At 43.2% G+C, this 72,089-nt stretch overlaps 1 protein-coding gene and 1 long non-coding RNA gene across 3 annotated transcripts; one reads left to right on the forward strand and one right to left on the reverse strand.

Annotated features, from left to right (window-relative positions):
• Positions 1-903: 903 nt before the first annotated feature.
• On the reverse strand, positions 904-23,252 carry LIN7C (lin-7 homolog C, crumbs cell polarity complex component). 2 transcript variants are annotated; one of them, XM_069016488.1, is made up of 5 exons: positions 13,909-13,996; positions 8,679-8,797; positions 7,504-7,575; positions 6,947-7,156; positions 904-4,420 (listed from the first exon to the last, which is right to left on the reverse strand). In XM_069016488.1, the coding sequence occupies exons 1-5, from the start codon at positions 13,943-13,945 to the stop codon at positions 4,265-4,267; spliced, it is 594 nt and encodes a 197-aa protein (XP_068872589.1). In that variant the 5' UTR covers positions 13,946-13,996; the 3' UTR covers positions 904-4,264. The 2 variants fall into 2 exon arrangements, 1 of the variants encoding a protein (XP_068872589.1); XR_011151263.1 differs by lacking the exons at positions 904-4,420; positions 6,947-7,156; positions 7,504-7,575; positions 13,909-13,996 and adding exons at positions 14,425-17,101; positions 23,012-23,252 and having other exon boundaries at positions 8,713-8,797.
• A 41,655-nt stretch (positions 23,253-64,907) lies between these two features.
• Positions 64,908-69,460, forward strand: LOC138112128 (uncharacterized). Its single transcript, XR_011151559.1, has 3 exons — positions 64,908-65,091; positions 67,587-67,737; positions 69,198-69,460. It is a non-coding gene; the product is annotated as an uncharacterized lncRNA (long non-coding RNA).
• Positions 69,461-72,089: the final 2,629 nt, after the last annotated feature.

Here is a 72,089-nt window from a genome sequence, read left to right on the forward strand (position 1 = left end):
GAATCTCAGATGTCTTGTTGAGTGTGCCATCTTAAACTCGCCAGACTAGGGGCAATTTCTCTGTAAAAGTGAACAGTGCAACCTAGACTATGCTCTGAAATCAGGATTTTAGAAGACAAAGAATCACAGAAACTCAAACTGCTTTGTATTCCCAATTTCCCTGTAATTCCAATGTATACCTACCAACCATGGTCTCACCCTTTCCTTGTATCAATTCAATTCCAACTTTGCTTTTTGACTTACTTCAATGTCATAAGACAGGTCATGGAAACTATTTGGTTTTTAAATAAAACTGAAAATGTGTTTTTATTTCCAGTTCAAGTGTTATCAATCATCTACATCAAATATTCACATAATATTTCTGCATGTATTTTCGATTCACAATCCAGCCTACTTAAATTTAAAAAAAAAAATCAACAAAACCCCAACTGATTTTACATTTAAAACTGAAGCATTTTCTCCTATGTTAATCTCAATTCATAACTCCAGAAACATTTTATTAACAACCTTACAAGTTATCATTTGAAGGACTTACAGAAATTCAGTATCTCATTACTTAAGATACTTGATTCAAACAACTAAAAGATAATATCTGACTCAGAATAATATGCATTGAGTTTATGTAGCTTTCTTCCAAAAAATGCAGGAAGTTCAAACTATTATAGATACCTTATAGCACTCTGTTTTTCTCCAGCAAATCACAAAACACTGGGTAGAAAATGGAAGATTCAAAAGCAACCAGGAGACAAACTAATCACAGATTTAAACTTTCTCTCTTCGGATGCCCACACATATGCGGGTGTTTACGTTATGCCCTCGAGACTATAAACAGCCAATTAAAGCAGTCTGAAACCTGTACTCAAAATGGAAAGTCAAAAGAAAAACACACAAACACAGTGCATGTGAGATTGAACTTTTATTTTTCTGTTGATAAAACCCAAAGATCCCTCACAGCAGCAGCAGGTGCAGAAGTTACCTGCAGAAATCATACCTCTTTCTTAATCCGTTTGTATACCCAAGTATGACAAGTGTGTACAGACTGCATATTAACACAGTACAGGCACTGCTCAGTAGTAACAGAGATCAAGTTTCTTGGAGTATTTTAATCAACCCAGTCCTTATTATGAAAGGGTTCTCATAGTATCAAAGATGATTATTAATTCGTTGTCTGTTATTGTTTTTTTTTTTGTTATTGCAATTTAAAAACATTTTATCAAATTCTACGTGTACTATTTATATGCCCAGATACACCTCTCCACATTTTGTAGTAGTTGACAAACCATAACCAAATGCTACAATTCACAATGAAAATGCTACTGCATTTAGCAGCTCTTGCAGCACTAAAGTAAATATTTCATCAGAGTAACAAAACACACCTCTTGTTCAGTGATACAAGGGATACGGTTTGTAAAATGATCATTCCTATCTTGTATCCATACCTTTCTGTAATATATATATATATATATGGCTCTAAAACATATCTCTACTAATTAACAATTAAATTAAAACACATCCGCAATTGGTCTAACTTGTGATTTTGGTCTCAATACTTTAAACATTAGCTGTTCCACAAAAATATACAGTTCAACAACATGGTTGTATCAGTAACATGAGGCCTTTTGAAAGAGGCCTATGACATAAAACCAACCATGCAATTCAGTGCTCAGTGTCATCTAACTGAGAAATATTTATACTGCATTTTCAAATTACCAGTATCTTCCAAATTTCTCTTTGCAGGCTTACCATGCTTACAAACATGCAGAAAGCAATCACATTTCTCACTTGCCCATAGCAATCACATTTTTTTCTTTTTAAATAGGTCAACTGACAAAGCACAAGCTTCAAGGTGTCATTTTTAGATTACTAACCTTTTCCTTTCTTTCACATATTGCTTCATGTGAAATAAGACTAGGGATTAGCCACATAGCAATAACAGCACTTCTCAGTTTAAGCCTCTAAAAATCAAATTACTAACAGTCAATTAGCATGTACTCATAGCTGCCATACAAGTGAACTGACACCCAGTAGACAATGAAGCGAATTCTTCAAAAGGTGAAGTTTAAAAAAACCCAACCCAAACTACACAAGTACAGCATCAAACCTGGTAGATTCCAAAAAGTGGATCTCTGTCCAGAAATTTTCAAAACGGTACACAAAACCCATGCCACGATCAAGCATACATGAGATAAGACATTAATTGTTTATAGATGGAGATGTCCTTATTTAGCAATGGTGATATAGTACTTCCGTAGTACAAATAAGAATCCCCCAAGTCAGAAGCAGTCTGTAATAAAACCCCAGACAAGTTCACATGTCACAGTAACCTGGCATATAAGACTCAGAACATTTTACTCTTATTACAATAACAATCAGTAATTTCGGTACTAACAATTCCAGAACCAATACATTCAATATGTAAATAAGACTACAATAAAAGATACTAAAAAGACAAGAATAGTATGACAATTAAGATTAATTTCTTTTTAACAACAGAAAGTCAGGGTAACATCTGGAATTCTTTTGCACTGCATTTATATATCTTCTGTTTCTCAATATAAAAATACATCTGAAGAGTCAATCCAGAACTGCATACAGCAATCATGTTTTTCCCTTTAACTGCTTTAAAATTAGTTTAAAATAATGTAAATTACAGGAATGATTGTTGCAAATTTGTAAATGTTGGCTATTGCAACATCATTATATGAGAACACCAACTGTAAATTATTTACAGGAGAGGTAATACAATTTCCAGAGTACTGAATTATAATTTAGCAGAAGTGTAAAAACAACATACTCACCAAAAACATTACAAAATCTGGTATCATTATCAGCTACATAGATTGTGATTAGGTTTTGTAGTTGACATACAACATATTCTTAAGAAAAGTGCCAAAATACTGCTACATAAGAATCTTTTTTTTTTCAAAAATCAGTCAGCAAAACCCCCTGCAGATTCTATGCTAAGTAATGCCAAAAGAAAACAGGAAAAAAAAGGATGCTGATTGTACAATTATGTCTTATTAAATGCCTTTGAAAAATCTGTAAATTCACTTTCTTGCTTAAAAGTCTGACCCAAGATTTACTAGAAAAATCAACAGAAATACCACCATATATGCTTTTCCAGGGCATTTTAGGCCATTCTAAACCTACACATTCCTCCTAAACTGTGAAACACAAGGAGACTGAAAACATTCTGAAACTGGCTGAACTGCTGAGGATTGTTGTGATCAGCGGCAAAACATCCTGCCGGATACCACTCACTACCAATGCAGCCCAGGGCCTGTACTGTGGTCCATACTCTCGCACGTTTTCATTAACAACCCAAGGGATGGGACAGATCACACCCAGTGAACTATTCAAAGGGACCTCAGCAGGCTGGAGAAATGGGCAAACAAGAGTCTCATAAAGTTCAGCAAAGAAAAGTGCAAAGTCCTACACTGGGGGGAATAACTGCCTCCACCAGTACAGACCAGGGGACTGACCAGCTGCAAAGCAGCCTTGCAGAGAACAATAGCAAGCCACGAGCCACCACATGCCCTTGCAGCAAAGAAGCCCAACAGTCTCCTGGTCTACACAGGAAAGAGCACTGCAAAGACCACTGCCAGCAAGGGAGGGATTCTTTCACTCTGCTCACTCCTCGTGAGCTGCAACTCAAGTGCTGAGTGCAGTTTTGGGCTCTCCAGTCCAATACAGAAATGGGCATATGAGAATGAATCCAGTTAAGGGCCACAAAGGTGATTAAGTGATTGGAGCATCTTACAGACAAGGAGAAGTTGAGAGAACTGGGATTGTCTCTCTCGCCTGGAGAAGAGAAGGCTCAGGTGATCTTACCAATCTGTGTAAATGCCTGAAAGGGAGGAGTAAAGGAAGAGCCTAACTCTTTCCAGTAGATCTCATGACTGGACAAGAGGCAATGGGCGCAAGTGGAAATATCAGAAGCTCTACTTAAACATAGGAATGGATCTCCATGGTGTAAGGGAGAGCAAAACACTAGAACAGACTATCCAGAGATCTTCTGGAGTCTCCATCTTTAGAGATGTTTAAAAACCCAGCTTGTCACACTCCTGAGCAACTTGCTCTAGCAGGCCCTCCTCTGAGCTGGGCAATGGGGGATGGACTAGATATAGTCACTCCAACCTCAATTGTTCCATGATTCTATGAGAAGGACAGGGTCTTATGACAGGCATTGGATCAACTGAGTCACAAAGAAACTATAAAATGTAAAAGGAATATATATTTTCTCTTTAAGCTATTGCATACAGTGTTAATTTTGCTGCCTTCGTTTTGCCGATCTCATTTTTTCAAATCTCGACTCCATTTCTTCAAGGACTTTTGGTGTGTATCGCACAACTAATTTAACCTTTCCTTGAGCTGCCTTCAGCAGTTCTACTGCTTTTTCATGGTGTTCACCTTCAACACTCTGTAAAGTATAAACCATTTAGTATTAGTAAAGACAAACTGAAAAGAGTTTTTTTCTTTTTTTTGTACAATTCTATATAAACAAATATATTTATGCATTTATTTATATGTACTATATTTTCAAGACTGCATAAGGACAATGCCACACAATTTCAGGACTTATGTTTCAGCAAACCAAGTGATGTGATGATAAAGATGCTAATTAGCATTAGCAAAAGAAGTGCAAAAATCAATTTCTAAAAATAGTGAAAAATCTTGTTTAGATTTATGCTGAACAATTAAATTGTGCAATAATAACCTTAGTCAATTATGAAATTACACTTAAAAATAAAAAACCTCAAGAGAATACTTACTTAAAATTTAATATTGGTTTTCTTCTTTTGCATGCGTTTTAAATTTAGCAATCACCCTCAATTTGGTTAGTAAGTTGCCACAGACAACTGCAAGATAGCTGCCTTCTTGATGTTACCCTGCATCACAACAAGGCAAAACAGTGCATACTGGGCACTTGCAATGGAGCAACTAATTTAGTGTGTTGCTTATCTTAGTGCTCCACATGTCTCTCAGTAAACACAAGACATTCAAGTTCATTTCCACTAAATTGATTAAGAATAGCCAACTCAGGAAGACCAGAATAAAAATGCTTTCCCAAAACAACTCTTGGAATTACTTAGAATTGTATTAGATCCATCTAATTACGATTTTTAAGCAATGGTTCTCAAAAACTGTATCCAAATATATATTCTGGGACAGCATATATTTTATCAGCAAAACTTATTTCTCCCAAACTTATTAAACACAATGACGGGACTACTCCAAGCCTACCTCCCACTGGTGCTATTAGAAGCTAGAAGGCAGAGTGATGTACCTGTTGATTGGAGGGTTTCCCCGTTACTATAGTTACTTACAGAAAGAAAAACAACAGTTAAAAAAAACCCAAGTTATTTCTCTTCTATCAGACTTAGACAACACATACATTTGAATGTTTCAATTTTTGTTATTCAAGTGGATGTGTAGGCTGTTCTGTTTAAAACTGGTAATAAAAGGTTTGTAGAGTTCTGTTTAATTGTATCAAAACACCTAAAATTCTGGAGTACACTCAAGATCTCCCACCTGAAAAATATAAACTTGTTTTTCAGTCATATTCCCTGCAGTCTTGGCAGTGGCATTTTTTATTATTACTAAAGTATAAACTACAATCACAAGAAAATGCCTGTCATGTATTATGATGATAGCATTCCATCTGTAAATATCAGATATCAATGATTTTTCTGAGACTATATTAGTGTTCTTAACAGCAATTTATGCACTCACTCTATTCTTACAACAGTTATTTTTATTTATACATGTGCATGCACACACAGAGTCATTGTTAGCTGCACCAACTGCCTGATGATCAGGTTCGGTTTTGGGTGGAGTGGTGGTATTGCTGTCTTTAAGAGAGTCTGCAGGTGAGGAAGGACTCATCTGAAGACAGTTTTGCACCAGTCCTTCAATGCTTCCTAATAACAGAAGGCTAAGGCAAGGACAGTTGCATCACTACAGCTATGATTTCTCTTACGTCTCTTGAAAAGGACAGCTGGACTCCCAGGTAATAGTCAGGATGTCAGAGTAGTCAAGTATGTCAGAGATTTGTGCTAGCCAGGAATTCCTAGAGTACAGATACCCAGTATCTGCACCCAGTCACTATTCCTTTCACATGTCAAAAGCCCCCAGAATCTAGTTTGACCCTCAGTCTTAAAATAAAATTTTGTTTACAGGTGTAATGATGAGAATATTATTTTTAAGCCTGCATAGAGCCTCTCTGGAAATAAAAGCAAGTGTTTGGGAGATATTTACATGCATTTGACTGAAAGCTGTCTCAAGTCAGAGCCTGCCCATAACCTCCTCTTTCCAGCCTCCCTTTGTTTTACTTTTTGTATTGTTAATTCTTCAGAAGAGGATACTAAAAAAAAAATCCGCATCAGCATTTTAGACATGTACTTCTTAAAATACAGTAAAAAGCCCGCTTCTGAAGCTCAGTATAGTTAACTGGAAGGTAAAAAATACCATACAAGGTAACACCACCTTGTAGTTCCATCTCATTACAGCTTTCATCATGCAGTAGCATTTGTACTGGGAAAAATGAGAATCTGGTCAGCCAAAAGCAACATTTACTACTTACCTTAGATGGTGCAGAAAACTCATTTAGTAAAAATCTGCATCATGAAACTTTGAATGATGAAAAAGGAAGGCAGTTTGTATTTCACAAAATTCTTTGACTACATTTATACAACCCATCAGAATCTGGAATACTGACATAGATAGTACAGTTCCTTTTTGAGACAGATAATCAAAGCATAGTCCTAAAACTCACAATGCACACAACTCTACAGAAACCTGGGCAAATTGGTTTTGTGAGGACAAAAAGGAAGTATTTTGCCAAGATTAGAAGACAAGAAGCTTGTGCCATGTGTATTCTCTGTGCCCCCTCAAGTGGAAACAAGTAGTTACTGCTACATAAAGAGAAGAGAAAACCAGTTCCTACCACTCCATTTACAGAAAGCAGCTGGTCTCCACGTTTCAGGCCTCCATGTCTGTCAGCTATACCTCCAGGGATAATTCGAGAGATATAAATTGGAGAATTTTGTTCTTTGCCTCCCATAATGTTGAATCCAAGACCTTCTTCAGTTTTGGGTAGTTCAACCACTCTGGGATGAGAATGACCTTCACTAGCAGCAAACGCAGCTACCGTGGCCTGTGAGAAACAAGATTTTTCTCATTTTTAAGAAATTAAATACAGTCCCTTTAGCTAGACACAGTGAGCAGGCTGAAAACGTATTTAATCTCAAAGTACTTAAATGTTAAGACAAATGAGGTTAATTCCCTACATACCAACATTGGCATGAAAAATTCAGAAATCCAAGAATAAAATTAAAAGGGAAGAAATTTAAAAACAACAAGTCTTGTTATATCTTTTAATAACCTGTTAATCTTATCCATTTTATCAGACATCTAGACAATATCCTTCTGAATTTGATGTAATCTTCTGCTTCTGAAGTAATGAACTACTGTACTTTATGCAAGTTATAGTTTGGCTTTTACCTTTGCTGTTGCATTAGCTCTAACTTCTGGGCTACTGCTGATATCCACAGTTTCATATACGTGTTCATACACCTTTAGAGGCAAAACAGTTTCAGTATGAGTAAAACAGATATTTTTCTGCTTAGGTAATATAACAAAATATCAGGTGCAACTCAAAAATGTGTAAATTAAAGTACACACCTCTAATGTTACTCCCTGATTCACTACAAGAACAGGCAATCTAACACTCTATGAAGAAACAAATCTCTCAGCATTTTTATTGCTCAGTCTCAACCTAAATCTTCCCTCCTTCCACAGTATTCAGACCTCACCATGACTTTGGAAATGCTTATGGCTAGGCTCACACAGCTGTCTCGAGGCATGATGACTATTTTCTCTTGCTTGATTCAAGCTGGAACTCTTCAATACAGATGCACACAAAAACACTTAAGCGCAGCTCTTCAAGGCTCTGCTGACAACCCATCCCTCCCCGCAAACTCCCAAATTTTCCTTCAACTTTAGCAACTAATTGAATATCTTAAGAAGAAAATAGGATCGAAAACACAGAGACAATAAGAATACTAATGCTAAGGAGGTACTTGCACTGAAGGCTAACGCACATCTTCTCATCTCCCTGCCAACCATTTGTACTTGCTAAGCAATGAGTACACTGTCCTCAATAGGATGAAAACATTAAGATTACACCTGTGTCTACAAACAGATTTTTTTTTAATCATTCCAGCTGTTATCATCAGTATTAATATCAGCAACAGCAATAGCAAGACATATCCAATCACCTGAAAGTCTCCAAAAGAATACCTGAAATGAAGATGAGGTGGTGCAAGGCTCTACCTAAGGATGGCGTGGATTTGGCTTAAAAATAACACAGGCAATTGGTACTTGGTCTATTCTTACATACCAACTGGATAACATCCTGTTAGCTGCCAGTAAGGACAGGCTCTCCAAATAACCTTTAAGAAGTGATCAGCTACTAAGCCATTATTTTATACACCTATGCTGTCTCAAATTATTTTCTTTTGAAATTACTTAAAGATCAGGTTTGTTCTATTAAGCTCTGTAAATCTAATACGGCTTTACAAAGTTCAAAATCAGCTTACTGCACTGAGCACAAAAAGAAAAAAGTAAATCATACTGGTCTTTAACTGAAGGTAACTGCTTACATCAAGTTAACTTACCTCTCTTACAGCATTACAGAATTCACTTTGAAGGACCCTTTGCAATGCCTGTAGCTTTTGTGGTGGCACTTCTCCACTTCTCTGTAGTTTTTCCAGCAATTCAATTGCTCTGCAGATGTCTACAAAAACAAACAAACAAACAAAAAAAAAAGCACTAGTAATGAGGAATGCCTGAGGAATCTTCTCAAGGTATGTTTGGGAGTTGTTTTTTTTTTAAAAATTAAGGACGGAGCAGTCTGTGTGTGCACTTGCATGCACTTTAAAACTACGCTTTAAGTTTTGTTACCCATAAACTATGTATTTACAAAATGCTACAATAAAACACTGTACTTCCAGCCTGTTATAAATCAACCATAGCAACCCAACCCTGTAACATATCTGGAGCTATCACTGCCATATGCATATTGCAAAGACAATCTGATTTTTCTGCAAAGGACCGAAATATTGGTATGTGTATTAAAATATCGGTAGTGTATACTTCATAATTAATCTACTCTTTGAATGGCATTTTGTTAACACGTGCTATAATATTATCAAATATGCTGTCTAACATTCCTTTTATGTTCAAAAATTAGTTCAATAAGGTATACTCAATACTTCCCATAGAAGACGGCTGAGAACTATCTGGCCTATTTTTTTCCCCTCCTCAAGTGCTTATAAAACCAACAGAACTCCTTTTGATATTCTCAGCTGAGAGACAATATCTCCATAGTCTAGAATCCTGAACTTCAAACCTTGAAATTTGTTCCTAAGAGTTCACATTGTCCATTTTCTCATAAATGCTGCTTTGTGAAACTGAACTCCATGAAGGATTTGATTCCAGACCAGTATGACTCAAGACAGGCATCAAATGCAATGTGACATTCTTTTGGCAGTGCCAGACGAGTAGAATATATTCACATCCCTCACTTGTATTTCCAAACTGTTACATTAGTGATTATTTTGAAACACATGAGTTCTTGAACAGAACTAGAACAGTCGCTCAGAAAAGCAGATAGGAAGGACTACTTTCATTATCACAAAGACAAAAAAGCAGTGATTAATCTACTATATAAAATAATGCACAGATTATTTTAGAACAGGATGAGGTCTGGGACACTGCTATGTCCCAAATGCATTACTTCCTTTTTTCTCTAATTAACCTCTAGGTACTCGTTTTTCATGTGAACGCACATCTACTCAATGGTATCACATCGGCACAGAGGACATGCATTAGCCACAAACTTCTTCTAAAATATGAGTGTAAAAAGAGAGCACTTATAAAACAGGATGAAAAGGCAGTGGGGTGTGCATGTTCTGAAATTACAGTGAAGTGCACCAGCAAGACAGCCCACGGTGATGTTCTGTCCACTCACGTGAATTATCAGACACATCTTACAAACTACTAGATCGAGACCAGGTTGTGCAGTTGATTAAACAAGGTATACCTTAACCACACAGACTCTTCATCCATGGACTGGAAACAAATCCTTAATGGAAAAACACTCAAGTACTACAGCCATAAGGCTCAAATGATTTCTGAAGATAGTTAACGATTCTGTGTGCCATAAGAACTTGGTGTTTTCTGGCAAGCATTTCCAAGATTTACAAGCATCAGTTATCTAAAGCAAAGCAATATCAAAATCTAAATTATCTACTAATAATCCCATGTTCTACAGAGAACACATTTTACACACGCATACATATTTGCTATCTGTATAATTACAAAATAAAAAAACATGTTTTTAAAGCTTTTTATTTCCAAATACATATTTTGTATTTCATTTAAAATCCAAAACAGTAGGTGAAATTAAAGACATTCTAGATGATGCAAAATCACCAACATTCCTAGTAACCCTTACGTTCAGCAACAGCAGTAAAAATTATCTTAATTCATGAAGTAGCCCACTGATCAGCTTGAAGTAGTATGATCAAATGGCAATCACAGCACTTCCAATCCTACAACACTCCACATAATACTGACAAATGTCTAACAAGTATATAAATTACAACACCGCTATCATTTAAATACTTGCAGATGTTTGCAGATAAATGATTATTACATGCACATAAGGACTACAGTTCCTCGCAGCCATTCTTGAGCCTATGATCCATGAACTATGTTAAGATGTAAGGTGTACAAACTTGTTATCAGTTTGACTAGGATACTGCAAGCAATTTTAAATGGTGACAGCAACCTACTGATACAAGGAGTAGCTGTAGAAATGAAGACTCCAGAACTCCATGTGATAATTTCTCTTTTTTTGACCTTCATGTTTTGTCATTAAATTAGATATGCTTCCTACCTGTATCTCTTAACAGACAAATCATTTAACGACATAGCACTTTTCACCCTAAGGTAAAATTGGTTTGTTTGGAAACCAGCTGTGTCTTTTATTAACTACAGACAAAGAACACAGAATTAGCTTTTCAAAAAGTGATTAGGATATACTGAACTGGATTCATTTTAGATGAAACTAAAGCAAAGGACACACTTTAATAAAAAAAGGGCTTTTAGATCAAAGGACCAAACTATTGCTATAAAGCACAAACCCAGAGCAGTCAGACACAGCATGGAAGTTAGATCCTCAGTACTCAATAAATCTTTTATAACACCACACTTCCTATTCAGGTAGATACAAACAACAGATCCCATCAGCAGGACACTTTGTTCCCAGCAGTTATTTCATTCTATGTTATTGAGAGGATCACATTATACCAGTGTGGAAGTGCAATTGAGCAGAACTTTCTTCTACTGAACTGCATTAGGCACCTTAAGTCAAAAGCTGAATATTCCATCTATCCCAGCAATATTGCTTTAGGAAAAAGAGTTTTACTGGGAATAAGTGGCAAAACACACCTTCTTTCATTTTTCAAGTAAAGCTTGTTGACTGCTGTGTTGATGTAATTTGCTTCCTCCTGAATTACTAGCTGGAATATGATCAGCTGAAAGATGTCTTCCTCACAATATAAACACTATAGCTTAGCCAATTGTTCAGCACCAGAGACCAAAATAAATACTATAGAAGTATTCCAATGATGGATTTCAACAAGGATCGATGTAGACGTAACTCCAGAGGTGGACAATTAAAAAAACTGAAACCATAAAACTAACTGTAAAAAGGAATCCATATGTAATGGAAAAATTGCTTTTCTTTTCACCTTTTCTTCCTTTTTATACCAATTGCCTCTTCTTCACAAATAATTTTTTGTGATCATGAATACTAGATTGAAATCCTGAAAAAAAGAAACATTTAAACTAAAAGAACGTGGGGAGAAAAAGCCAGCAAGATGCTACCAGTCCAAGCATGTGAGCAAAACACAGAAAGAGAAAAACACAGCATCCTCATAGATACTCCCAATTAACCACCTCCACTGCTTATGTTCAAGTATTCTAGATTCCTAAGCTGTATGGAGAGTTATCACATGTCACCACTAAACTGTAAGAATAAGTGAAATGTTAACAGTTGTTTCATTCCCGCCCTCTAGTGAATTTGGGTGGTGGTGTTTGCAACGAAGCTTGGAAGAGAAAACAAGAATTTTCAATTGCCCTGGTGGTAAGCATAAGGTAACGATTTTAAATCAGCTAATTTTCTACACTATTCTCTCTTTTCTTATGCTATATGCCAACAACATTAGTAACATTCACTTTCAGTCTGATTATGACTCATCATCAGGTTATGTGCAGTCAACCCCACACAATTAATAGTTTCTTATTTCTGTAAATAAGGCTCTTGATTTTGTAGGTCCATTATAAGGTGCTCTTTTTCTTCTTTTCTTAAAAAGACCAATATGCCTGAAGACCAAATAGCTCCTTTGTTTCATTGATCCCTAAGTAACTCTGCAGATTTGTTTGTTTTCATGGACAGAGCATAGTGGTAGGGTAATGAGGTGAAAAGGATAGGACCTGAGTTTTAAGTCCACAGACCTTCCAAGCGCAACTAATCCACTGCTGCAGCAGCCGCCCTAATTAACAAGCTTTGGAGTAGAGGGAGTAGATGAGCTGCAGAGTGTCAAGCAAAGACCTTACATAACTCACTATTTACAGGCCAACTCACACATTACAAGTGGTTCACTTGTAGAATGGGAAGCAAGGCTAGCAAAAAAAGAAAAACTGAGTTCTTCAGGAGGTAACACAATAGTACCAGAAAAATAAAGTCGGTATGTACAGTGTTATACACCTACAGAAATACATCTAGCACCATGGTGGTCCTAGAGGGAATGGTAGTGGGAAAAGTCAGATCATTCAATCACCTATCCTTCACCTAGTTGTTTTCCTTTTCAAAACCATGATTTCTAATTATCAGTAATCATTTCCCACGTAAATTTCATTTTCCAATCCCTACTGTTCTAAATACATACCAATAAACCAATCATCTATATTGTTATATAAGCACGCGTGGACCTTACACAGTATCAAATAAACACATTGAAGGAAATTTGTAATTGTTTCTTAAAAACTGGGGATAAATGTCACAAATATACTACAGAAAAATACCCGACTATGTTGTATATTTTATCTGTTTTGCTCTTAATTTCAGTCATACACTGCATGTATTAACAATACAAATTAAGCCCGCATACTGGAAAAATGGTGTGAAAACAAACATGAGAGGGTAATAGAGGACCATCGTGAACAAGCGTAGAGGGACTCCTGCATGCGTCAGCTGTCATCTATAAAAACAAGTAAATTATTATTCTTAATACACAGCTGAACAGACTGAATTTAGAATTCGAAGAATTCTTCTGTGTTCAAGATGAAGTTTTCCCATGAGAGAAACAGAAACCAAGAGTTGGCAGGTTAAGTAAGAGCTGGCAGAAGCGTTGACAGCAGTGAAGGCAGAGCAGACACAGCTACAGAAGGCCTTAAGCGAGTGCACCCATGTAAACTCAGCGGCAAACTGAAACACGAAAAAAGCCTCCGAGGGCTGTCTAAAGCAAAGCCGAAGAGTTCGGTCCCACCGACATGCTTGAAGAGCCAGAAGCGACGGAAACTTGTTCAAATCAGCTGCGGCTGCGCACGACGGAGAGGAGCGGCTCAGCTCCTGCGCCAAGCCGGGAGAGCGGCACGGCTACCGCTGCCGCCCCGCGGCCTCAGACCGGGCTGGGGAACGGGGGTGGACGGCCAGGGACTCGGGACAGCATGCGGCTGCGCGACGGGGGCCGGGCCGGGCCAGGGGCTCCACCGCCGCCACCCGCCCGCCCTCAGCAGAGCGGCAGGAGCGCCCGTCCGGGCCGCGGGCGCGCTCACCTCGCTCCAGCCGCACCGGCTCGCCCAGCGCCGCCATCTCGTCCTGCCTGGGCCGGCGGAAGTGACGCGGCGCTGGCAGAAAGGCGCGGGCGAGGTGGCCTAGTCATGACAATGGGGGCGGTGGAGGTGTCGCAGCCCGTGAGTGGCGTGTGAGCCGCTGCGCTGCTCAGCCTGCGTGTGCACAGCAGTACGGACAGTGCAGGCCAGCAGCGAGTCCCTGCGGAGGCCGGCAGCTGCCTGACTACCCGCCAGTGTACCGGGACATTAGTCCTCTTGAAAGGCAGGAAAGGACTCCACTACTAGAAAAAGTAGTAAAGTAGGTATGTTTTATTCCAGCGCTGGGACGCATGGGGGATAGCTCCTCCAAAATCATGCGTGCCCACAGCTGTTTTCAGCTCGGTATTTATCGGGTTACAAGTTCCACATTCATTAAGCGTCCCAACAAACTCATACATATTCATCACCTAGCCCCGCCCAGCCTCGCCTCGCATTATAATGAACTCAAAAGTCACCCACATCCGCATTGCGCTTGCGCAGTGTTGTCTGGTGGTTGTGGTAGGGGTCTCTCGGGGGTCTTGTGACGAAGTCAGGGAGAGTCTTCCTCGTCTGAACTTTTCACCTTTCTCTCCTGCGCATGCTCTTTTATACCTTTGGCCTGGGTTTAAGCTTTGGGACTGGTTTGAGCTAGTTTTGGGATGAAGCAGGATGCCTGTCTGAGACTCCCCCTGGTTTTATCAGCAGTCTCTTATCTTCTTCTTCCTGCTCTGGTATGCTGACCAAGCTAGATGCATTGTTCCTAACAAACGAATTCTTTTGCTCCCCATCCCCCTGATTCAGTCCCCCCTTTTCTAAAGAGTTAGTAAATTCTTTTACTAATACTTAAATTCTTCTCCTAATGAATTTTTTTGGTAGGCATCTCTTAATGTTTTCCCGTGTGCGTTTGACAAAGTAGTTAGAACTGATAGTCTTTTTAGTACTCTATAGTTCCAAATAAGTAACGCGATAGACAGCGCAAGACAGGTGCTAACCAAGGTTAATAAGACAATTATGGGGTGACATAACGTATTTAGGATACCAGTTGCGGTAGGTGACCACCCGAAAAGTGAGTCCCACCAGTTATGACTTGCGTCTTGTCTCACTCTTTGCAAAATTCTGCTGATTTCTTGTGTGTCATAATGGACAGTGACTAAGGTCTTTTCCCCGTTTCTTTGGATTTCTTTCAAAATTTCCATGAGGTCTTGATGCTTTACTAATTGCTTTACTAATGTTAGGTTCATCCCAATAGGTGTGGGTAGCAATTTATGGTAAACGGTATAGTTAGACCTTATTAATTGATGAGATACGACTGGTGCTAAATACGAAAAGTCACACCCAACAATCTTGGCAAAATTACAAATACAAAAATTAGAGTGATTCCTGGCAGTTACATTTATAACATTGTCATCTATCATCATTGAAGTGCAGGTAGTTCTTAAGCACACACAGCCTTGCCCAACATATACGAGTACAGTTTTCGGTGAAGTGTCTGGGTGGATCTCAAAGTGACATATGCCTTGTTCTGTATCAAGACATATGTCTCTGGCATCAAGTGTATTACTTTCACAGATAAATCCTTGTTGTTCCCGTGTAATACAAGATTCTAAATTCACTGTTTGCCATTTTTCTCTTACCATCCGAGCCCATACTCTATGTTCAGAGGGGTAGAAAACTGTCCCTTTATGGTTTAATCCCAATGCGACAATAGGATGAATTACATAAACTGTGGCATTCCGTATCGTAAGCACAAAGGCAGTAGCTATGTTAGTCATTGGGTCATAGGTGAAATTTACCAAGGTCCACCAGGATTGGAGCTTTCTTTCTAATTTAGTAGCATTGTTCCAAACAGCCTCTCGGATCTCAATAGGAAATACACCTTCATTACCCTCTCTTATGATTAAGGAAGCTGTGGACTGCATCCATAATTGAGCTTGTATGCAGCTAAAGGCTAATGAGACATTGTCCTGAGCTGTGCTAAGTGTGTTTAATATCAGTTCGTGATCCAGGTTGCTGATTTTTGCAAGGTCTGGGAGTATTTTTGAGACTTGCCACTGGCTGTTTCCTAATGCTAATAGGGAAGATTGTAGGGGCTGTTTTAATTTGGTCAGGTCACTGGTTGCTGTGGCCAGTTTATTCATCAGTATCTCTGAATCAATTCCATTTATAACTCCCAGCCCTGTTCCTAGCATGCCACTCAGGTCTCTCCGCATTCTGCCCTTGAGGGGGGTTTGCTTCTGCAGCCAGGCTGTCCACCCTTCAAGGGATGTTTGAATTAAAGGGGAGCAGGCTGGTTGGATTTCAGAAATGTTAATTTGCATTAGTAGTTCTACACGCTTAAGAGACCATTCTGGGTTAAACAGCAGTAATTGTTGGCCTGTGTTCCTTACTACATAAGGGCCAATCTCATAAACCTTTGGCTCAGATTTAAGTGGTGTGACCTGGGTTCGGATCTGATTGCCAGAGTAGGTCATAGTGGGCCTAGCCATGGCATTTATCTGGAATTTGAATGAGAGTCCATTACTGCCTTGGCCCCAAAGACAAACCACTTCCACAGTCTGTACTAATGTAAAATTATACCAACAGTCTGCTTCACTTGCGTAACTACAGATTTCACGGTGTTTGTCTGTAGAAGTAGTTGAGACACTGATTTGGGTTGCTTTTTTGTGAGTAGTCCCGTTAATCATTCGGCATCCAATCTTGATTTTTTCTCCTACAGTCCCCTGGGGCTGCCAAGTTCTTTGTTTTTCCCACTCTTGCTTTGTATACACTTGGTTTCCGTGTATGACTACAGTCAACAGGTTTAAATTTTTTAAATCAGAATATTTCCCCATGAGTCCAGTAACCCGCATAAAGGCTTGAGACCATATGTCTTCTCCCCTAGGAATAATTTCCTGGCTGATGGTTACAATTATAACTGTGAGAAAAACAATTTTCCGGGTTATACTTGCGTGCCACCCTAACATTTTCATTTTGTTCGAGTAAACTTCAATTTCAATTCATCCCCAGGGGTCACTTTCCAAGGGGTCTCTGGAGCCTTCTTTACTCGGGTATGGTGAATCCAGGCACTCTGTTCTCTGATCTTAATCGCGGTGTAAGTGGTGAGGAGCACCTGGAATGGTCCTTCCCACTGTGGTTCCAGAGTCTTTTCTGTAAGAGACTTAACATATACATAATCTCCAGGCTGAATGCCATGTACAGGACCGTCTAGGCCTCGACTTCGAGTTCCAGCCACATGTTTTCCAATTTCTCTAAGCTGTTTATCTAAAGCAATCATGTAGGTGGTTAGCGTTTCTTCCCCTGTTTGGGTAGATATTCCTTTCTGTACCCCATATGGTCTCCCATAAAGTATTTCAAAGGGACTTAGCTTCTCCTTAATCCTGGGCTTGGTCCGAATTCGTAACAATGCAAGTGGGAGAGATTGGGGCCAGGGTAGGTTAGCTTCTTGCCCTAATCTCACAATTTGCTGCTTAATCATATGGTTCATTTTCTCTACTTGGCCACTCGACTGGGGATGATATGGAGTGTGGAGTTCCCAGTCTATGCCTAAATGTCGGCTAGTTTGTTGTACCACCCTTGAAATAAAATGTGGTCCCCTATCTGATGACATTGTGGCTGGAACTCCGAAGCGCGGTATTATTTCTTGTAGTAACACCTTTGTTACTTCTCGAGCCTTAGCGGTCCTAGTAGGAAAAGCTTCTGGCCATCCTGAAAAAGTATCTGTTAGCACTAACAAATATCGATACCCCCCTTTTCTTGGAAGTTCTGTGAAATCAATCTGCCACTGCTGTCCTGGCCCATGGCCTCTCCCAATTTGGCCTAATTTTGGTTTAGGGGTATTTTTGGGATTAGTCTGGAGGCAAAGGTTGCACTGTCGAGTTACTTGCATAACAGTTTCGTATAAGTTTCTGGCGATAATTTTCTCAATTAAGTAATTATATAAGGCATTTGTTCCCCAGTGTGTTTTCTGGTGTTCCTCTCTAACTACGGCCCATAGCAAATGAGAGGGAACAACTACTTTTTCCCCTGCAGTGATAGCCCATCCCTCTTGGTTAAATGTTCCCTTTTCATCTTTAATCAATTTCTTGTCTTTTTTATTATATGTTGGCTTACCCTCTAGGGAAAGTTGTCCATCTGGGATCAAGGCCCCAGTTGTTGTTACTTCACCTTTTGCTGCTTCTTTTGCCTCTCTGTCCGCCAGTTCATTTCCTTCTTCCAATTCTGAGCTCACCTTTTGATGTGCCCTTATGTGCATGATTGCTACTTTCTCAGGTAGCTGGACTGCTTCCAACAGCCGCATTATTTCTTCTGCATGTTTGATGTTCTTTCCATGCGAATTTAACAGTCCTCTTTCTTTCCAAATGGCCCCGTGTGCGTGTACAACTCCAAACGCATACCTTGAGTCTGTATAGATGTTTATTTTCTTTCCTTTTGCCATCTCTAAGGCACGAGTTAGGGCAATTATTTCAGCCTTTTGTGCAGAGGTGTTTGTTGGCAGGGGTCCGGATTCTATCACCTCCTGGCAGGTGGTAACTGCATACCCAGCATGTCGCTTTCCACTGATGATGTAGCTGCTCCCATCAGTAAACCAGGTCTCTGCGTTGTCTAAAGGGGTATCCTTCAGATCCGGGCGGCTGGAGTAGGTGGCTTCGATGGTCTCCAGGCAATCATGGCGTACCGGTTCCCCTTGATTTCCACTGAGAAAGGAAGCTGGATTGACAATGTTAGTTACCACTATTTCTACATCATCTTGTTCCACCATGATGGCTTGATATTTCAGGAACCTTTGTGGGGAGAGCCAGTGCCCACCTTTCACTTCCAGCACCGCAGACACCGTGTGGGATACCAGTACAGTCATTCTCTGACCCAAGGTGAACTTGCGTGCTTCTTGGATGTTTAGCACGACTGCTGCAACAGCTCTGAGGCACCCAGGCCATCCTTTGGCTGCTGCATCTAGCTGCTTAGAGAAATAAGCAACTGCCCGTCGGTATGGGCCCAGGTCCTGTGCTAGTATTCCCAGGGCGATCCCTTGCTTCTCATGGGAAAATAGAAAGAATGGCTTACTCACGTCTGGGAGTCCTAGAGCTGGAGCTGACATGAGGGCATTCTTTAGCTGGCTGAAGGCCCGCGTGGCCTCCTTTGTCCACTGGAGATCTCTGCTTTCCTTTGTAATGAGTTCATATAATGGTTTCACGAGCAGCCCGTAATTGTAAATCCACAATCTGCACCACCCCGTCATCCCCAGAAAAGTCCGTAACTCTTTCGCTGTCTGGGGCTTTGGGGTTTGGCATATCGCTTCTTTGCGATCTTGCCCCAAAGTTCGTTGCCCAGCACTGACTTTATAGCCCAGATAGATCACTTTCCGTTTCACCACCTGAGCCTTTTTCTTGGATACCCTGTACCCTTGGAGTCCCAAGAAGTTTAAGAGGCTTACCGTCCAGGCTGTGCAAGCTTCCTCTGTTCGGGTAGCTATTAGGAGATCATCCACGTACTGCAATAGCTTCCCTTCTCCTGGTGGGGCTTCCCAGGACTCTATGTCTTTTGCGAGCTGTTCTCCAAACAAGGTGGGACTGTTCTTAAATCCCTGAGGCAACACCGTCCATGTGAGCTGGGTTTTGCGCCCACTCTTAGGGCTTTCCCATTCGAATGCAAAAATTTTCTGGCTGGCTTCATGGAGAGGGAGGCAAAAGAAGGCATCCTTTAGATCTAAAACAGTAAACCAGGTTAGTTCTGGTGTTAAGCATGTTAACAGAGTGTAAGGGTTTGCCACCACAGGATAGAGATCCTCAGTTATCTTATTAACAGCCCGTAAATCCTGGACCACCCGGTAAGATCCATCGGGTTTACGGACAGGCAGGATAGGAGTATTAAAATCAGATTGGCACTCTTTTAACAATCCCAACTGTAAGAATTTTTCAATTATTGGGCCAATTCCTTCCCTGTCTTCCCTTTTAAGGGGATACTGTTTAATTCTAACTGGTTGTTTCCCTTCTTTGAGTTTGATCTGTATTGGGGTTGCATTTTTGGCTCTCCCAGGTACATCTGTGGCCCAGACTCCTGGGAACACCTGGCTTATTATCTCTTCCCTGATTTCCTCCACAGGGCCTTTGGTTGTTAATATTAGGCTCAGTATCTCTATGTACTGTTGGTCATTTACCTCCAGAATAACTTCCCCATTCCTAAAAATAATGGTTGCTTGTAATTGTTCTAATAAGTCTCTTCCCAAGAGTGCTTTTGGAGAATTGGGTAAATATAGAAACTTGTGAATACCCCATTGTTTCCCAATTTTATATTTCAATGGCTTACAAAAATAAGCTTTTTCAGATTGGCCAGTTGCTCCGTGTACCACAATATAGTCATTCTCCACAGGCATCAAAGCTTTATTTAAAACTGAATATGCTGCCCCCGTATCCACTAAAAATTCTATTTCTTTTTCCTTGTCCCCTAGCTTCATTATAACCAGTGGATCTGCTAGGGTGGAATCCCCCGGTCCTCTTCAGTCTTCTTTCACATGTGCAACCACCCTCCCCCTTCCTCGGTTTCCTCTGTTCTGGCGGTCTTCTTGTCTTCTTTCTGGGCACTCATTTTTCCAATGGCCAGACCTTCCACAAATCGCGCATTGGTCTCTACCTAGCCGGGGTGGGCCCTGTCTGGGAGGTCCTCGTCTGGGGGGTCCTTGTCTAAGTTTTCCTCTATTCCCTTCTTCTACCACTGCTACTAATCTCCTCATCCCTTGCTTGTAGCTTTCTTCTCGATTACTGAATACCCTCCAAGCTGCATCTAAGAGAGTTTCTAAATTCCTCCCTTCTGGCCCCTGAAGTTTCTGTAATTTACGTCTGATATCTCCTGTGGATTGCCCTATAAACAAAGATACCAGCTGTTGTACCCCTACCTCGGTCCCAGGATCCAGCGATGTGTTACGGCTCATTGCATCCCTCAGACGATCCAGGAATTCGGATGGTGACTCGGAAGGACCCTGTCTTATTGCGTACAAAGCTGACCAGTTTAGGGTCTTGGGAATAGCCCTTTCCACCCCTTTTGCTATCCATTCTTGATAACTTTTTAATTTCTTTAATTCAGCTGTTCTATTCGGATTCCAGTGTGGTTCCTGGAGTGGGAAGTAATCTTTTACATCTAATTGTTGCGTTTTGTAATAGTCCTCTGCCAAGTCTCGAGCTGTTTTCAAAACTAACTGTCTTTCTGTCTCTGTTAGTCCACCTAATAACAATTGTATATCAGCCCAATCTGGATTATGCTGTTTAATTATAAGTCGCAAGCGCTCAGCAGTACTTGCTGGATCATTTCGGTAATTTTTGGCAATATTATACCATGCATCTAGGTCAGCAGTAGAGAAAGGTACTCTAATTAACATTGTATCCCCATCAGGTGCCACCGCCTCTCTCAGGGGTGCCATCAGTACCTGTTTCCTGGTTCGGGACGAGACAGGACTGCCCGGGGGAGAGGGGGTTGGCGCTGGTGTTCCTTCCGAGTCCGCATCCTCTTCCTGTCTCCTAAGGGGAGGCTTAAGCAAATCGGTTAATTCATCATCATCTTGTCCCTGAGCTGCTGTTTGATAGACTTTGTCTGACCTTATGCATCTCTGACCTATGCTGCACGACGAGCAGCAGCGCTTAATTCTTCTTTGGCCCTTTTTATTTTCTTTTTCCAGAGCTAACACCATAGGATCACTGGGGGGTTTGATTCCACAGTCTCTCTGCCATTCAGGGTGTTTTCGGAGAGAGAAAAATGCATCAGCGTAGGAAACTTCTTCCCATTTACCTTCCCGCCTCAGAAACAGCATTAGCTGAAGCAAAGTATTATAATCTAAAGTTCCGTTAGATGGCCATTTAGCTTTATTTTCTAATTTATACAGTGGCCACCACTGGGTACAATATTTTATAAGGGTTTTTTTATTTTCTGTGCCTCCAGCTCCTACTATCTCCTTCCAATGGGCTAGAATACAGCCGAGCGGGCTTGCTCTGGGGATTTCCTTACTTTGTCTGGTTCCCATCCTATTTGAGCTTACTCAAATACTGTGCCACCCCCTTCGGGTCACCTGTATCCTATGCCTTTTGCCAAGGCTGCTTGAAATCTCCCTTTTTTTTTTTTTTTTTTTTTTTTTTTTTTTTTTTTTTTCCTTTCTCCGACTTCCACAAGATCTACGCTGAACTTACACCCACACACCAAGCAGGGAGTCCTCTCTATCACTCGAGCAGATAGGACACATGAATGGAGAGAGTTTTGTCCCCTAGCGTTATCTCGTTTCCACCCAAATCTTTCTTCACACTTTCTCACAATTCTTTCCCAATTTTCTTCCCGAACCTCCCAAACCTCAGGCACCAAATGCGACTTCCCACACACAATCTTTAAAATCTCAGGCTCAAAATACAAACTTTACACTGCATTACTATCCATGCAACTTGCTGTCCTCCCGTTGAAAAAGGTTCTGATACATCCACAAGAGCAAGCTATTTCTTGTACTCTTTCAAACTTTAAATTCTCTGCTGCTGGTTGTTCTCAATCAAAGGCCACTAATATTCCTGCAGAGGTTCTTCCAGTCAAGATTCCAAATTCAACGAACAAGCACTCTTCCAAACAAATGTCTCAATATTATACTCTCAAATATCACACGGCAACACGCAAGCTTCCTGTTTTACAAACGAATAAGCGACCTGATACACATCTGCACGACCGAATATACATCTGCACGACCGAATATACATCCACACCCATAAAAGCAATCCGACAACAACCAATGTCTGCACAAACATATAAACAACATTCAAACCAGCTACTAGTAGCAAAATGTTCGTAACACTCGCTTGTAATAGTTTCAGGGTCCCGCTTGTATTTTTCCAACACAGTAACAAGTTCCACCGGGACCCCCCCTTGGAATCACCCAATCCGCCCCCAGGATTGCTAGCGGCCGCTCTATCGGTCGGCGATTCCCCCTTGCCGGCCCCACCTTTTCCCTCACAGGGACTACGCTGCGCGTGGGACGTCTCCTCACGGCTTACCAGCAGCTCTGGCCACGCGTACGACTTACAGGCACCTTAAATGCAAAACATACCGTTTGTCCGCAGCTTTAGCAGGTCGTTGTCTGTCCGCTGCAGTGAGCGAGCTGAGGGGAGGAGATCCTCCAGGAAAGCCCTGGGGCGCGCCTAGGATGTCCGCTCCTCAGCCGATCCTGCAGCCGGGCAGAGTCTCTCCTGGCTGGCTCGCCAAATGAAAGGCAGGAAAGGACTCCACTACTAGAAAAAGTAGTAAAGTAGGTATGTTTTATTCCAGCGCTGGGACGCATGGGGGATAGCTCCTCCAAAATCATGCGTGCCCACAGCTGTTTTCAGCTCGGTATTTATCGGGTTACAAGTTCCACATTCATTAAGCTTCCCAACAAACTCATACATATTCATCACCTAGCCCCGCCCAACCTCGCCTCGCATTATAATGAACTCAAAAGTCACCCACATCCGCATTGCGCTTGCGCAGTGTTGTCTGGTGGTTGTGGTAGGGGTCTCTCGGGGGTCTTGTGACGAAGTCAGGGAGAGTCTTCCTCGTCTGAACTTTTCACCTTTCTCTCCTGCGCATGCTCTTTTATACCTTTGGCCTGGGTTTAAGCTTTGGGACTGGTTTGAGCTAGTTTTGGGATGAAGCAGGATGCCTGTCTGAGACTCCCCCTGGTTTTATCAGCAGTCTCTTATCTTCTTCTTCCTGCTCTGGTATGCTGACCAAGCTAGATGCATTGTTCCTAACAAACGAATTCTTTTGCTCCCCATCCCCCTGATTCACTCTGGACTGTGTGGTGCCCATATCCTGCTGTGAATTTCAGTAGAAAATGTTCTCTCCGGTTTTTGTCCCATCCTTTAGCGTGAATGAGGACTATTTACACGCTAAAAACACCACACTGCAAGGGCAGATCTTTCTGTGCACCCAGAGTGCTCCTGGAGATGGAATATACACGTGTTGTTAAATATGTAAATAATGTTAAATATACATATATACACACTTATCTAGAGAGAAATATATACATAATGTACGTTGTGTTATGGGTTGATAAGGGGGGAGCAGTAGATGTTGTCTACCTAGACTTCAGCAAGGTTTTTGACACTGCAGAAAACCCAGTGTCCACAAAGGAGACAAAGGAGTCCTGCAACTTTACTCGAATGAAGGGAGAGAGACCTAGTGACCTATAGAGGTCTCTCTCTCTTTGTTTGAACGAAGTTGCAGGACTCCTCTGTCTCCTTTGTGGACACTGGCTTTTCACAGCGCGATTTTCTGCACAACACTGCGTAACATCCTCATAGATAAGCTCAGGAAATACAGGTTAGAGGAGTGTACAGTGAGGCAGATCAAGAATTGGCTGAAGGGCAGAGCTCAGAGGGTCGTGATCAGTGGAGCAGAATCCAGTTGGAGACCTGTACTCAGGGGCATTCCCCAGGGATCAATACTGGGTCCGGTCAGCCTGTTTATCAACGGCCTGGATGAAGGGATGGAACACACGCTAAGCAAGTTTGCTGACAATACAAAACCGGGGGGTGTGGCTGCTACACCCAAAGGCTGTGCTCCCATTCAGGGGGACCTTGGTAGGCTGCAGAGTTGGACAGAGAGAAGCCTAATGAGGTTCAACAAGGGCAAGTGTAGGGTCCTGCACCTGGGGAGGAATTAATCCAAGCACCAGGACAGGTTGGGGGCTGACCTGCTGGAGAGCAGCTCCGCTGAGAAGGACCTGTGAGTTTTGGTGGATGACAGGTTGACCACGAGCCAGCAGTGCATCCTTGTAATCAGGAGGGCCAGTGGTATCCTGGGGTGCATCGGGAAGAGTGTGTCCAGCAGGTCGAGGGAGGTGATCCACCCCCCTCTACTGAGCCCTAGTGAGGCCACATCTGGAGTGTTGTGTTCAATTCTGGTCTCCCCAGTTCAAGGAAGACAAGGAGCTGCTGGAGATGGTCCAGTCCATCCATCCGGCCACAAAGATGGTGAGGGGTTCTGGAGCATCTCCTATGAGGAAAGACTGTGGGAGCTGGGCCTGTTAAGTCTAGGGAAGACTGAGATGATCTCATCAATGCATATAAATATGCAGATGGAAAGAGGGTGGTGTCAGATTTTTCAGTGATGCCCAGTGACCAGACAAGGAGCAGTGGCCATAAATTAAAACACAAAGTTCCACATCAACATGAGGAAGAGCTTCTTTACGTTAAGGCTGGCAGAGCACTGCAACAGGCTGCCCAGGGAAGTCATGGAGTCTCCCTCTGGAGATATTCAAAAGCTGCTGGGACAAGTTCCTATGTAACCTGTTCTAGGTGATCCTGTCGCAATACAGGACTTGGACTGGATGATCCCTAGTTGTCCCTTCCAACCTCAACTATTCTGTTATTCTGTGATTATTATACTTTATGCTTTGTATTATAGATTACAATATTGTATTATTTAATAAATACATTAATATAAAATTATCTAATAATATACAGTGAACAGTATATCTATTATGTAAAATAGATATATTTTTATATGTACATATATACACATATAAATATTGTTCTGCCTGTGTGAAATGCCAGATGTGTTTTATATTTCCTGTTTGGCACCAGTTTAATCTCTTTGTGGGGCTAATGTATTGAATTTACCATCTGTATTAAATCAATGCAAGTACAAGCATGATATACTGTGTGAGTTTCTTCCAGAAAAGAGTAGGAGACTACTTCAGAACATGTATTTATATGCTCTTAATTTATTCTGAGGGTATAACTCTTCCCATTTGCCTTTGATTTTATCTGCATTTTGTATTTTTTCCTTTGAAAGAGAATAGTTTTCAACAGGTCTCAAAGTGTCCGCCAATGTGGCAGTGATGTACTCGCTTCATTCTGTGATTTATCTTAATGTCAGTTCCTCTCAGTTTGAGGGATACTGCATGTGCATTTCAATGAAAAGGTCATACAAATGGAATTTTGCAGGTGAACAGAATTAAATCCTCATAGACTAGTTTCCGGTGAGAAAAAGTGTTTTAGCAGCTAGAATTGTAGAATGCTTCTGGAATAAAATCCAGATGTTTCTATCAGTGATGCAGGAACTACTATTCTGTTAGAAGTGATTGAAATTTTAAACAACCTGCTCAGACTTTGGACAGATTAGCCTATGGAGAAAAATGAGTGTTCAGCAATATTTCATAAATCCTAAGACTTTTCCAAAGGACATGTATAAGGATACATGCTTAAACACACCTTTAAAGTGCTAGTATTCTGACTTCAGTAATGACTAAAGATTCAGAAGTTAAAGCAGCTGTTTTAAATTTCCTGTAGACCCCGTGAACTGGACAATGACATTACAAGAATAAGAAAATCTGAAAAGCAAATTTTAAGTAGTGCTTCCACTGTCTACTTGATAGCACTCTCCAGCTTAAATCATATCACTCCAGGAGTTTGCACTGATTTATACCTGCAGAAAAAAAACCAGCAAAACAAACCAAAAACCCAAACCAGAACAAAGTTTGGGTTTATAGGTTGTGATCTTTGAAGAATATTGATAATGTTATTGTTAGCAGTAGACAGGCTTCAAATCCCAGTTGAAGAAGTGGAATGCCAGTGCAGGACCACAATGGAAAGAAGAAAAATAGGGCGACAGGTTATACAGAAAAAGAAAAATCCATGCATACCCACTTGCCTTTTCTTTTCTGAGGTAATATTTAAGCATGCTGCTACATTTTTACAGGATTGCCTGATTTTTGCAGTGGTGCCTTAAGTTACAAAGCTAGGCATTGCTATGGCAGAAGTATTTTAATGTGGTTATCTTCAAATTTAAAAAAAACTACTTAAATTAAAGAAATAGCCACTGTATAAGTTACAAGTCTATCTTGACCCATTAGAAGAGAATGAACTTCTCAGTCTATAGCATGCTGTATTTTTCTCAAGAAAAATTCTATCTGTAACTGGATACCAACTGATTAAATATTAACATGACAAGCTCTTTGTGCCATTTTAGTCAGGAAATCCCTATCCTGGTAAGCGTTTGGAGGAAAAAAAGGTCTCAGAAGTAATTCCCAAAGAGTGGGGGATGCTTCTCTGGAATTAGTAGGTAAATAGCTTTGTATTTGCATACCAGAAGCTGAGAAGCATGAAAGAGCTAAGCATTAAACTTTAATTAATGTATTTTGCTAACTATAATGAAATTATTAATTTAGACCCTTTTGTCTGTGTCACTCAAGCTCGTGACATTTTTACCAGTTTTAGTTTACTTGTATCTTTATTGATGAATTAGCTTAGGTGTTACCAGCTGCACTTTAATGCCACACAAAATATTGCTGCTATAGGATACATCCTATAGGATGTCTGGCTGACACTCTAGAGTCATTGCTGAAGGACTATCATGAATCAAGTGATACAGCCTAGGTTGTTGTCCCAGTTTGAAAGCAAACCAGTGAGAGACTTGAAATCAGAACTACAATTTAATAGGAAAATTTAAAATAAATGCAATAGTACAAAAACACTGACAGAGTCAGGATACAACCTGATACCCTGTTGGTCAGAGAGATGGTAGCAGTCCAGTTAAATGGTGCCTACAGTCCTCTTGAGGTGATAGATATGGTTCTGTTGAAGTGGTGATCCTGTAGAAGAGTCTGGTCTTCCTCTGACAATCCAGTGGTAGCTACAGAGCTCTTGTCCTGTGGGAATTCAGTAGGAAAAGCTGGCTCTGATGTTCCAAACCTCAGATTATATCCGGGTAGGAATGCTTGGTTCCTCCCCCTGGGCGGAGCATCTCACAATGGGATGATGTAATTTTGTGAGTCATGCAGTGAGGCTTGATAGCCCATTAAGAGAAAAATATCTCTCCGGAGAGAGTTAGAAGATAAAGAACACTGCCTCACCTGGTTTTAACAGATGGTGATAGAATACATACTTTCGGTTATTTCTTACATTGTAACCTAGGACAGTTGTCATTGGAAAATAGTTGCATTCCCAGTCAAAGAGAAAGTAGAAATCAGTCTCAAGTGTAAGATAATTTAAAATGAGAGTACAGTTTGCTTTAGGTGAGAAGTCTTGGTGTGTAAGAAGAGACTAAGTGTGTGTAAGAAGACTTGATGTGTAAGAAGAACTAAGAAGATGAGCTTTCTTTATAGATGAATTTTTAAGGTTTTAATATTTTTATGGTAGTGTCTTACCAGGCAGCCAAAAATGTGGCCCTTTTTTTCCTAGATGTTAGACACAGGTGAATGCAAACATGACAGGATATAGTCTATTATTACCTAGGCAAAATGTAGGTAGAACAATGGTTCAAGAAACTTTGTTCACTTTCTTTCACGCTTCTTCTCAAGTACAAGATCTGGACTCAAGCTTCTCATGAGAAAGACACTCTTTAAAGCTGTGCAAGCAGTCATTCTCATGAACACCATCATCATCATCATCCTATGAGAAGAATAAGAATATTGGAAGAGTAAGAAAATCACATGAATTGTGACTAGCTTTGTCTCCATATAATTCTATCAGTGTATATATAAACTTTCGTCTTAGTTCTGTTGGAAACTAGAACTTCCCCTCTCTTTGGACCTATATATGTGTATTGCTGTATATTCTTGTATTAACAGGACTAATCCATAGTGGTCTTGTAGCTAGGTAGTATTTTCCTTCATATCAAGCTGACATGAATTTAGTTAGAAGGAGAGTCTGTAAGATTCTTCAGATGCTGAAGAAGACATTGGGACACAGTTTTCTAAAATTTCATAATTCCAATAACAACTTTAGAAGTGTAACAGTGCTAATCAGTGTATTATTTTAATGCACAGATAGTACAAATCACACCCCTGCAGTATTTATTTACATGTGTTTTCACAAGCATTCGAAGTGCTTTCAACATTTTTAGGCAAGTATTAAGTCCAAAGGGAATTTAATTTATGTTATTACTTAAATAATTACCTAGCTAATTGCTGTAGAAGGTATGTATGTGCCCAGTTACCTCTCAGGAGGAAATGACAATTTTGTAACACAGTACACCAATATGAAAAAAAAAATTGACTAGTAATGGGTATCAGAATATGTGCTTATGAAAATTGCAGAGGACTCTTTGCTGTCCACGAAAAACAATGTCTCCTTGGGAAACCTGAAAGGCTTAATTAACCGTGATAGGACTTTTATTTATGATTCGTGGCAGAGAAGAGAGAGCAAATTCAATTTTTAGGTTATCAAGACATCTCTTGCCTTAAGACTATGATGTTGGTAGAATTTTATTGCATTAATACCACTGAATTTAATCTCTTTAAATCATTAACAGTTGAATTACTATTTTCAATTTCAGCAATACTTTGATTCACTGACCTAGTCCAGGGTGAGTTTCATGGTCTGCCACACGCTGTGATTGATTGCTATTGTCCCTGTCAAAATTCAGGTGTTTGTATCTATAGAAAGACTTAGTACCTTCTTGGTCATGCAGATACTAGCAATTTTTTCTGTCTTCATATGACAGAAGATATTTTTGCTCTGCTACATGTTACAGAATATGCATTTTGATAAACCTCTCTCACACTGGTTGATTAACATGTAGTAAGAGTTCACTGTTTTATAAGTGTCACCTAATCTCCATGTGAATGATTTTTTCCACATAAAATTTGATTATGTGAGTTGTCTCTGAATTTTTCTAGTCACTCCTGGTGAATGTGGGAGCACATAGCAGATATATAGAGAGCTCTGCCTGTTGCACTTTTTTAAAATCTTGTCAGTGTCAAACCCTGCCCGCCCCCAGCCTTTTCTATAGATGAAAATGCTGTTTACTGATGACAGGACTGACAGAAGCAGCAAAGTCAAACTGTAAAGTCAGTGATGCATCTAAGTGCTAATTACAATTAATACTCAGAAATAATTAAATGCATCTGCTTTGTTTCAGAGGAAAATAGTTCATCTTGCAAATGTTCTTTTTTAATAAAATACACAGTATCTATGAAAGACCTCATACAGATGAGACTTGATGCATCATCTTCAAGGTCTTTTCCAACCTAGTTGATTTTGTGTTTCTGTCAATTCTGTGAGACATACCTTACTGTATGATGTAGTAAACATACACCGTAGTACAGCTCTGCAGGAACCACTTCACCATTAACTTTTGAAGAAGAGCAAACTTCTATTTACAAAACAGGATACTATTATATATTAATAATATTAATATATTATTATACATTAATAGTATTATCAAATAGTTTAGTATTCCATAAAGAACCAAAATCTCCTTTCCAACATTAATTTTACCGAACTTACCATTTTCCATATGCAAGTGGTCATAATACAATAATTAAGCTGGCACAGTTCTCACCTATAAGCAGATTTTCCTTGTTACAAAATTGAAATTATTTAGGGAATGAAATTGTATTAATTGGTGAATTTCAGAAGAAACAGAGAATGTTTCATTTCACCTTGAATGGGATAGGAATGTTTTTGAAAGGACTGTTTGTAAGTTGTGTCTTTCTGCAGAGTCACAGAGATAAGTTAATATTGAATTAGTAACATTTGCCTGCCTTTCAAGTGTTTTTCTTGTTTAAGTAACCTGTGACACAAAGCAGTGGGGAAAAGTGGCGACTTAAAAAAATACTGTATTTTACTTTATGAAAAGTTATTTGAACCCTTAAAGTTTTGATTTTACTTTAAAAAAGAACTAGTGTTGAAGCTACCCAAAATAGATTTGGCAGAATAGCCTTTTGTTAGGAGTCTATAAACATGCTGAATCTCTTTCTGCTTTCATCACTGGAAGCAATGTGTGGCCTTAGCCTCTGGGAAGGCTGATCGAAAGAAGAAACTGCCTCTGCACTATGTTCTACTTCCTTACTTGAACTTGGCAGAGCTTTTTTGAGTGGGAAAGGGGTGGAAGCTGCAAATTCAGTGTGTATCCTGCACAAATACAGGCATGAGTTAGCAGTGAGTTTCAAAGTTCAGTTTTTATTGAACTATACTCTGCAAGGAAGTAGTTCATAAGGGGAGGATGTTTCCTGCTAAAATAGAATATAAATATCCATAAAGCCTTTCATAAAGACACTTAAGGAAAACTTTCCAGATCTTGATTATCACACACAGAAAAAAATCACACTTAGAAAAATAATTGTGGGAAAATACTTTTACTACATTTTAGACAACTGTTGCCTGTACGTAATGATTTCAGTCCTTTACAACACATAGTAGCCTTTATGTTGCCAGACTTAATATATCCTTTTTCTGGTACTGTCCTGGTTTTCACACAGATCAGCAGGAGCAGATGTGGCCAAAGCCCAGATGTTACTCAATACCCATCCTGCCAGGGGCAGGAAAAAGGGATTCCATCTCCTGTTTCTGAGAAGAAGGACATTCCTTCCCATGGGGCAAGCATGTTGGATGGAGTGGCTGGGTGACACTGGTCCTGACAGGAGGGAGTATTTTGGGTGATGTAGCTTTGGTCAGGTTGAGCTGTGCACTCCCTCTTTTATGTACTTTTATTAGTAATATTGTTGCTGTTACTGTTAATTTTCTTATCTCATTGCTGTTTTCAGTAAATTGTTCTTATCTCAGCCTGTGATCTTTGCCTTTTGTTCCTCCAATTCTCCAATCCGCTGCAGTGGAGAGGGGTAGGGGAAGAGGGTGGAGGGAAAGAAGTGAGTAAACGATGTGAAGTTTTGGAGAGTCTCAGTGGGGGGCACTAAATTCGGGAGTACTGTTCCTAAACCAGAATGGCTTTAATTGGCACCCAACTTGAGTCACAAAGGGTTGAGATAATAACAGATCTGCCCAGAGCAGGTTGGAAACAAGTTTGATCTAAGCATTTGCTGTATTAATTCTGGAGCTACTGGTCATAATGTTGCTTGGTCTGTTCATGTGGGTGTGGTACCTACCCCTGTATATCTTTCCATATAAGTGCTACGTGCCCATCATGGAGCTCTTTTTCAAAGCAGGAAGAGGGATCAGGATTGCTTTGTTGCTGTACAGTGTAATATCAGCTTATGATGTGATTACATCAAGGGCAATGGGGGTGTTTTGCTATTCACTCTCAGTCAGGATCACTTCAACTTCCAGTACAGGCAGCTGTTGGGATCCCCTGTCCCTCCAGAAATAGAGATGGATTCTGCCCCTAAGTATCTTGATGGCATCAGGGTACATTGTTCCCACAGGTGTCAACTAAAGCCTTATACTACTCTGGGTCTGATTTGCCAGACCATCTGATCCACACCATCCAATAGATCTGATTTCCCTTTCCCCCACCTCGCTGCAGGCAGGGCCTCTCTAGTTCTGGTCACAGTACTCATTGCTCACTTCTTGTAGCTATGAACTGGATATCCTTTCAAGAGGATCAGAAGTAACATCAGCCCTTTTACTCTGTCTGAGGACCTGAGGACTTGCCCCCTGGAAACTGGAGCAGCATTTATCCATGAAGAATTTCTTCCTCTCAACTCACATACCTGTGCTGCTAGGGCAGAGGAGGGTTTTCCACTCCACTTCCTCTCCGTGGTCAGGCAGGTAAATCCACAGGTTACCTCTTGGTGTGTACCCTCTCTCTTGGTGCTTCTTCCCAACAGCAGAGACTCTGGTCTGTATTGGTGGGGCATGGGACATTTCTCTAGCGTGCTTGGATCTTTCAGATCTGTCCTTGGGCTTGGACAGTCTTTTCACAGCCAAGGTGCAGGTAGATAGGGAGGACAAAAATGATCTTCATATTGCCAGAGTCAGCACTGTTTGCTCTCCTTCCTTCATTGACATCAATGCCAATGAGTTGGTGTACAGCAGTGGCACGCTCCATACAAACTTCTGCCACATAGATTGTGTACACTGGACCTCATCTGGATCTACAGGGGACTGCTCATCATTTGAGTTCCTCCAGCACAGCTAATTCTCTCAGAGACTGGATACCTTTCTCCATGGCATTCCACCTGCTTGGGCACACTACTAGATCATCTTTGAGAGGATGCCTTTCCCTCACACTTGAAAGAAGTCACCTCCAGAGGCTGAGAGTTTGTGTCCTCTTCCCGATCGTCTTGTCAATGCCTGCATCCCAGGACAGGGACCCCAGCTGCTCGGCTACTATCTAGTTTCATATTTTGGGTTGCGATATCCCAGCATTGGAGCAGCCAGGTCACCAGGGGCTCATGTGACTGGCAGCTGAATTCTTTTTACATATTTTGCAGTTCACCCGGGGATAGGAATCAGAATTATTCCTGGCCCTGCCTTTTCTGAGGGCCTTGTTTCCTCTTCGTCCCTCACTAGGCAAACTGATTTGGTCTTGGATTTCTTTGTCTGTATAGGTGCGACTGCTACCGGCACAGGTTGTTCCTGTGGTTCAGCTGCAGTTTGAATGGCCGTGCTTCCTGTTGCTCTGCTTTCCTCCTCCTCCCTGAGGGTGCTGACTAGTATCAGGCAGTATCTGATAAGTAGTAGCCAGGGCCTATCAGGCTGCATACCTTCATGCCTCTCTGGAATTACCACAGCCTTTTTCAGTCAAATATTTCTGCCATTTTATCAGGGTCCTGCTGTTTTTCAGGGGGTGAACTTCCAAACCACTGGAGCAGAATAATCCTTCAAAAGATGACCCATTTTCTCCCATATTCCATGCCACTCATGTCTAGCCGCTCTTGGAGCAGATCTCTGAATCTCCCTAGAAATCTCTTTCATGACTCTAAGCATGGTGTGGACCCTACTGAAGAGACCCGGAAGACTTAGCAACAGGAATATGCCTTCCTTAACATCCAAAGGGAACTCAAGTCTCAAAAGCTGTTGTAACAGGCGTGATGGAGGAAAAGGGGGTAAAAGGCTGGGGAAAATTATCCTCCCCTGTTCCCTCCACAGACTGGATACGATTATTAATGGACTCCCAAAGGTAGTGCCCAAGGTAAGGGGCAGAGAGCAGCACTGCATATACATCCCAAAATACCCATTGTGACTGGCCCAGAGGCCCTGTGTGTAGATACAAAAATGCTGCTAGCAAGGATTTTCTTGCTATTTTCTAAGTCCGTGAGAGACTTTTCTCTCTCACAGAAGAGGTAGCAGAACTATGTAAACAACCAAGCCACCTGCAACCTTGAAAAGTCTTGTTTATGGTATAGTAGAAAAATATTTTGACAATGGATGTTTTAGGATTTTAGCCAATCACCCCAAGGGGTGGCTGATCCTTTGTCCAATTAGACTATGAAGAAAAAAGTCTATAAAAGAGTGTCTTGGTTTGAAAGACAGGTGTCTGCTAAGGAAGGCAGAAGCCTCCCTTGGAATGGCATATGCAACCCCCTTCCCTCCGAGTTATTATCATTTTGAAATCAAGGGCTTTTAGGCAAAGATGTGGGAAATAGGAATAACAGTTCTTTACTATTATATATCTATATGTGTATAACCAGTCAAACAAACAACAATAACTATGGCAGTAACAGCAAACAATCACAAACTCAGTCTCAGCCTTCTTGGCTGTCAGGCCCTTTCCCCTCGGGTGCAGTTCTGCTGGCAGCCGGCAGGGGCGCTGGTGGCTCCCGGTGAGCAGGGCAGGTGCGATGGTTCCCCCGCGGCTGCAGGGGGTGCTCCGGAGCGAGCTCAGGGAGCATGCGGTACTGGTGCCCTGGGATCCCGGGAAAGGGATGGGACAAAGGCTTCACAAACCCCATGGCAGCTGGCCCTGGTGTCCGGCTGGACCCTCTGGAACAGCAGGCTGGAATGGCAGGGACAAGCACAAATCCTGGGTGGCAGACGAGATGTATCCAAACGGAGAACCCCCTGCCGCCCCCCCGGAGGTCTGGGCAGGCAGGGTGAGCAGGGCTACAACGTAGCGAAGGCTCGAAGCAGCGGCGGGGTAGGGCGGCCACGGCCCGGCTCCGAGCAGGGCAGGGAAGGTGGGCTTGAGATCTCGGAGCTTCTCCAGTAGTGAGGAAAAGCAGCCGAAGAAGCAGACTCCTTCTCTCTCTTGAAAGCTGAGACCAACTGCCCCCACACCCAGGTGAAACAAAAGAGTAGCCAGGCACACCCCACCCCCAGTAGCTGTTGGGGTCTCCCGCCCTGCCATGGAGCCCTGGGAGAGGGGCCCTGGGGGGGAGACACGGGGTTTCCCTGCCCCTGGTCAGCCTCATTCCCCATTGGTTGGTTTGTGTTTCCCGGTGTGGCCAAGGACCCTCGGGTCCGTGACTGGGGGAGTTCCTGAGCACAGCCCTGGCCATGTGGCTGGAGAAATAAAGATCTCTGAAACATCTACCAAGAATCTGTCCATATATATTTCTTTTCCACGGGACTCCTGGTTTGATATATGCGTGTTACAGTAATCCCCGCTGTAACAGGTAGCTCTTTGTTTTCCTTAAGTATCCAGCGATTTGTCCTCTTAGCAACAGTATGGGGGGAAATTCCTTTAACAGAAAAAAACTAGAACTCTTAAAACCCCAATAAAGAGTTTGTAAAATAATTAAATAGGTCAATCTTGTTGCACAATTCCTGCCTGCTGGATCTTCTCTCCTCCTCCTCCCTATGGCTGCGGGACACGGTGATATACCCTAGGGCCCAGGCCTGCGGTAATACCTGTGTATCCTTGGCATAGATTATCTGAAGAGAGAGTATTTCAAGGACCTAGAAGGGCACGGCTGGGCTTTTGGGATAGCTGCCATGTAGACAGAGGAAATTAGACAGGTAAACACCTTGCGTGGTCTCTCAGAGGTCCCTTCTGCTGTGAGACTGCTGAAGGCCGAAGAACAACAGGCATCGCTTGCTACCACAGCAGTGCACTTTTGTCAACACTGCACCAACTGGGACTGTGTAGCCCCCACCATGAGATTATTCATGAACTGGAAATCCAGGAAGTGTGTGGAAAGATGGCTGGGGGTAAAATTAGAAGAAACTGAAAAGTTATATTCACATCCTAACAGGAGTTATAACAATATGGGAATTATAGGGTAAAATACAGCTGCTACTCCCTGGATGGAATGCAGTTGGCATGCTTGAGACCTATTGCACGATGAATCCCCATACGCACACTCTGCAACTAAGCACCTGCCAAGAGGGGTGGAATGGAAGGTGGCGCAGAGTGGAAGCACCTTGGCAAAGCTCTGTTTAAATCCTTGCAGAGAGGAAGTCAACACCCTCCTGCCCCTTCCAGCTCCACTTCATGTTTACAGGAGCTCAGAAACAGGAAAAAAAGAGAAACCAGCTCAGCAGTGAATTCCTGGAAGAAAAGTCCATCAGGGCAATAAGGTGCCTGTGGCTCCTCCCCACAAAGCAGGAGCTGTGAGGAGCACAGGGCGGGGGTGGGAGGGAATTCCAGGACACAGAGGTGGACATTGAATCCTCCTGGGTCTCCTTGGCACCGCTGCCCCAGGCAAGGATGATCCTGAATATCCTCCTGGATCTGTCCCAGGAAGGTCCCTGCTCCCCAGTGCAGGAAGGGGCGGGGTAGAGACAACCCTCCCACACTCAACCCACCCACTACCCTCTGCACTGGCTTCACCCCCGGGGTGCTGACTCCCTGTTTTAGGGTGTCCAGCCCTGCTCCCAAAGGGAGAGTGCCTGGCAGCAATGATGGGCACAACCAACCTTTGTGGGAGGCTGGGAGCACTGGTGAGGGAGGGGGCTGTTCCTGGTGACCTGGAACTTGGCTCCTGCTGTGAGCCAGGGGCTTTCTATCTGCTGGGCTGGGGGAACACCCTCTCTGAGCTCTGTGACACCCCCAGCCCCACACCCACTCCTTGCCACAGCTCCTTCCAGACAGCATCCGCTACAGACACGTCCCCCGCTACCGTCCCTTGGCCAGGGGCCTTGTGGCTCATGCCAGACCCTTCTTCCTCCCCAGGGAGTGTTACTATCCCAGGTAAGGGGGCATCTCCCTGGAGACCAGGCCTCTCTAGCTCAGCCCCCCTGGAGCCAGGCCGCCGTCTGAGTCCCACGTGCCCTGAGCCAAGTGGGGACTAGAGGCTGTCTTGGCCACATGACCACAGATAAATCGAGTTTCAAACCTCTGACAAGAGGAAAAGGGCCAGCAAAACCTCAGCTTGGGGCATGAGGAGAGCAGACTTCAGGCTACTCAGGGAACTGGTAAGCAAGGTTCCCAGGGAAAATGCTTTTGCAGGTGCTGGGGTCCATTAGTGCTGGTCACTTTCGAAACGTCACCTCCTGAGGGCACAGGAGCAGGTGATTCCCAAATGTCGGAAGCCAAGCAGGTGAGACAGAAGGTTGGCTTGCCTGAACAGGCATCTTCTCTTGGAAAGAAGATGGAAAAGGAAGTCGTGTGCCCAGTGGAAGCAAGGTCAGGAGAATACAGAGATGCTCCTTGTCACTTGTGTTGGTTTAACACAGCCTGGTTTTTGGTGGGCGGAGGGGGAAGCCACAGAAGTGGCTTCTGTGAAAAGCTGCTAGAAACTTCCACTGTCTCCGACAAAGCCAATCTCTGATGGCTCTGAAGATGGACATGCTGCTGGCCCAGTTAAAGAAGTTGGTAACGCCTTTGTGATGACATATTCAAGAAGAAAAAACTGTGCGCAGTTCTTCCAAGGGGTGATGAAGTGCCACAGCCGGCACCATCCCGGCGCCGCGAGCATGGCCAGTGGCGAGCTTTGCCTGCCTGGCTGCCTCTAGCCAGCCGCGCCGTGGGCAGAAAGGCAGGGGTGGAGGCGGCGGTGGTTTCTCCTTCCTGGCGCCACCGTGCGGCCACGCAGCCACAGCCATCTCAGCATGGCTCACAGCAAACTTTTCCTGCTTGGCCACTTTTAGCCAGCCGTGCTCTGTGCAGAAGAGCAGGGGCAGCGGCAGCGGCTTCTCCTTTTCGGCACCCCTCATGAAGAGAGGCATTGAATGGCGCCAGCAGCACAGTGGCTACAAATGCCCACATGGTGATGACAGGGCCATGTGGCTGGTAACGAGGGGCATGGCGAGTGATTCCCCAACATGAAGCCTGGACGGGATCAACTCCTCGGTGCTGCAAAGCCCTGCAGAAATCTTTGAACTGGTGGAATTTGTTGGCAATGGTACTTACAGGCAGCCATTTTTCCCTTCTTAGTCGGAGAAAGAGGAGGTAGTGAGGACATGTGGCAGAAGACAACATGGCAACACCAAGATCAGTGGAAAGAAAGAGGGGGAGGAGGTGCTCCAAGCGTCAGAGTTGAGATCTCTCTGCACCTCTGTGGTGAGGACTAAAACACAACAAACTGTCTCCCTGTAATTCATGGAGTCCATGGGGGGATGCAGAGATCCACTTGCAGCCCATGGGAAAAGGTGCTCACGCTGGAGTGGGTGGATGCTAAAAAAAAGTTGTAATCCAGTGGTAGACCTGAACAGAAAGAGAGGGCCTTTGTTTCCAGAGATAGAGGGCCCTTGCTTCCAAACTAGAGCAACTTATCCATACAAAACTACACCCCATGGACTAAAATGACCCATGCTAGGCAGTTGTGGAAGACTGTTTTGCCCATGGGAGGGTTGGGCGGGACTTCTACTTGTGAAAATTAGAACCATGCTGGAGAAAATTCACAGAGAACTGTCTCCCGTGGGAAGGACCCCACGGCATAGCAAAAGAAAGAGACGCCCCTCTGTAAGCAAACTAAAGAAAGATTTTTCAAGTAAAGAACTGACCAAAACCCTCACACTCTGTCTCCCTGCACTGTTGGTGGGAAGGAGGGAGGGGCTGGGGGGAAAAAGGTGTTTTAAAGGCTGATTTTATTCCTCATTATCCTCCTCTGACTCTGTTAATAATAAATTTCCTTTATACCATTTAAGTTTGAGCCTATTTTGCCCTTAGAATATTTTTCTCCCAACCCTTATCTCAACTCATGAGCCCTTCGTTTTTCTCCCTTCTTCTGCTCAGTTATAGCAGAGTGACGATATGCTTACAGCTTGCTGAGTCGGCTGGCTCACTGTTCTGTGCCTTGGAAATGCTTCGAGCTGCTGGGAGAGGCAGCACAGGCGATCCAGCACCTCAGTGGCTCCGAAATGCAGCAAGTGATAGCTGTAAAGCTAATGTCAAAAGCAGAAGCAAAGAGGTAGAAATACAGCCCAAACTCTGTGCCTTTATTCCTGTTTCTTTATTTCTCCAGTCCCGAGAGAGACAGGAGATGCTGTTCACAGAAGGGAAGGCAGGAGCAAGAGGGGCGGAGCCAGCTGCACTGCTGACTTTTCTTCGGGCGAAGGGAAAGGGGAGAGCTAGGTGTGGACCCGGCGTAACCAGCCAATTGGACTCTGTTTCGGGGGAGTCCGTGCTACTTTCAAGTTTTACCCATTCTTGGAACAAAGGGGATTCAGAGCACGTGGCAGGGACAAGTCCGGGTATGTCTGGGCAATCCCGGGGCCGGGCTGCACCTCGAGGCCAGGCAGCAACAGCAGAGGAGAGCAAGTGAATAATTTTTCATAAGTGCCTAATACCTTAACCAGTGTCAAACCACGACATCACTGTAGGTAGAAATTTTGTGCGGCCAAAGCTCATCTGGAGATGAAGGTGGCCAGAACTGTGGGGCACAATAAAAAGAGTATTTTCAAATACATTAATGGCAAAAGGCAGTGTAGAAATAACATCAGTCCCTTCCAGGGTGTGGATGGTCACTTCACAAACAGGGACAGAGACACAGCACAGGTGTTGAATGCATTCTTTGCCTCCCTTTTCAACACTCCTCCCTCCCTTCCCAGTGGAAAACATGCATTGTACCAAGGGACACTGCAAAGTCCCTGAGGAGCGCAACCCCGGCTCAGCAGCAACCAAACCACCCATGTGTGATCTGCAGCATTCCTGTCCTGAATCCAAACCCAGAACTACGCCAGTTCCTGGGAAGAAAGGAACCCTATCCCAGTCAAACTCAGAAGAGTGGAGATACTCAGCTCTCTGGGAAAATCCTAATTTATTTAACACTGATGCTCCTTAGAACATCTGATGTGCTTCTGTAAAGGCCTTCCTGGTAGTTGGTGGCCATCTCAGGGCAGCTTCCTCGAGATGGAGGAACCTCCTTTCTTGGGGATCATCTCTGCCGCCAAGCACGGTGTGTTCCCAGCTGGCACAGCCACAGCATCCTGGTAAAAACTTGTCTCTGCAGGACACTTGCTGCTGTGCCACCTGCTCCTGGGAATGCTTCCCTGGATTGGGCTGGGCTCCCATTTTTACTGCTGGGCTTTTCTTGGCCACGTGAATGCTCAGAGATGGGCCGGTGTTTTTGATCTCCATGGCTCCAAGGGAGCAGGGAGACCTGTCCATGGTGTCTGCACCTTCTTCAGGCTGGCAGGTCTCACTGAGCCTCTGGAAGGGGTGGAAGCTTTCAGTAGGAGTGAGATTCTCGGAGGGATTGAGGCTCTTGGAGGGAATGAAGGATCTTGGAAAATGGAGGATCTTGAAGGGCTGAAGGCTCTTAGAGGGAATGGAGGCTCCTTGAAGGTGCTGGCTTTTCAAGAGATGAAGGTTCTCAGAAACGGGGAGGCTCTCAGAGGGAGGGAGGGAGGATTGAGGTTCTCAGAGGGCTGGAGGCTCTCAGAGGAAATAAAGGCCCTTGGAAGGTCAAGGCTTTCAGAGGGATACAGGTTCTTGGAGATGGGGAGGCATTTGGAAGGAAGGCAACTGTCCAAAGCAGGGAGGTTCTCTGAGAGCTGGAGGCTTTCAGAGGCAGCGGAGTCTCCTGGAAGGATGGAAGATCTCTGACAGCCAGATGTTCATGGATGGATGGATGGATGGATGATCTCTGATGGAATGACATCCTTGAAAGGGCTGAGGCTCTCCCAGGGATGGAGATTCTTGCTGGGAGCAGCCTCTTGAAGGGATAGAGGCTCCGGGAGGAGCTGGACAAGCCACAGCAGGGCAGGTGGCCTCGCTTCACCAGCTCCTCCAGTACTTTCCACAAGGCCTGCCACATCTCAGAGTAGAGCAGCACCGATGTCCCATTGCGAGCCCAGAGCACCAGCATCAGTTCCTGCAGCCCCTGGGCCACTGCCACACAGGGGCTGAAGCTGCAGGGACTGTCCAGGGGGCTTGTGGGAGGGGTCACCTGAGGTGTGGAGGACCTGGGAGCCACAGGAGCTCCTCAATTCCTCTGTGATCCCCTGGATTGGACGCTGGGGTGCTTACACATTGTGGGTGTCCCTGTCTGCCATCTCTGTCAGGCCAGACAGACAGACACGGTGACCAGCAGCAGCACAAGCACAGACAGCAGGACGCTGCCGTTTGTTGCAGCAGTTGTGGCCACCGCCAGAGTGACCAGTGAGCCACAGGACCTGAGAGCGGTTTTGGATTAATGGTGGGCTGGCTCAGAGGTCTAACATTTCCCCCACAGTTAGGGTGAGTTCCCACAGTCCCTTGTTCTGGTATGTAAATTGCTCAGTTGCAGTTGGCCCGTGGCAGGTGGCAGACACCCCTGCCCAGTTTTATGTAACATTCCTTGAATATGTATTTCCCTCATTCATATGTATTAGTTCTGGAAAGTTCTAAGTTATTTGATGCCCCACTTCCCCATGTCCCCATGGCCCCCTTTCCCCAAGTCCCTCCCCCCTTCTTCTCCATTGGCTTGTATGTTGTCTATCTATACCCTCTCCACTCCTCTACCCTCTCCCAATTGGTTGTTTGTTCCCCTATAAAACCCCTGGACCCTCCCGAGTTCTCGTCTCTTGTCCCTGGACCCTTCCTCGAATAAACCTTGTCGGAACCCATACAAGAGACCCCTCTCCGCCTCTGTACTCAAGACTGACGCTTTGGATTGCCTTGCCTGCTTGTGTGTTTGGGCCCGTGATCGCATCAGCTGTACTGGGTGTTTGTGTGGCATCTCAACAGCCCCTCCTGGGCCTCTTAAACGAGGAACGGCACCCCTGAGGATTGCCTGTTGCCCCGCAGATGTTCAGGGAGATGCAGTGCCAATCCCTTCAGTCAGCACAGCGGATTGCATCAGCCAGTGCTTATGGCTCCTGTATTATATACAGGATTTTAGACCACGAGGAATTCTGAATATGGCTTTCTTGGGTTTGAAAATACAATGTCTGTATATATATAAATGAAACAATGAAGGGCTTGAAAAGTTAAGAAAAGAAGATCTGTTTGAAGGAACTAGAAACAGCTTTGTCTATTGAGAGTTTTTTTCTCTCTCCTCTCACTTTAACATTCCACATCTGGGATCTGGAATGTGATTTAAATCTGGACTTGTGAATGCCAGGTGCCGCCACTGCCACCCAGGCAAAAATCTGTGTGTGCACAATGGCTTTTGGCAGTCAGTGATGCCAGCTGGTGCTGCGTCTCGGCTGCCCCTGCTGGCATTGGGAGTGAGGGATGGAGAGTCTTGCCAGATGTATGCAAGGTGCGGAGAGCTTCCTCATCCTGTTCCTGTATAGCCTGCTCCACAGAGTGCCCTGGAGATGGTGATTCAAAGGAATCAACTCCACAGCAAGGTACTGTAAAGTAAAGCACACCTTTATTGGCCAGGCCAGGAGCACACAGGGGTTAACACCGCCATACACATGTCCAACATGGTCATCTTACAGAGGTTTTTTATACGTTTACAAATTTGTCTTTCTATGTTTACAAGTTTGTCATTATACATGTACAAATTCATCATCTGCCCTTGCTTTGGTCACTTATCTAGAGTTACAGTCCTAGGGGGACCATATGACTTGTGGTTTCCTTATCTTAGGGTTACAAACACAGCACACTCTTCTTAATACATTTATTACATCTATTTTGCTAATACATACTTAATTCTACTATTACACACTTTGTTGCTCTATTAGTTATACTTTATTTATAATTGTGTCTTGATTATGTTCCTATTCTCTTATTACATTTTTTACTCTTTTGTGACAGTTCCTCTATTTGTCATTAAAACAGCAGTTAGCATGCATCTTCCTTCTTATCACTTAGCCCATAGGGGCTAGGCCCCTGTTCTGCAGACAGATGGTTAGCCAAACCCTTTAGCTTGCATTCCTTTCCCTTATCATCCTAGTCCACTCAGGTTTGTTTTAAAGAGCAGTTAGCATTAGGCATAGCATCTCTTATTCACTTATCTTCATAGCCCCTTTCCAGGGCTAGGCTTCTTGTCTTGCAAAAGCAGTTGCAGTTGAGCATAGCAGCCAACACCCAACTTTTATTAGTCTATACTTTATACTAAAGCACCTATGTTGAAAGAATTCTATGTTTCATATGTTAAAGGAGTCCTGTGTTTAAAGGAGTCCTGTGTATCAATGGGCAGACTTTGCAGCTGAGAAACTGCACAACACCTGTCAGCCAAGGGAGTGAAGGAGAAGCTGTGTTGCTGCTGAGCCAACAACTGTGGCAAAATCACTCTCCTCAGATGAACTTGGTTCATTATAACATAATTATATCACCACACACCTCCATCTCCAAGATACCTGCCTCCAAGGTACAACCACCCCTCATTAGGAAAGCAGTCTGTATTTTTTTTTACTATAATCTTTACTCTTCCAGAGTGAAGTGAGAGAATTTCACACCAATCAGTAACATAGGTATGTACGACTAGAGTCACTCAAGCTCTCCGTATATAAGTTAAGTTGAGAATGGGGAAAAGTTAGGTAAGACTGAGAGCACACTGAGCCAGGGGAAAGCCCAGAGGTCTGGCTGCACCCTCACCGACAGCAACTCTGCAGGTACAAAGAGCGAGCTCCTCACCCAAAGGAGCTAGCCCCAAGCTAAGCTATATGGGCATGCGGGCGAAGGCAAAGAAGTAGGAGGGACTCTCCGTATAGGTTCCACAAGCAGGTTTATTGCAGGTGAAGGATCCAGGGACGAAGAGTAAGCAACACAGGAGGATCCAGGGGTTTTATACTCCGAGGAATAGGAGTGGAGAAAAGGGGTGATAGCCAATAGGGAAAGGTGAGAGGGGAGGAGTCCACAGGGAATTAGCCAGTGGGATACACTTGTAGGAGGGGTAACGGAACAACCAATGGGGCATTGAGAAACATGGAACTTTCCAGAACTGATACATAGTCAACTAAAGGGATAATTATTTATGGTCTCTTACATAAAACTGGGAGGGAAGAACAGAAACCAACCAACTTGTAATAAACAAATTAAGGAGCCCAAGAATTCTGGGAGCTCACCATCACCAAGGAGGTGGTCTCAGACGTTGGTGCCTGACCTCAGAGCCCAGATATTGTTGTTCCTTCTGCGGTCATAGTGGCCACAGCGACTTGCACTTCAACATAAGACTCCATTGTAACTACTGGGATCAGTTGATGAGCTGAACCTGTCTTGTCCCCCACAGGAATGCCTCTTCGGGTAAGAACTGTACTCTATGCACACTGAATACTTTTATTGGGGATTAGAGCTTGTCTGTGTATAGTTTTGAATACATTTTTGCAGTCAGATACTATCACTGGCAATTCTTAAACCTTAACCGGTCACAGTTTTCTATTAATAAAGAATGTTATTCCATAAACTTAGTGTGAGTCCTTCACAGGTGCTGGCAGTCACTGGCTCATATTCACATACTCGAATAAGGTGGAAGACGCAATGAGGGGTCATAAAGTGGGAAGCCTGCTGTGGAGTTTCCCTTATGCTGTTGGCATGTGTTCCTAAATAAGTCAGTTGAACCACACTCCAACCCAGTAGGACTGTTCAGTGATGCAGGGGGACACTGACAGACTAGTTGGGCACAAGGGTCTTGGCTTTCCTAGGGCTCTGACAGACAAACACTAAGGGAAATCTCCCTGTTCAAATAACATAGCGTTCAGCAAGCCTCCCTCATGCTTTAAAAGTCCTATACGGCCAGTGCCTAAATCCACTGGAGGGTGGAGACTGACAGTAGACTACTGTGGCCTGAACAAGGTCACACCATCACTGAGTGCTGCTGTGCTGGACATGCTGGAACTTCAGAACGAACTGGGGTTGAAGGCAGCAAAGTGGTGCCACCATTGACACTGCTAATGTGGTTTTTTCCATTCCTCTGGCAGCAGACAGTTTGCTTGCACCTGGAGGGACATCTACTACACCTGGCGCTGACTGCCCCAGGGGTAGAAAAACAGTTCCACTATTTGCCATGGGCTGACCCAGACTGCACTTAAAAAGGGTGAGGCTGCAGAACAGTTGCAATGCATTGATGACATCACTAATGCCTTAAATAAGCTCGAAATTAAACAACACACTTTCAAGACAATATTAGTATAGGAGGTAATGATATGTGGAAAAGACTCCACTACTAGAATAAGTAGTAAAGTAGGTATGTTTATTCCAGCGCTGGGACGCATGGGGGATAATTCCTCCAAAGTCATGCATGCCGACAGCTGCATTCAGCTTGGTATTTATCAGGTTACAAGTTCCATATTCATTGAGTTTCCCAATATGCCTATATGTATTCATTGCCTAGCCCCTCCTAGCCTCAATTCATATTACAATGAGCCCAAAAGTCATTTACATCCGCATTGCGCTTGCACAGTGTTGTCTGGTGGTCATGGGCAGGGGTCTCTGGGATGAAGTGAAGGGTCTTCCTCATTCTGAACTTTTCACCTTGATTCCCCGCCCATGCTCTTTATGTCCCCGGCCCAAGTCCAAACTTCAAGGCTGGTTTAAGTTAGTTTTAGGTTCGAAAACAGGATCTTTGGTCAAGAAGATTAAGATTCCTTCCCTTTATCAATAGTCTCATATCTTCTCATTCTGCACAGTAAGTGTTGAGCAAGGTGTATGCATTGCTTCTAACAAACAACTTCTTAGCAAATCATTTAACCTCTGCTTCCCCCTCCTCCCCCTGATTCAGTAATATAAAGGCTGGTCTTCATCGGAGGCCTCTAAGGGGCAGATATGGAAAATGCCCACCCCCACCTGGGGTGAATGCAATTTTATAAGTTTAGCAAATTAGCAAGATTGACAAAAATCCCCAATTCGAGATGTAAGTGGTGAGGTAATTCCCCCTTTCAGTTCCACCTCTTACTGTAGCTCTCCTTTAGATAGGAACTAAACTTTATTTATGAAAATGTGTCTCGAAGAGCTGGTTTCAACCTTGGCTCCCAGGAAGAACCTTGGACCCCCAGCTTGGAGCCCCTGGAATGAGTTTTGTCTTTCTGCCTATCAGGGTAGGGAAAAAGTACTGGGCTAGCTAGGAACTATATAACTATACAACAATAATCTACAGAGCTACGAATATACATGAAGGAAATAGAAAAGCAAAAATCATTCTGGCATCATCATGTGGGGCAACACAGCAGAGGAAGTTTTTGAGAAAGGGGAGAAGAGAATTGAGATCTCCCTGAAGGCCAGTTTTGCCACAAAACAAAGCAAGGTCAAGGGACCTGCCCACGAAATCCAGTTTTTAGGAATCAAATGGCAAGATGGATATAATCAGATTCCAATGGATATGGTCAACAAAATAGCAGCTATGTCCCCACCAACCAGCAGAAAGGAAATACAGGCTTTCCTAGGCACTGTAGGTTTTTGGAGAATGCATATTCCAGAGTACAGTCAGATTGTAAGCCCTTTCTATCATGTGTGGTTGAGGGTTAGGTTTTTTCTTTTTTTTTTTTTTTTTCCTCAGGGAATATTTTTCTCCCATCTGCTACCTGAAAGAAAGAAAATGTGGGGAGATGTGGGGAGAGGGGTTTGCCTGGGAGACAAATAGGGGCAATTAGGAAACAAAAGAAATGGCCATGCACTCTCACATACCATGGTAACGGCACAGCCAGAGAAACAAGAATTTGGAAGTCTTGGCTGGGGAGTGAGCTCTCTGGCTATTTTTTTTTTTTTTTTCCTCAGGAATTGCAGAAATACCAAGAGAAGTATTGGGATGGACTCGGAGACTTTCACCTGGGGGGTGGGGACCTGGTTTCTGGGGCTTGTGGTGTGGCTGGGGATCAGTGAGGGAGCAGGCGGTTGTGTGTGGTACTGTCTTGGGGTGACGTTATGATGTGTATCCCATATCACTGCCCTATGCCCAGAAATTAACTTTGTGCCTTTCTATGCCTCTAAACTGAGCCTGAGAGGGGGAAGGTAAAACTGAACAAAACTTTTTCAAAGCAGTTTGCAGCTTGTTCAAGGTCACACAGAGATAGCAATTTTTTTTCTTCCAGCTGCGGCAGGGGAGGGAGGAAGCACCTGGCTTGCTGCTCCCCAAGTCAGTTTTTTGGCCAGTTGTTCAGCTTCTTTTTCTCCAGAGAGAGACTGAGAGTTGAATTTTTTTTCCTTCCCTGGAATTTCGGATTTTTTCCCTTTTCTGCTGGACTGCTTCAATATCGGAACACATCAGGAGTACTTTCCACCAGGCACAGAGGGCCTGGCCCTGGGCCAAGCCCCATCTCCGAGGAGACCAAAGGGAGGACTCTAACACTTTCCCACGCTTTTTCTCCACAGCAAGAGATTTTATTATTTAGCATTATTTTCCTTCTCCCATGTGTTTGTTAAATAAATAGTTTTTATCTCTTTCACTTTCCTTTGAGGAAAATTTATTTTCCCTGAACCTGGTGGGGGAGGGGTGGTGACCTGCCTTCTCTCAGAGGATGTATTTCTAAATTTGGCCAAACCAGTACAGGTACAGAGAGTGGTGTGTGTGCCTGAGACAGGGCTACATTATAGCTTGCTGCCCTGGTCTGCCTGCATGTCACCGTTTCTACCGGCTGTCTGTGGGTGTTGCTGACATCCATTGCTGCTTGATCAGATCTGTCTGCCTTTGCTGTTTGCTGCCCACTGCCAGGGTTGGTGCTGAGGCAGATTGCTGTCCCATGGGTTTACACAAGAAGCAGCCTCCCCTCTTGCACCTCCATTCCCGCAACTCCACTACCACCCAGAGGCGTTGCTGTACTCGCGCCACAGCGCCCCCTGCAGGCGTGGGGGAATCATCGCAGCCACCCTGCCTGGCCAGGAGCCACTTCAGCTGTCACCTCAACACGAGCCGTCAGTGCCCCCTGCCGGGTATGGCCGTAACTACAATTGCTTGACAGGCAGGAAAAGGCTGTTACTGGGTTTTTCTGGTTTTGTTGTTGCTATTGTTGTTGTTTGTCTGTCTTGTTATTTATTTATTCTATATACCCTGTTATTCCTTTTCCCATATCTTTGCCTGAAAGCCCCATAATTTCAAAGTTATAATAATTGCAATTTAGAGGGAGGGGGTCATCTTTTCCATTCCAGGAAGGTTCCCGCCTTCCTTGACAGACACCTGTCTTTCAAACCAGGACATGTGTCACAGAAGAAAAATGATTTCCCATGAGGTCCTGAATAACAACAAGCCTTTTAACAAATTAAACGGGAGATTGCTCATACAGGAGCCCTTGGGCCAGTCAGACAGGACAAGGTGTGAAAAATGTGCTCTGCACTGCTGGGCAGAATGGGTCTTCCTGGAGCCTCTGGGGAAAAGTGCCCAGGGAGACTCCAGGATGACCCCTGAAGTTCTGGAGTTGGGGATACAACAGATCCAAGGCCTGTTACACCCCAACTGAAAAAGAGACACTGGCAGCTTACCATTCCTAAACCATCACAGGTATGTATGAGAGATTTTACTCTTTACATAAGAAAACATCAGAGTGAGAACCAAAACTTGTCAGAATTATAAAATCTTACATTGTATGTCTTCATCAGACAATAAAGAATTTGCTATTTCACATCTTTTGAGAATAGCTATCCTGAGCAGATGAACTGTTAGGATCAGCAAGGGTCACAAAATAAGCATCTGTGTTTTTCAGGACTTTGTGAGTATTTGGACTGGAACTTAATTTCACCTTTTGGCCTTTTTCTCTGCTTTGTGCCAATTTCTCTACTGTGTCAGTCTGTATTTGAGTCTTACACTGACTCCAGTGTTCCTTGACTAGTCCTCCTGCAATGAACCATTTCTCTGTGTATCTTTAGACGAGCTGTCGCAGAAGAAAGCTCATGGGGATCAGAAAATTTTCTAGAAAACACTGGTTTGATGCCTAAGATCTGAAGTTGTTCTGTTTACGTTCTGCTTAAGTCATTAATGTATGCCATTGACCTGAGCAGAAGTTGGCTAAATCCCAGAAGACCATCCAAGTTCACTAAAGGAGTTCTTGCTCTGTGCTGATGCAAGTGAGGAAATTTGAATACAATCAAGTTATATATTTAGGGTTTAGGACTGTAGAGCAGATGGACTTGGCTACACATTTCGGCTTTGTAAAGAGACTCTTTTCCTCCAGTATTTTTGGACAAAATGATTTTTATATATTGTATCTCAAAGGTCTGGTTGTAACAAAATTGATACAAATTGCTAACATAACATTAAAGTGAAAATACTGTCATACCATTTATGTTTTCAAAACCACATCCACTATTTAGGGCCCCCAACAGATTCTTCATCTCCACATAACAAGGTCCTCTCATACAGAAAGGAAGACCATAAAGATTCCAAAGACATTGACTGTGTTTTTAGCAATATCACAGAAGTTTAATGAGCTATGGAAGTGTTCTGTTGGACCTTGCTGCAAATTTAAAACTCAGGGAAAACAAATCTATATGTAAAATTGCCTTTAAAATATTTGAATAATAAAAAAAATGGACATTATTTTTCTCTAGACTTACGTAGTGCCAGATCACTTGCTGATGCAGTGCATGCAGCCCTGTGGTCTCTTGCTGGTGTCTTTTTGCTGCAGTGACAATTTAGGCAAGGTTTGGTTCCTACAGTCCCAGGAGTTTTGCTGTTAATTGCAATAGCAGTAGGGCTGGACATCTCTGTACAGGTAAGAGGGAGGTATGTGACTTTCTTTTGTGTATGGTGTATTTTCTCCACATCAACAAGTATGTTCAGAGCTGACTTTCTATGTATTGGAGAATATATAGCAATTGTTTCCCAAAGTGGAGTCTTTAGCTAGACTTTCCTCACCCTGCCAAAGCTGCCAGCTGATAATGCTAGAGATAGATTAATTTTGTTTCATTAAAATAGCTGATCTTGTCATCTTCATGAAGCCAGTGAGTTTGACTGATATTAAATGTACTAAATTAATGGTATCTAACTAGTATCTAACAATTTCTTTCCATAGCTCTTTATTATTACCTCAGGCCTGGTTCCTATCTTATATCACTGTGTCCCGCAGCCATAGGGAGGAGGAGGAGAGAAGATCCAGCAGGCAGGAATTGTGCAGCAAGATTGATTTATTTAATTATTTTACAAACTCTTTTATAGACTTTTTTTCTTCATAGCCTAATTGGACAAAGGACCAGCCACCCCTTGGGGGTGATTGGCTAAAATCCTAAACATCCGTTGTCAAAATATTTTTTTACTAGACCATAAACAAGACTTTTCAAGGTTGCAGGTGGCTTGGTTGTTTACATTCCCTGCTACATCTTCTGTGAGAGAGAAAAGTCTCTCATGGACTTAGAAAATAGCAAGAGAATCCTTGCTAGCAGCATTTTTGTATCTACAATTCCCCCTTTTTGTTTTATAAGATAACAATTTTACTATTAATCCTAAATAGAAATCTACATCAGTTATTAATTCTAAATATGTCCTTAAGGCTTTAACTGTCTGACTCCATAACAAGAATTTTAAAGTTCAGTCTCTGCTGGTGGAAGGACCATCCCAGTCTCTGCTTGTAGAAGGACCTTCTGCCTGATGGTTGACATCCTGGTCATCATCCAGAGTCATTAGGCTGATGATCTACATTCTGGTCGCCATTTGGATGGTTGGCGTTCTGGTCATCATTTGGAGGTTGCCTGTTCTGCCTCTGGTGCCGTAGGTCAGGGAGAACACATTTTGCAGGTAGCCACTGTACCCCAGTATCTGTGGAAACGCAAGCATACCCACGACCCCAAATGATAAGCTCATGAGGGCCTTCCCACTGGTTAGTGAGTAAATTCCGCATCCAGACTTTTGCCCGGGGCAGTTGTGTCTCGCCTGCAGCCTGCAATGAGAGAAAATGATTCAGAATAACAGGGTTATTTGAATTTTGTGGTACTGTGATTAATTGTATACAAAGCTTTTTCTAGTCGGCTTCAGTAACCAAATTCAAAGGTTCCTGTGAGAATCGTTGAAAAGCCATGATAGCAGCTCTTAATTCAACTAACTGAGCAGAGTCTGACTTGGATTGGTGTGTTAGTCAACCACCGCAAAGGCAGTGTAGGATACTGTGTGCCCTTACGCACAGTGACCCCTGCTAAAAATTTGTCCCAATCTGTACGCCCCAAGCTGCCAACACATCCCGTCCCCAAAGGTTAAGGGAAGTGGTAGCAACATAAGGCCTAATCATAGCTGGGTGCCCCTCTGAACCCTTCACCACCACAAGCCGTTCACTTAAATAGCTCTGTGTGGTTCCTCCTACTCCTGCGATGGCCGATCCCACCGGGGCTAAAGGCCATGAGGGAGGCCATGCAGAGAAGGAGATGATAGTTACATCAGCACCTGTATCAATCAAGCCTCAAAGCTGAATTTGGGGTGGATGGGCGTTCGGCAGGACCAGGGTACGTGTCATCTGTGGCCTTTGGTCAGAGATGTCTGCAGTCCAGAAGGCCTGTGGAAGTCCCGTAGATCCAGTGCGGTTATCTTTGTGAGTTTGTTGTTCTATCCTGGGGACACAAGACTTAAAAGGCACTAATTTAGCAAGGCAGGTCTTTTCAGGAATAGTTACAGGGGGTTTTTGCGTGGAGACCATAGCGCAAATCTGACCTTTAAAGTCAGCATCAATAACTCCTGAGTGCACTAAGATTCCTTGATGGGCAACATCAGGTTTTCCCACCAGCATTGCACTGGATCCCTGGGCTAAGGGCCCATATGGGTCCAAGGGAACCTTATAAGTACCGCTAGAGTCTAAGACGACTGCAGCTGCGGTGTGGACATCAAACCCGTCTGATCCCTGGGTGCTGTCTGATCCCTGGGTGCCGTCTCTAGGGTGGCTAGGTAGGCCTGTGCCTGTACCTTTGCCACTCTCTGGGGGAGAGACTGCATCAGAGAGGAATTCCCCCTCCTTGCACCCCGGCAGAAGTTTCCTGACAACGGCCAACCATCGGCATGAGTCTGGGATCTACAATAGTCTGAGCAATGCCCTGGCCTGCCACACCTCTTGCACTGGGGGATCACTGTGTTCTCTTTTTGGCTCGGCTTAGGCCGCTTCCGTTTCTTCACCTGTTTTGGTTGCTTTGGTTCACGACCAGAAGATGCATGAACAGGCTGCAGGAATGCAGCCAAAGCAGACCTTTTCTGGCTCCCAGATCCCACCTTAGCGCAGGCTTCGACCATGTCTGTTACCTCAGGATCCCCTGGTAAGGCATCTATGATTTTTCTGTGCTCCTCGTTTGCATTATCTCTCACTAACTGCCTTAACAACATCTGTCTTAACCCGTCATCCTCAACCTGCTTCTCAAGAGAAGCAGCGACTTTCTCTCCAAAAGAGAGGAATGACTCTGATTTCCCTTGAACTATTTCAGTATATCGCTTTCTGGGCGCAGGTATCTCTATGGTTTTCAACAGGGCAGCCATGCCGACCTGTTGAGCTTGCTGCAGGGCGCTAGAGGACAAGGTGCCCTGTAGACTGGGATCAGAGAAGGGACCAGTCCCCATCAAAGCATCCATTCCTGTTGTCCATCTAGGATTAGCAGCAGGGAGCTGCATATTTGCTAATGCAGCCTTGTTGGCCAGCTTTCTCCAGGTTTTCTCAAAAACTGTAAATTGTACCGGTTGAAATAGAATTTGACCTAAGTGTCTGATATCACATGGAGAAAGCAAATCTGTATTTATCACCCTTATTATCTGCATAACCTCAGCAGAACCTAGCCCATACTGTGCCACCTTGGATTGGAGGTCCTGGGCAACTTTCCAAGCAATTACCTCATGCTTATCATGCTCCCCTGAATCTGGGAGAGCTTTATACACTAGGAAAGCTTGGATCTCCCCTTTTGGGGAACCACTACCATCCTGAACTTCTGGCACAGCCTGTGGGTGAAGTGTAACAGCTCCCCGGTTACCCCCAGAATCCTCAGATCTATTTGGCATTCCAAGTGTTTCCAATAACCTCCAGTCACCCTCCTCCAGTGCTCGCATTTTAACTGACTCTAAGAAGCGATTGTAGTGGGTCGGATGCACTGTTACTGTGCAGTCCTGAAAGGTCCAGGGGTGAGACCGGTGCAGCCTTTTTCTTCACCGCGCGGCTACAGCCGCCTGACGATCTGGGGCCAGAACCTCATCTGCCTCACTGCCTGACGATGAATCATCAGGCAAAAGCAACTCTGAGGTACTGGGAGTGAACAGAAATGGATGGAGAGGGGCACTTTGGCTAAGTTCGCTAGAGGCAGAACAGATAGCACAGACTGCAGTTGGCTGCGCTGCAGTTTGGACAGCAGCCTCTTTACGGGATGCTGTCTCGACCGGTCCCGATCGAACCGGTACTGAAGCTGCTGCTGCCGTCTCTGGGGCTGCAGCTGCGCTCGGCGCCGCACTTGCCTCTTGCACCGCGGCTGCATTTGGCGTGGTCGCTGCTGAACCCGCTCCTGTTTTGCGCTCCCCGGCTGCGGTTGGTGGTGCCGCTGGCCTGTGCTCCGCGGCTGCGCCCGGCGCTGCTGTCTTTGGTCACTGCTCCGCAGCCGCTGCCGCTTCTGGGTTTTCCCGCGGCAGCGCTGCTTCCGGGTTCACCACTGGCCGCACCGCTTCCTGGTTTGGAGCTGCGGCTCCTGCGGGCGGCACGGGCGGTGCTGGCAGCGCGGGCTTGGCGCACCCCGCATGGCAGGGTTGCTTGGGCATCCACTGCTTTAGCAAGCTGAACAAGTCCTCCATCCTTCGGGATAGGTTCGGTAACTCTGTCAGCAAAGGCAGATGCTGTATTAAAAGGTCAATGGCTCGGTTCTGCAACTGCGCAGAACAGTCCAGCACCAAGGAGGGCAGCGGACCACACTCAGGCAGTCTTGGTGCACTCACGCCCAGCGCTACGCCCACTAAGAGTTAGATCCAGGTGCCTACGCAACCGAGCTAGGAGCTGCTCTGGGGGTCCAATTTGCTAAGCCACTGATATGTGGCCCTGGATAAGCCGTGGCCGCCACCAAGTTGAGCGGTAAGGCAGGCTGTGCGCCCTCCTGCTGCCCCGACCCCCCCCCCCCCCTTTGCCGGCGTGGGGTTCCTGGGGGCCGCGGAGTCCTGCGATTGTGCAGGGTGAGGCAGCGCAGGCTCTGCCTGTGGAGCCAGGGGGTTTTTCTGAATCCACCATAATTTGCCCCGGCAGCCCGGTTCGCGGGGTCCCCCTTGGACATTCCTCTGTCACTCATCACCGAAATAAGCGAGCCAGCTCTGCTGTCATAGTCAAGGTCTGTCAGCAGAATAAATAATGAACGCCAGGTTTTGTATAATTCTAACACTGCTGGCTCCCCAGTTGGGAGCTTGTGTCGGACAGCACAGCCGAGTTCCTGCCATAAGGCAAAGTCCAGGGCAGTATCTCTGTCCATGGAAATCCCTTTTAAAGTAGCCCAGTCTAATAATTCCCGAACTGAGTTTTCAGGAATGGAGGTATGCATTATACTAAACACACCTTTCCAGACCAGTACCACAGCGTTGGTTTGTGAGTCGCTGTTCGCCATTTCTCAGTCCTGTCAGACTTCCCAGTCCCGGGGGGGAAGGGGAACAGTGTACCTCTAGAGGAATTTGGCTTGGCTTGCAGCATGCAGGACACATCAGAGAGTGCAGATCACGTCGGGGTCACCAAATATTACTGCAGGCCTGGTTCCTAGGGTATATCACTGTGTCCCGCAGCCATAGGGAGGAGGAGGAGAGAAGATCCAGCAGGCAGGAATTGTGCAGCAAGATTGATTTATTTAATTATTTTACAAACTCTTTTATAGACTTTTTTCTTCATAGCCTAATTGGACAAAGGACCAGCCACCCCTTGGGGGTGATTGGCTAAAATCCTAAACATCCGTTGTCAAAATATTTTTTTACTAGACCATAAACAAGACTTTTCAAGGTTGCAGGTGGCTTGGTTGTTTACATTCCCTGCTACCTCTTCTGTGAGAGAGAAAAGTCTCTCACGGACTTAGAAAATAGCAAGAGAATCCTTGCTAGCAGCACTTTTTGTATCTACACTTTATGACATTACTCTGGTTTCTAATCTTGCAAATACCCAGAAGAGAAATTACTCGCATGGATTAAATAACCTTGTATTCTTTAATCCTTGTAGGCTTGGGCCCCAGGTGACAATCTCATTTACATTAAAATTGTTTCTGAGTCTAAAAGGCTGCGAATTATTCCAGATACTGCATTTAGGCTATATTTTGAAGGGTGAAATAGATCTTTGTTTTCTGATTTTTTTTTCTTCTCTTCCAGTCTCCTTACAATCTGTTTTGCAGTTACACATATGGGCAGCATGGTGCAAATGGGAAAATATTTGGTATTTTGGTGAATGAAGTGTTATCTGTGCTCAAAAAATGAAGGATTGCATCTGATCTGACTTTTTTGGTTTTGCTAAAAATGGAGAAAGCAATTCAATTCATAATATGATTTGTCAATCTATACTTTGATGATAAGTACAAAATGACATTTGAAACACAGAAATATGTTTGCATTTGTACATTTGAGAAACATAGGGTTTTAGTTTTCTTCAAGTGTTCATCCTTGTGTTTTACATTTTAGTCGAAGGAGTGAAATTAGGTTTGTTAATAAATAAAGTTAGAAAGGCAATAAAAGTACATGCAACTGCTACTTGTTTTCAGTCTATGACAAAGTGAATTTCCATGGCAGCTTGTAAATTCATGAAATTTAGAATTTCAGGTAGTACTAAAAGCAAAGCAAATAAATGATTGAAGAATGTAAATCTACATGCAAGATAGCGAGATTTGGCAACTTAGGCACTTCTAAAACATTTTAATATAAGTTTATGCATTTCTGAATAGAAATACTTTAATCAGAACAACATGCTAGTGTTTACAGACTGTGATTGTGTTGCCTAGGTCCTGTTTGTTCTATTTGTGGTTGCAGTAGTGCACACCTCATAGGTTTTAGCCTTGCAATTCAGTGAAAGTATTTCTGCCTGAATTTTGTGGCCTGCTGAGGAACACCCATTTGAATAGTCCCAGCACAAAAAAGCTTCAAAATAGGACCCCAATACCAGAAGCTGAGATGCAAGTGCCTGTAGCAGCGAGGAAAATTGATTCTTCCAACCTTTGTTTAAAAAAAAAGCCTCTAATATGTCTCACTCCTGCCAAAGATACAAAATATGAATTTGTAACAGATAGAAAAAAAGGCTTCTCAGATGATTAGGTGAAGGGAGAGTCTAACTAACGTACAAGAAAGAGGGAGGAGAGGATTACCATCATTGAGTATACGGGGGAATATATTTTGGGGATTGGGGAGAGGCAACAGAGATAGATGACTACAAACAGATACAGGTCAAGCAATAGTAAAGTTAGGAATTAGCAACAAGCTGTCTGCCATTAATGATATTAGGTTCTGAAGAAGCTTTGCAGCCAAAACAGGCAAAACCCCCCAAACATGTCTTGAGAAGGGAAGACCAGTTGTTTATAGAAGGGGTGATGACATGGATCTGAAATACCAAGAGACTGGATTTCCTGGCTCAGGTGCATGATAACCACTGTGCATTTTAAGGCTGCTGAGTTTTGTATCATTTTTTGTCTCTCTTTATTCCTTGCATGTCACACAGTAGAACAGTGTGGCTCTCCAAAGCAACCATCTTAATGTCACTATCACTAGCAAGTGACAATCCTTCCCCTTCCTATCAGCAGAGCAGAAGGCTCAGTAATGACAAATCACATGGGTTTCTTCCTTCATCTTTACTGCAGTTCTGGGAAACAAATTTTGACTTGGTGTATCAGGTAGATCCTCAGGACTGGCATCTCAGGACTGCATTTTATCTCTACTTTTTATGATTTCAGAGCCTCTTGTCCTGCCATTACAACATTCAGTCCCAGTGTTTGTTAGAAGCTCAGCGGGACGAGGAGCCCGGGCCCCCAGCGGGGGGAGAGAGAAACAGTCCAAAACCAATATGGTTGATAAGCGAACTCCATAAAACTCTGTTTATTAGCAGTCCAAAGGCACTTATATTGTATACCAGCTTGTTAGCTCCTAAGTGGCTTAAAGCTTATCAAGACACATTTCTATTTCTACATAATTGGACTTACATTGGCAAGTTTCCATAGTCTTGTTATGATCAAAAGAATTCAGTGCTCATATCCCTCGTTCACTCCCGGATAGCACAGCTGCAAGTTTTCACTCCCTCTCTGTTTTCTCAGGTCTGCTTGTTATCTTTCACACAGGGACTTTCCCATGGAAAGTTTTCTCACACACAAGCCTAAAACTTTCAGGCCTATTGCTTGCACAGTTGTTTTATTGATCCCAATAATTCTATTTCCCAACAAGTGTTTTCAAGATAGTTTCCATTGCTTCCTCAAGAAGTTTCCAACAACCAAGAATTACTTTATCTGCAAGTAGTTTGGCATTTGCTAAAAAGTATGGCAGAAGAGGAATGGAAACACTGTACCGGTTTGGCCAAATTTAGAAATATATACTCTGAGAGAAGGCACAACCACCACTCCCCGACCAGGTTCAGGAAAAAAATAAATTTTCCTTGAAGGAAAGTGAAGAAGATAAAACTATTTATTTAAGAAACACATGGGAAAGGAAAATGAGGTGAAATGGTAAAATCTTTTGCTGTGGAGGAAAAACCTGGGAAAGCGTTAGAGTCCTCCCTTTGGTCTCCTCGGAGCTGGGGCTTGGCCCAGGGCCAGGCCCTCTGTGCCCGATGAAAAGTCCTCCCAATGTGCTCCGAGGTTGAAAGCAGTCCAGTAGCAAAGGGAGAAAATCCGGAATTCTAGAGAAGGAAAAAGCAAGGTCCAACTCTCAGTCTCTCTCCAGAGAACCAGAAACTGAAAACAACTGGCCAAAAGCTGACCAGAACACAGCAAGCTGGGTGCTTCCTCGCTCCCGTGCCACGGCTGGGGAAAAAAAAACCCCAATCTTTATGTGACCTTGAACAAGCTGCAAACTGCTTTGAGAAAGTTTTTTCTTCTCCCTCTCAGGCTCAGTTTAGAGGCATAGAAAGGCACAAAAATTAATTTCTGGGCATAGGCAGCGATATGGGATACACATCATAACGTCACCCCAAGACATTCCACCCCTTATCCCATATTGTTGGCTCAATGCCCAAACTAAGATATTCTAATTCTACACACACATTAATACATACATATCTATATCTATCTATATATGTATATATATATATACGCAGCTATATACGAACAGTGACAGTGACAATCAGCAAGCAGGGGTATACAAGCATTTCACACTACAGGTGGTTTTCACACAACAATCAGATCTCCCTGTGGTACACAACGTGTTGTTCCGTCTTTCTGCATTACCCACCATGTGCAACCAGGTCCCTGAGCAAAGACAACCCCACGGGTGGGTTTGTTTGTACTCGAGGCAGAATTTATCCACACAGTCTTTCCTAACAGACCTCTGACATGCACTACTGGGACCTTATCTCCATCTGTTGTATGCAGGGATTCAGACTGGGCTGGACCAGCCTCTATGCCTGGTTATCCTTCTTTCCCTGGGCCTGTGTCTTAGAGGTTCCTTCATGGGAATTGGACATGTCATCCTCTTTTCCATCATTTCCGGCAGTTTGGCTACAGGCAACTGGGGCTACTTCCTTTTTGGTAGATCCTCCTTTCTGAGACTTGCGCTCCTTCAATTCACGCACTCGTGCTGCCACAGCAGAAGTGGGTTGTCTACCCCAGTTCCTCATGTTTTCCCCACTGTCACACAGGAAATCCCACAGCTCACTTCGTGGGATGTGCCTTCTCTCTGGGGAATGTCCGCGGAGAAGGCACTCTTTAATCTCCTGGTGATTCCTTTCTATCTTATCTTCCATTTTCTGCATATGTGTTTCCACAGCTGTGATTCTTGCATGTGTTGGGCCATGCACAGAGTCTGCATATACTCGGAGCTTCACTGCCATATCCTTCACAGTCTCATTCGCACCGTAGTCCGGTTTCATTATTGCTAAAGCAGAAGCGTATTCTGGTGGCCCAAGTTGTAGGAGTTTTTGCCACGTGTATGGAATAACTCTGGCCCGGTCTGGACTCCTCAATCCTGGGTCATTTGTGAAGACAACCTCTACCACCCCTAGTTCTCTCAGGCGTTGGATCCCTTGCTCTATGGTCTTCCACGGGGTTTGCTGCATGTAGAGATCATCTCCACACATATATCTTTCAATCACACCTGTCAAAACTCGTCTCCAGACACTGGTAGAGTCAGTCCCCCTTTTCATCGCTTGGTCAATCACTGGATCATGTGACAGGGACCCCAAATGCCTCGCTTCAGCACCATCCAGCATCACATCATCACCTGCCGCATCCCAAATACGGACCATCCAACTTATTATGGATTCATCGGACCGTCGGGTGTAATCCTTTCTTAGGCTGTGAAGGTCTTTTATGGACATGGACTCAGTAATGGTTTCTGTGCCTGAGTCAGTTGGTGGTTTTGAGGTTCCTTCTCCTGCATCTTTTGAGGTTCCTTCCCCTGCATTATCCTCATCTTTCACTGGGCGATCAGTTTTGGTTATGTGCTTTTTCCTTGTAACAGGAGCCACTGTCAGTGGCTTAGACTCTCCATCTGGTTTGGGCTTGCTGTCTGGTTTATCTGCAGCCTGAGTGACTGGGGTGTCTGCAGGCTTTGCTGATTGATCTTCCTGCCTCTACCCTTACCAGCTGCAGTGTGCGATAGGCATATGCCAAGACCCAACATATTGCAAGGAGCTTGTTCGCATTAGAATTGTCATTGTATTTCTCTTTCAGATATTTTGCCACCTCAGCTGGTTTCTGAACTTGTTCAGGGGAAAAATTGCAAACCACTGGGTCAGAGAATTTCTTCAGGATGTGGCCTATATCCTCCCATTCCCCACACCACTCAGGATGCTCCACCTCTGGGTCAGGTGTCTCGGCAGTCACCCGGGAAATCTGAGCTCTTATTCTAGACAAGCTGCAAACCACATCGAGGAAGATTACCAGATTAAATACCAGGAGGGTGGTCTCTTTAACATCCAGGGGAAATTGAACACTCTCAAAAGAAAACCTATCAAATTTAAAGGGAAGGGAAACCCCGACTCCTCCTCCTCTAACAATCTGGGTGCAGTTACTAATAAATTCCCAAAACAGGCTACTGAAGCTAGGACTGGGGTTAGGAGGGAGAAACCATTTATCATACACACTTTGAACAGCTGCCTGTACCTCTTACAACTTCTTATAAATCATTATCACCGAGCACAGCAAAATAGAAATCCGAATTCGTGTCCCTGCTATGCAAAAATTCCTTATCAAGGATAAGATCGGACCAAGTTGTGGATAGGCAAATAAGCCTAGGGACCAGAAAGGCACTAGTACCTTAAACAAGCCTACGGACCAGAAATACATGAATATATCAAGCCAGAGAAATGTTATGAACTCAACCAACATGATGACTATTTTACTGCAGCACAGAATAAGTAAATTCAAACCAAAACGTAATTAGCACAGGTTTTTCACTTTCCTTCGAGCCACACGGTTGGGCCCCACTAAAATTTGTACCAGTTTGGCCAAATTTAGAAATATATACTCTGAGAGAAGGCACAACCACCCCTCCCCCACCAGGTTCGGGAAAAAAATAAATTTTCCTCGAAGGAAAGTGAAGAAGATAAAACTATTTATTTAAGAAACACATGGGAAAGGAAAATGAGGTGAAATGGTAAAATCTTTTGCTGTGGAGGAAAAACCTGGGAAAGCGTTAGAGTCCTCCCTTTGGTCTCCTCGGAGCTGGGGCTTGGCCCAGGGCCAGGCCCTCTGTGCCCGATGAAAAGTCCTCCCAATGTGCTCCGAGGTTGAAAGCAGTCCAGTAGCAAAGGGAGAAAATCCGGAATTCTAGAGAAGGAAAAAGCAAGGTCCAACTCTCGGTCTCTCTCCGGAGAACCAGAAACTGAAAAAAAAACTGGCCAAAAGCTGACCAGAACACAGCAAGCCGGGTGCTTCCTCACTCCCCTGCTGCGGCTGGGGAAAAAAACCCCCCTATCTTTATGTGACCTTGAACAAGCTGCAAACTGCTTTGAGAAAGTTTTTTCTTCTCCCTCTCAGGCTCAGTTTAGAGGCATAGAAAGGCACAAAAATTAATTTCTGGGCATAGGCAGCGATATGGGATACACATCATAACGTCACCCCAAGACAAACACCCATCAAGACAGGGTCATCTGCAAGGGAATGGACACAAAGTCATTCAGTCTTACCCTTTTCATCAAATCAGAAAGAATTTACACTCTGCTTGTTGCACATTTACTTAATCCTATCTGTAACACTACATAGTACAATGTAACCATCTATGCCAAATTGTATTTGCCATTTTAAATGGTTTGACAATTTCTATTTCTCCACATAGTATCATCAGTATAAGCCAGTATGATATAAATAACCTATCTTTTTGAAGTAGTCTTTCAGCTCTCTTCTTTTTAAGGCGATCCTGAAATATAAGAGTGCATTGAAATTAATATTTTTTTACTGTTCAGAAAGATTTATGTGGATTTATTTTTCAAACTTGCCATGTTGTCTGGTTTTGTCTCACATATGTATCTCAAAAAGACAAAAGCTTGTTTCCTATTTATGTTATGCTTGTCAGAAAGTGTTTAAGAGCTTCACAGGGACTGCAGTGAAGTGGATGTGCAAAGTCCCGCTTTTCTGCAAGTTGCTTGCAATGCCCAGAGACCCCTTTCAGAAGCATTTCTCCTCCTGAGGAAAACTCCTTAGAAAGAGAAGCTTAATTAGAAATATTTCATTAATGTTCAGTAGAAATGTGCTTTGGATTATGGTTTAGATGTTTTGATGTTACAAAGAGTCTAGATTAAAAAAAAAAAAGGAAAAAGGCCAGTGTCGTGGGTAACCCAAAATGTTATTGTATTCCGTATCTATCTGTGCCCAAAATGTCTCCTGTCTCTCTAAGACCCAGTGCTGTGGCCAGTGCCAGGGCGGGGGGTACCACTGCCTTTACAAAGTCTGAGCTCCCAAGCTGAGTTCTCTTTTGCCTGGTGGCTTTAGCTCAAGGCAGGGGCTCTGTCTCATCGGAGGTTGGTTTGGGCAGGTTTTTCTGGTGTCACAACAGTAGCAACTTGAAAAAGCTGCATTTTGCAATCAGAAACTGTTTTGGAGTTTATTTTACAAACCCTGTTGGCACCACTAAGCTTGAGCCGGTCCCTGGGGCCAGTCACCCCGTGTCAGTGCTGACAGACCAGTTCCTCCCCCCAGCATGCCCTCAGTGCAGGGGACAGCAGCGCCAACATCGGCAGTCTGGAGGGCGGCAGGAGGAAGAGGCGGGTGGCAGCGCTGACCCCACACATACCGGCACTTCTCATCTGCCACTAGAACTGCTCCATAAGCCCTACCTTGCTGGGAGGGTTTGCTGCCATCCTTTCTCTGTGTCTCCCAGATTGTAGTTACAAGAAAATCCTCGCTAGCAGCATTTTTGTAACTACACCAGATGATGTAACTGCCTGCGAAGGCCGCCATTCTGGGGGAAGCAGGGAGAGAAGAGCTGTCCCCATTTTCCCTTTGTCTTTCAAGCTGCAAGGTTGGCTGTTAGTGGCCACTGTTTTGGGAAAGGGGGAAGTACTCCACTGCTTTGGGTGGGCTCTTTGTCCCCCAGGAGTTGGTGAGATTTAGCAAGTTTGTATCTAGTGATCATTTACTGGGGTTTTTTTTGCCCCTTGCTGTTTCGCCTGTTAGTAAACTGTTATTTATTCACTTATATCTGCTTGTATTCCTTTTCTCATTATTGGTGGAAAGGGATCGGTTAAAACAAAGGGAAAGAACTCATTTTAGGGTGTCGAAACAGGGAGTTAGCTGGAGGAGCAGAGAAGTTTTAATATTAAGTGTAACTATAATAGTGAGATTGTTTTCACAGTGAAAATCCACACCTTTTTAAGTGAGCACATATATTTATCGTTAAAACTCACCATACATTATAAGTGTCAGAATAGTCTAACACAAGTGAAATATCTCATCTCTGCAGGTGTAACGATCCTCATAATCATTATCCTGAATAGGTGACCATGTGTTATTCTGTGATGTCCTTGAGGTGAAAGAGTATTCATGCGTATTAGCAACACAGGTTTCTTACAGCGTGGATGATGGATAAGTCTGAGAGGAATAAGTGTCCATCAGTGGCTAGATTTTCAACCCGTTGGGATGTGGCAAGGCTGTATGGATCGGTGAGAAACAAGTTAGTAAAAACTGGCTTTTGCTGAATATTACAAGAATTGACATTGAATATTGTAATGTTGATTTTGGAAAATGTTAAGATAATGGTACATGTTGAAAACTGTTTAATGATTGTTATAGTAGTCTGTTTGTGAGGTTGGTTTTTGCAGGGGTTGTATGATTTGTGTATTGTGATGTTAGCCTTGTAAGTTTGCATGGCATGGGCTGTTGCTAGCCAAACTTTGAAGACACAATCATAAAAGGAGTGGGATTCCATCCAATGAGGATGCCAACGACCCCAACGACAGAACTGCACCAGCACCTAAAAGAGTGACAGGGGGCGAGACTATGCAAAACTGTAAATAAATATGCATAAGGCTGATGCAATCGCAGGGGTATAAAAGGCGAGACCACCGTTTTGTGACCGAGCCTCTGGCACCTGGCCATGCTCCCAGCACTGTCCCTTTTGCATTGCTGATTTTTATAGTTCTCAATAAAATTTTTAATAACTCAATTCCATTTGGGACCTGAGTCATTTATAACAGGATCCTTACTCAGTTTCAAAACATTCAATGATAGACCTTTTCTTGGTTTGTGTCCTCTTGTTGACAAAACAACTGGTACAAATCCCTTCTGTTTAGAGAGCTAGTGAAGAATATCCTACCAGGTCCCAAAGTCTGAGATACTCCTCCTCACTTATCAAATGTGCTGGTAGGTGAGAACCACAAGAAGTCCTACTCCAAGCTACCACCCACAAGTCTGGGCAGTATTATGCAGATTTCTTTAGACATACTTTTATTGAAGGTTACATAAGAAATTTCAAACATCAAACATCAAGAGAAGGATTAAGAGGTTTGTTGTGCTTCAGGTGTAAAAGATTTTCTAGAAGAGGAAAAACTGGAAAAACCAGATCCCACACCTGGTACTCCAGCCAGAGTCTGATGTGTTTAGAAGTGAATGCAAAGGAGCAGACTTGGTTGGAAAAATTGGTATTTATTTTAAATGAAAAACAAACAAAGAAACAACTCCGTACTTATTTTCATTTACATCAAGATGAAACCAAGCTTAAAATTTTTAATGATAAACTAGAATGAGAGAAAGACTGCAGAATATCTAGGAATTTTGTGGCTAGGAAGCCCTTTAGGAGATGTCATGCAAAGCAGAGAGTCAAACCCAAAGATGTCATGTCTGAGGTCAGCTCACTAGTCACAGGGCTAGTATATTTTCTAATATTTTTCTATCATCCATTGACTTTTTGCATTTTGCCCCTACATCTTTAAATGCTTGTTTTTGTTTCAGTCCAGATCAAAACCAGCTACAAGAATCACAGGTTTGCTTCTTCATTGTTATGGTAAAAACTGACTAATTTGCAGTCTTTGCATCAATGTATATTGACGTGTGAATGCAAAATTAAATAGCTCCATTTGAAGAAAGAGGCAAGTATATAATCAGGCACAGACATCATAAAACTATCTGTAGCCCCCACTTACTTCTAGTTCCAAATTAATATCCTAAGCTACCTCTTTCCAGGTGAATAAAGTAATCATTCTTCTGGAACGGCTCCGTCATTTTCCAGCTCTTTCATACCTCTTATTTTGACTAGATAGTCTTGCTTGAGCCCAGCAACTTAGTGGTAAACATCTTTCTAAAGAGCCTACTCCAAATTTGGTCAATAGCACACTTATTCTTTTCATATTTACAGGAAAAGGTTGATTTACCATTTCTGGCTAGACCTAAAATGCACACCTACCAAAGTGCTTTCCAAACTATTTCTCTTTCAAATGAAAAATAAATTTGGTAAGCCAGTGAATTAAAATAGACCAGCTGCATGCAAAGGTACAAAACTGAACCAGATAGGCAGAGGCAGAAGGGGTTCAGTTATGTATGAGGTACTGGTAAAAAGCTGATGGGTTAAATTGTGGCCAAAAGTGTCAGGTGTTCATTGTTATGGGCTTAAAAAAAAGTGATTTCTTAGAGATAAGGAAGGAGTATTTCTGTTGGCAGTGTTTCTTTAGGGTGTGCTTTCCCAAATCTTTGAAAGGTGGGAGCGGTTCATGTGGAGTTAAGTTGCTTGTAGGTTCAGGTGAATTGTGGTGTGAACTCACATGTAGGTGTTCCCCAGGAAGAGGAGACCCAAAGGTCCAGAGCTGCCAAGTGAAGGTACCTTTTAATCCTATTCATGATGATTGAGGGCCTGGAAATGGTGCCTGGAATGAGGGCCCGGAAACTGGGAGGATCTGTTTTGTTTTCAGAGAGGATATTTTTAATCCAAATTTAGAGCAGAAGTTAGAGTCCCTCATGTGCCTTAGCAAACCTTTGTGTATTCAAATGGGCATTTCATGGCTTTTTCTCCGTGCATGCTGTTTTGCAGTGAGCACAGTCAGGTGCAATTCCTTCCTCAGCCCAGAGCTTGGCTGTGTGAGGTTGAAGAAATCTGTACTAATGTTATCTCCAGCTTATTTTCAGAAGCCCTTTCGGTGCTTTTCTCCCCATAAGCTGGGCAGTTAGAAAGTCTGACACAATTTCTCAGAATACCTTTTTTTCATCCCAAGACTCTTTGCTACTTGGATTCTGTGGCAACTAACGACTCTCTTCTGTTTCTAGCATCTATAACATCATCCTATTCCAAAACCACAGGTAACAAATATTAGGTAGAACTCGGGCTTTTTCTGACTACGGGAGTAAAAAGTCAGGATCTGGTGATCTAGTGAAAGAAACAATGAAATTATTCTGTCTGCTATAGTTTTGGATTTATGCAACAGCTTCACAGGAAGTTCCCTTAGCACAACTTAATTACTGCATACCTTTAGCCTTTAATGTTTTCTGATGAGGGTATCTGAGGCCACACTCTGTTCATGCTGGACTATGTTAGCATTTCTAGAAGTGAATATGAAAAAAGTAAAATATGTAACTGGAGAGGTACTAAAGATTTTGTTTAAATACTTGAGCTGAAATACAGCAATTAGGTATCCATTAACAGGTTTAGAAAATACAAATAAAAATTTCTACATTGGTGGGCACCAGAGTATATTAATTTTGCTGAATAAAAGACATATATCTTTATTTTAAAAAGTCCAGCTTAAAAATCAGGATTTGTTGTAATAAGCAGCTGCACTTCTAGGTCTGCTTTAAGTTAATGTTTTCTAGTCTTCCTGTTACCTTCCCCAGGTGAGTAACAAGACCCTGCTGAGATCATTTAGCCACTGAGATTGGAGCCATCATTGGCTCCAAGGATCTCTCCTTTCTTACCTCCCTGCCTTGGGCCAGAGCAAGACTGTGGTGACAGATGCCTGTGCCTGCATGTGTCAGGCAAGGGCTCCTACTTGCTTCCAAATGGTTACTTGATGTGGCATCCCCAAAGAGTCTGTAATCCTAGTTTGCTTTGTTCTGCATTGCTTAATATCCAGTGACTCAGCAGCATTCCCTGCCACCCACTGGAATATTTTCTGTTATTTTATACATTGTGAAACAACCACTAATTTCATTTCATGGGTGAGGAATGAGCCTGCCAAACATAATTCCCCAGCATGTTATATGGGATCTTATCAGGGAACTGTCACAGCCCCAGGAAAAGTTTAGCTGGCATCTCAGTAAAGGCTCAGTTTTGTGGAAAGACAGTTTTAAAGTGTTTACCCTAGAGATCGTATGGGGTCCAGGAACCCAAGATAATTCCAAGGAATAGTTACTGGGTGAGCAATGAGCAGATGCTTCAGAAGAGACACTAAACAAGCTATGGAGCAGCACTGCCACAGCCTCGAAGCCTCTCCAGGAACAGGTAGACAAGGCAGCTGCTGCTGTATTCCTGCTCCATGGGATAAAGAGACCCAGCTGATCCGCCTTCAGCACTGTACCTTGCTAGCCCTGCACTTCCATGCTGTTTTTTGGAGCCTGAGCATGGTTTGAGTAGTCCTTAAAATGAAGCAGGCATCCATCTTATGCTGGCAAAGGGACAGCTGCTCTGATTCATGGTCCTACAGGACATGGCTGTACCAAACCTGGGCTTACAGTAAGTTGATTGAATGGCTTCAAAGGAATGAGCATAAACTTACTGGATTCTTCTGAGGTGGTTAAGGTTTTTAGTTTGGAAGTAATCTTTGTTTATTTTCCCCCTTATGTTCCACCAGCTGAGGGCTTCACATGTATTTTATGCAAGGCACAGCTGTGGGATGTGCACTGCAGAGGCTGTTCATGGAGAGTATCCATACAGGATAATAAATGCCATTTAACCAAGCAGACATCAGAAGCAACAAACTTCTCTCAGTATTGAACATGTTGTGCCAGTGTCCAGAAAAGGGAGAATCACCTGTGACACTGGGTCCGTAAGCAGGGTAATGTACCTCCTGCATGGCCACAAATGACAGCATGTCTGCCTCAGTCCCAGCAGGGGACTCTGGTAGCAGGCCAGACACATGGGCACTGTTGTATCTGTACCGGCATGAAGTACTGGTAAATACCTAAACTCTAAAATCCATAGGAAGCCAAGTGGCCTAGAGGAAGCAGTGAGCTAGCACAGTAGATGGTGGTGGTGAAGGGCTCACCCAATGCAGTACAACCCTTCCTTGCTATGGTAAATGTGGACACTAGGAAGACAATGGCTATTTCTCATGTGATGCAAATCTTAAAAAAAAGTGGGTTTTTTTCCCCTGTTAAATCAGCTGACCTGCTCTGCTCCTGACACCCTCTGACCATCACTCATCCGATGTAGAATTCAGTTTCCTCATGGACAGGTTCAAGAGGACTACTGGAGGAACAGCAGTAGCACCTAAACCACAGGGAAGCAGATTTTGGATACTAAAAATATTAAAAGTAAGTCTGTTCAGAGGAGGCAACTTTGGATTTTGCTCATGGATGTAAAAAGTTTAATATCACCTTTTGAGAGTTTAATATCACCATAGCCTAAACTGATGTTACTGCCATTGGGAAAATAGTGCTTTTTATGTCTACAAGATCCCCAGAAATACACACCCATATGCAAATTGTACCCATATTATAAGCACATCTGTGACTCCAGACACACTTTCAAAGGATTTGACCAACTAGCAGAACAAAATCCAGTGCTGTGTTTAACATATCAGCCTGACTAAAAGCAGAAGATTAAGAAGCCTTACTGTAAGAAACATTACCAAGACATTAGATATGAGGTTATGATAAATGACAAGTCAAATAGGAGAACCCATATCTAAAGATGGAAAAAAATTAGTCTCTGAAACAATTAGGAATGTATTCCTTCTCAATGGATTTTCCCAAGATACATCCTCAGTCCCTTAAGATAACCTCACCAGAGGATATAATAGATAAAAAGAGAGATTGTGTCTATCACAGATACTGCATTTGTCATCTAATAATTTAAATGTTGAATACTAAATGTTATTGCTAAGTGATGAGAAGGTGGCCTGTAGGACAGTTGCTTGAGCCAAAGGTATAATGATTAGTGGGAGATCCATAGCTTCAGTGATTATCTTGAACTGTCCCAGAAGGATTTGCTCATCCTAAGCAGCAGTTAGAAGAGCCTGTTTCACTTGCCTTTGCAAAACTTTAGCTGAGGGGAAGATGAAAAATATCCATAAGACAAAGAAAAACCCATAACCACAAGAACAGGAGATATAATCTGAAATGAAAGAAGTTAGAGTAAAAAAAGAAGGGGAGAAAAAAGGTCTCCAGCACCCCCGGCCCAAGAATGCAATGACTGTGGGGCCAACAGGAGGCTCAAGAAGTTGCCTCATCTGCAAGGAGTCATTTTCAGGGACATCATTAGGGGAAGGATGTTATTTATTTGCTTGGGTTTTATTTCTCTATAGCCTGCTCATGCCATTACTGGAGAAGGGCTACTGGACTGCAGGTACCTTCATCCCAGCTGTTTTTATTTTGCCTCCCATCTTTGTTAATAAGATTGTGGAGGATGAATCAAAAGCAGCTTCTGGAATGAGGTAAGATGGATGGAAAAAACATGGAAAGATTTATTTTCCTTGGAGAGTCACCATATGTAAATAGTATAATTAGTTCTGGAAATAAGGAGTGTGACTTAGCTGAACTCCCAAAGACTGTCTCTTAGGTTCAGTCTTTGACACCTTTCCAGGGAAACAGCCTGAAGTCATGGGAAATTTTCTGATTCTTCATCTTCTTCAGAGAATCGCTGATATCGGTCTGCTAAGGGTACTTCAGATTCTCTGGAAATAATTTATTTGTAAATTAACTTTTTTTTTGGCAGAGAATGAGAACAGATCTCGTGATGGTCATAAGTGTTCATAAGTGTTTTTTATTTTCAGGCTGGATTGGAGCACCTCAGAGAAATACTGGATGAAAACTGAACTCCTTGCGTGCTCTGGAGAAGATGTTGGCCACTGCAGTACAGTAAATATGATAGTAGAAAACACAAGAATGAGAAAAAAGGAACAGGATCCTTTTTCCTCTTCATACATTCCCATGAATTCACAATTAAAAGCAACTGCATCATTCTGTAAAGAAAAAATTCTGTATCATTTACTTATTTCTTTACACCAAAGTTATTAAATCTGGTGCAAAGAACGTACTTTCAGTTTGATCATTTCTCACCCAGCCTATAGGGTAGGCTGTTACATGATATTCAGAATTCATTCTCTAAATAATTCCAGTGATGTATTACTAAGAATGGTAAGATTTTAATTGCCTTCCAGCAGTTTTAGGTTACACTTCACCCTGCACTGCATCTACAGTCTACATATGTTTAATCCCGGAGCTGTCTTCTAGCAGCAGTTTGGCAGCATTTGTCAAACAGTCGGTGTGTTAAAACTCCAAACATGTTTCTAAGAGCCTGGTGCTAGTACTAGAGGGTTATGGCATTTTCCATATTAAGTAATGATATATATGATGGTAATCACAGTGTCTTTTCCACAACATATTTATAAGGATCAAAACCTTCCTCTGTCACCTATTCTCATGCTAGGTCTGCTACTATGTGAAAATCTATGATTAACTCACTACAAGCAGCATCAGGTTTTAGTAGTTCAGGGGAGGGAAAGCAATGGGTCTACTCTTCTTCCTTCAGTCCTTCTCAAGCAGATCTCCATAGTTTGGTGATCATAACCAAGGAGGGATTTGGCTCAAAGGTTAATGCTCTGTTTGCTTTGCTTCATGCGATTTTGAAGACTTGGTTGGTATATTCAGCTGTGTAACTCTTTACTGTTGTTTTGAAATGAATTAAATAGTTTGAAGAATTATTTATCTTACCAACACTTCTGTATCAACATGGCTCCTTGTTCTAGCCAATTACGATTTTCCCCTGGGAGGAGGTAGCTTGATAGCTTGCTAGTTTGATTTAAATGACTTAAATGATAAGTGGCATTTTGTTCTCATTACACTAAGAAAAGTCAATCAATATGAAGCCCATCAATGCATTAATATAAAAGCAGAAACCAAAGAAAACTGATATTAAATGGAAATTTAGGATCCATTATATTGAATACTACAACTCAGTTTCCTGAACTAGAGTTGACAAACCACCAGTAAATGTCCAGCAGGGAGTAGTTCTGCTGTGATTATACTGACTAGATGATTTAATAGGTCTTTTTCCTCTCTAATACCTATGAACATAGGAAAATCAATGGCAGCCCACTTAGTGGAAGTACCTTCCCTCTTTTGCATGGTTTGAGCTACCTATGCAAAGCGATGCTAACAGAGATGCTAGCTGTGTGTCAACTCCAGGGGGAAAGCCTCATAAAGAAATTCTAGGCCAAAATCCAAAGGATTTCTTTTGAACTCTGAAAAACACCACCTCATTTCCTTTGAGTCAGGCAAAACCTGGAGAGGAGGGAGAGGAGGGTGCCAGTTGTCGGCTGTAGAACAAGGTAGGGACCAGCTGGCAGGAGTGTGAGATCTCTTCCCAGCATCTGTTCCCCTCCCAGAGACCCTTTTGGGACACAGGTCCCTGCCAATTGGTGGAGAGAGGATGGGATTGGTATGCAGCTGCGACTAGGCACTGACGTGTCCCCCCCTTCAGGCTTCTCTTCCATTTAAGAGCCTTGAGAAAACCTAACTGAGGAATATGGTAAACAGCCCAGATATGTGGATTTATTCAGATTGGTCTTCTCCTGATCCCGGTGTCCCATGGGCTGTGGAAATGTTGTATCTGAGGAGTGGAAGCAGCTGCCCCCTCTGTGTTGCCACAGTTTTATTGTACTTTTCATTTCTGAGCTGTCATTTCGTTTAATTTCCAGTAGATGCTACTCTACTCTAGATGCTCGCTAACCAGGAGACTTGTTCCTTACCTGAATGCCAGACCTTGACAGAAACATTTCTTTGTGTATTTTCAGAATACAGAAAAACAGTCTTAATCCATCAAAAGTTGATCAATGGTATGACATGATTAATTAACAAGCAAAAAGGAAGGAGCAGGGCCATGCCTACCCAGTGAAACACGTAGTGAAAAGCCATTGCAGGACCGAATTGAATAATTTAAAAACATTTTAGTAAACAGTGGCAGGAATATGGAAGATCACATTATATATCAGCAGTGCTGGTAAAAAGTATGGGTATAGGAGAAGCAATAAAATCTTGGGTTTTGGTAGTGAAATAAGGGAAAATGGAATAAAACATAATTTCTGAAACAATCTTTATGAATTAAGACAGCAAATTTGACCACAAATTGTTTTGTGTTCCCACTTACAATATTGAATGTTATTTTCACATCTTATCTTTGACCAACTTTTACATATTTCTCTGCTTTTCTCATAAAAATAAAGTGTGTGGTGGAATCCTTTTCATTAAAGGATTTGCAGGACTTCTTGAAAAACTTTTAGGACAAAGGACATAGTTTAGCTGAAATAAAAATAAAATTAAAAGAATATTATTATATTTTACATAATTATATACATATAATTATATATTTAAAATATTATGTATTTTAACCCCTCTGTCCCCTGCACACTGTGCTTTGGACACAAAGCCTGCCATCCATGAGAAAGCAGGGAAAAAATCTTCTCCTAATCTGAACTGGGGCATGCTGAAAAGAAAAGGTAAGTTCTTGTTCAAGTCTACATTCATGTTATTTGAAGTCGTACTTTTTATATTCTTGTGCTGGAAGTACTTGAAGGATAAAAGCTGATGCTAGGTGTCCCACATGAAGCAATTGTTCTACGTCAAAGGACGGAGGACAATTTCCACAGGGGCCCTGTCCCAATATC

This window comes from Aphelocoma coerulescens, chromosome 5 (genome assembly GCF_041296385.1).
Source record: "Aphelocoma coerulescens isolate FSJ_1873_10779 chromosome 5, UR_Acoe_1.0, whole genome shotgun sequence".
In the NCBI taxonomy this organism is placed as follows: Eukaryota; Metazoa; Chordata; class Aves; order Passeriformes; family Corvidae; genus Aphelocoma; species Aphelocoma coerulescens.

Excerpts from the sequence above, each read along its gene's own strand:
- LIN7C (XM_069016488.1), bottom strand. The coding sequence starts at position 13,945 with ATGGCGGCGCTGGGCGAGCCGGTGCGGCTGGAGCGAG. Across the intron at positions 8,798-13,908 it reads GCCGGTGCGGCTGGAGCGAG|ACATCTGCAGAGCAATTGAA; the intron begins GTGAGCGCGCCC and ends TTGTTTTTGTAG. Across the intron at positions 7,576-8,678 it reads TCTGTAATGCTGTAAGAGAG|GTGTATGAACACGTATATGA; the intron begins GTAAGTTAACTT and ends TTGCCTCTAAAG.